Source organism: Haemaphysalis longicornis, unplaced genomic scaffold (assembly GCF_048455015.1).
Source record: "Haemaphysalis longicornis isolate Haplotype H1 unplaced genomic scaffold, Haemaphysalis longicornis Haplotype H1 scaffold_5, whole genome shotgun sequence".
In the NCBI taxonomy this organism is placed as follows: Eukaryota; Metazoa; Arthropoda; class Arachnida; order Ixodida; family Ixodidae; genus Haemaphysalis; species Haemaphysalis longicornis.
The window spans coordinates 60,858,810-60,930,898 of NW_027526385.1; the positions used below are offsets into that span (position 1 = coordinate 60,858,810).

General features: G+C 46.5%; 1 protein-coding gene, 1 long non-coding RNA gene and 1 other non-coding gene across 3 annotated transcripts; 1 reads left to right on the top strand and 2 right to left on the bottom strand.

Moving 5' to 3' along the window:
- Positions 1-22,307: 22,307 nt before the first annotated feature.
- On the bottom strand, positions 22,308-36,130 carry LOC144139701 (uncharacterized). The gene is made up of 4 exons (XM_077671987.1): positions 35,895-36,130; positions 26,876-27,029; positions 23,972-24,078; positions 22,308-22,464 (listed from the first exon to the last, which is right to left on the bottom strand). The coding sequence occupies exons 1-4, from the start codon at positions 36,128-36,130 to the stop codon at positions 22,308-22,310; spliced, it is 654 nt and encodes a 217-aa protein (XP_077528113.1).
- Positions 34,021-34,094, top strand: Trnas-gga (transfer RNA serine (anticodon GGA)). The gene has a single exon. It is a non-coding gene; the product is annotated as a tRNA-Ser (tRNA).
- Positions 36,131-40,009: 3,879 nt separating the features above from the next.
- LOC144139256 (uncharacterized) lies at positions 40,010-51,098 on the bottom strand. The gene is made up of 4 exons (XR_013316118.1): positions 50,996-51,098; positions 40,423-40,584; positions 40,224-40,343; positions 40,010-40,144 (listed from the first exon to the last, which is right to left on the bottom strand). It is a non-coding gene; the product is annotated as an uncharacterized LOC144139256 (long non-coding RNA).
- Between the last annotated feature and the right edge of the window lie 20,991 nt (positions 51,099-72,089).

Here is a 72,089-nt window from a genome sequence, read left to right on the forward strand (position 1 = left end):
CACGCTGCCGGAGCCCAGGGTGCATTGTCCCAGGTGCTGTCGGAACTTGACTCGGGTGCGCACCCCGAGCGTTCACGCCAGGCAGCCCCGCTGGTTCTCGTTTCCGAAGCCGCCAAGGGTGCGCTGTCGCGCTCAGAATCGTTGAATGGAGCGGCGATCTGAAGGCAGGCTGGGCGTCTTTCCAGGGTCGGCAGTGCCTAGAGCTTCCGCGCAGGCGTCTCCATCACTTGCTCTCCCCGTCCCACCCCCTGCCTCTTCTGCCACTTCTTCCCGAACCCTCCTTCGGGGGGTTGCCCATGACATTCCCCGTGTCTCCCTTTTCTTTCTCTTCTTCTAGTCGCCTTCTTCTTCGGGAAGTTGCTCTCTTCGGGGGGGCGGGGGGGAAGGAGAGGATGGTTCCTCATGACGTTATTACCTCCCCCTTTTAAGCATTTTTTCTAAACAACGGCTCGTTCACTGAATTGGAAATGTAGACTCAAGTGGTCCCGAAAAAGCACAGTCTCTTCTCAGCACCGGGGCGGGGGAAGGGGGGGATGGAGCACTGTCTACTCTCCCAAATGCTGTCTTGTAGCCCCACAAAGTCCGAGTACACCCTAATCTAACATGCACAGTTCACCAACGCAGTTCACCACACCATTCAGGTGCTGTATTCGGGAGGTCGTTTTAGAGCGCTCTGTAGCACTGCGGAAAGTGAATCCGTGTTGGGGTTGTCGCAATCGAGCGCTCAACGTATGTTCGATTGGTCGTCTAGGAGCGTCGTCCTCTCTGAGGCCCTCCGAAGTGCGAGCGTCGCCGACATCTAGAGGCATGTCTGGAGGCGATCGGGTCACCTGACCCCGGCCGCCGCAGCTCGTTCCGCTCTCCCATACTCGCCTGCCTAGTCGGTGGCATTCGCTGATGCCTAGCAGGTGGTTTGTTCTGGGAGTATTTCGACGTTTTTGCTTCTCGTGCTATTACTGAACGGAGACGCCTATTCAGTCTAGGGGAACCGTCTCCACTGCTTCTGCAGCTCGAACTCGACGCCGAGAGCGCTCAGACGACGATGACTCGCAAGTTTACGCGACAAAGTTCGCCGAACTGTTCACGGCACGCTTCCTGTGTTCAAAGTGCAGAAATACGTTCGCAACTTTGGCTTGAGCTAACGAGTTCGATCTGGAGACCGCCGTTTATCGAAACACCTTGGCCGGCTTGGCTGTTTGAAATGGCCGTGTTGGCCGTGCCGTAGCGCCACGATCATGTGCTGCTCCGAAATCGGGTACACGTTCGGTTGGGGAGCGGTGACTCTTGCTCGGATTGGGGGAAGCGACGCATGGGCGTACTCCGAGTCGGAGTATCAGAGTGACCACCCCAATACAGAAAAAGTTTGCATTGAGTTGCGGCTTCTTGTCTGGCTTGGCTTTCCTTTCACTCAAATTTACCAAACCCCCTTCCAAATGCAGGCAGGTTCGCCAAAATTGTCACGCCAATTCACCAAGTGAACCGGATAGACAGAGAAAATGTTTAATTGACGAAGACAATATTTCGGAGCACCCGACAAGTACGTAAAACATCAAAGAAATGTTCTCTCGGTTCGAGTTCACCTAAAATTAGCGGAGGATGGTGTCGCCGCCTCACGTGACAGCTGATGTCTTCTTGTTTGGGGTTAGAAACCACGGAAACTAGTGTCTCGTAGATGCTTGCACGAAGTGGCCGCAGCCGTCGCCTCCAAAAGCCAAGGGAGCGTAGCCCTAGATGGTGCGTCGGTGCGTAGCTCTAGCGTGTCAGCCTGGCCATCCTGCTGGTTCTCGTTTCTGGCGTTGCCGACGGTGCGTTGCCGTGGGGCCTCCTTCCAGGACCACCGCCTGGGAGATGTGTTGGTTGGCCTGAGGCGTCGTCAGGCCCCAATGGCGCCGGGGTCAGTTCCAGAAGCGTAGCATGGTGGTTGCGGTGGTGGTGTTCCTTAAACTTATTGGCGCATTTCCAATCAGGTGATCGGCCAAACATCAGTCGTGAAACCGAATGAGATAACTGCCTAGGTTTATGATTAGGAGAAAATTCGAAAAATTTGGAAGCTTTTATCCTATTGTGTTTTGAGGAATCAAGTTCGGAAATTCGTCAATATTAAAATCAATAAACAAGAGGACAAAATAAATAAATAAAGAAAGAAGAAGAAGAAGAAGAAGAAGATAGAAGAATTTTAGAAAAATATTAAGAAATTAATGCTTTTGGGGGGCTGTGGTGAGGTGCCAGAATAAGATTCGAATTAGGCTGCGACTCTTTTGGAATTTTCTATGAAGTGCACAAGAGCAGCACAGCCTCCCTCGTCTTCCTCATTCTGGAACGCTTGCCTCCTTCCCATTCCTCTTGTCTTATCTCCCTGTACATTTTACTGTTGGCACCTGCTTGTTTCGAGCTAGTGATGAAATTCGGGTCACTGTTCTCAGGACAAAGCAGTGAACGCATAAAGAAAATTGTATTTGCTCTTCACGTTCTCTCTGCCATCATTGTGCCATCCATAATTGTGCCTGTACCATCACTGACGGGGGAGAATCGTCAGCGCGTTGGAGTTCCCCAGTCCTTCCCGAATCAAGCTCTCGTAACTCCGACTATACTACAGCGCGTAATCCGGTTGCTATAGTGATCCGTTCCCAGCGTTCTCGTACAGAACGCTAAAACTCCATTGGACGCTGCAAATGAAAACGTCAAGCTTTTTAGTACGTACCGAAAACCGACAAGCATTCATTTTGCTGATAGTTTCCCACGTAGTAGTACTGACTGGCTTCCCAGATCTTCGAAAATAGTTCCACTCGATGGAATGGTATTGCATCTGTCAGGTTAAACGCCGGACAACTAAAAACATCATTGCCGTATTGCAAGTCGTACACGGCTATTGTAAATGGAAGGCCCATGTGCTCTGCCGCGGCACAAATCTAAGAGAGAGGGAAAAAACAAAGACAAAAGGTAAGGCTCTTCTAACAGCAAGAATATACATGAAAAATCACAGAAATAACACTCGTGGATTCTTGATGAAGATGTTATATGGCAATATAGACATGCGGGTGAATTACTAAAGGGGTCAGGGTCATAACGTGCAGAAAGCACGACACGCAAGCAAGCAAGCTTTCTTTGTCTAGGACTTCCGTAGCCCATTTTCATTTTTCTGCCTTTGCACAAAAATTCATAATTCACCAAGGTAAACCAGTTTGTCTGCATAATTGTGTAAATAGAAACAGCAAGTTGGTTTGTGTTTAACGTACAAGCGATACAAACAATAGAGAATAACCAATTACCAGATAAAACTATAAAATCAAAAATATACATCAGATATACAACAAAGCAAGAAAGAAATATAAAACCGCCGAAAGGTGCGATGAAGATCGGGAAAATCTAGGAGCAATTTAGCACCCTGCATTTCCTCAAAGTGCATAATCGGCGCAAGGCACACATTTTGCCTTTATCGAAGGTAAATAAAAATAATCAAAAAATAATAATGCTGACCTACAAGAACAAGAAAAAGAACTAAAAAAGACAAAAATAATAATGAAATAACGAAACTTATTATTGTGAAGTTTAACGTGCTGATGGTACACCAGGGCTATAATGCGCGCCGTAGTGCACGTGTCTAGATCGATTTCGACCGCCTGACGATAATAACACCCTCTTGAATCTCGACATATGCCGTTTCCCACTTCCACACCCATCAGAAAAAGCGGCAACCACCACCGGAATCGGCCCTGTGTCCTTCGGAGCTCAGCACCACAGTGCCTTAGCCCGTGAGCCACCACTGTGGGCGATCTGACGAAACTTTATATGTGCATCGTCTACATCCTTCCCACAAAAAGAAGACAGAAACGATCCAAAACCAAGGGTAAAACAGCAGAAACAATTGCAAAAACAGACCAAGCTATGCACACTCTTCATTACCGAGAGAAACGCATACTTGGCAGCGTTAATATAATTACAGTCAAAACCGATTATAACCAACCGGGATAGAGCGAATTATGCTATGTATCGAACAAAGAAAGTTCAGTTACGAAAATACACGCGAAACACATTACTTATAACGAAGTTCACATCTTGTATATTGAACTCGGCGCGCCTAGAATTGCGGCCAAAATGCATGGTCTAGGAGCGGCGATGGAGATGTTGAGCCTGCCATGGAGCGACGTAACTCCCGGAACTTTCCGGAACTGTTTCCGACGCACCTGACTCACCATCAAATCCTCCCAGTCAGCGAGTCCGGACCAAGATGGAAGCATCGATGAATCGTGCGAAGAGCTCGCCAACGTTCCCTATGTTCTGCTGAAAGGAGTGCCCTTCAAGGATTGCGTAAGTGTCGACGACAACGTTGCCTTCACTGCGAGCCCCTCGGACGCCGACGACGTCACCGATGTCATTGCTGCTGGCGCTGCATGCTGGAGGCACCAAAGAGGCGGAGGATGTCGCGAGTGAAAGCCGTCCGATTTTTAATGAAGCGCTTTCGGCAGTCAGAGTGCTCCACCAATGTTGCTTTAATAGTGAAGGACACGGACTGCAAACTCATGGAAATGTAGTTGCATGCAGGGAATGCGGGGCTAGTTGACGCCTCCAAAACGAAAGTGAAAACAAGAATCACCGCTTTTTGGGAAAGTAGCTATAGTTACAGTGTAAATTAGCTTTATTGCTTGCAATAAATATCGAGACGAAGCCAAAGACGACGCAGTTATCTTCAAGGAACAGAAGTTTATTGGAGCGAACTTGTGCTCCCCTAACAAATCAAAGAATACACAGGCGGCGAAGTAGCAGTCAACTAAGTGACCTGGGAAAGCGAGTGTCGTCGATTCGAATGCCGCGGCATCTGCTCTGCGGGAATTTATCACTCGGCGCGAGGGTTTCTCGAATAGTGGAATTGTCTCCGGAACACTAGGCCAAAGAAGATTATTCTAGGCTGTTCACGTTAGTTCGGGACGCTGTGCGTATCAGAAGAAATATGCGGCACAGACAGAACGGAACACGCGCTTCCCTTGGCACACAAACAACACCGATAACACAGACCGGCGCCGCCGGGCGGCAAAAGCAAAACACAAATAAACAAACCCAATGCAGGGTTCGCGGCATTACCACCCTCTAAGAGTGCATCGACGCGATGTTAACTTAACAACAGTCCGAACAAAAGAAAATAAAAGTCCGTCATCGTGCGCAGAAAGGCTTTAAGCCGACCAAGTGGACGACTTCGGGTCGCGTGCGTCGTCGTGATGTTCCTGAATCATCATCTAGAATAACCTAATATGGTAAGGTGGCCAACACGTTGTAGAATTCGGTAGGGTCCGAAATACCGTAGTAAAAGCTTCTCACTCAGTCCGCGTCGTCGGATGGGAGTCCAAACCCACAAACGATCCCCAGGATGGTACTCGGCGTCTAGGCGTCGGAGATTGTAGCGTCCGGCATCCACCAGCTGTTGGTCCGTAATACGAACTCCAGCGAGCTGGCGGGCCTCCTCCTCACGTTCAAGGTATCCTTGGACGTCGGAGTTGAGGTCGTCGTCCGCTACATGTTGAAGCATGGCGTCGAGCATCGTAGTCGGCCATCTTCCGTAGACAAGCTCGAACGGTGTCATCTGTGGAGTATCCTGGATTGCTGAGTGTTACGCAAACGTGACATACGGGAGGACTTCGTCCCAAGTCTTATGTTCAACATCGACTTACATGGACAGCATATCCGCAATCGTCTTGTTCAAACGTGTCGTGAGTCCGTTCATTTGGGGGTGATACGCCGTCATTCTTCGGTGATCCGTGTTGCTGTAGCGTAATATTCCTTGCATAAGCTCCGCGGTGAAGGCCGTTCCCCGGTCCGTGATTAGGACTTCAGGGGCTCGCTGTCGCAGCACAACTTGGCTAATAAAGAACTTCGCGACTTCTTGTGCAGCCCCCCTCGGAAGATTGGCCGTCTCTGCGTAGCGGGGCATGTAGCCTGTCGCTGACAATCCCCTTGTTCTCGGATGGTGACATAGGGAACGGGCCCAGAATGTCCATTCCAATCTGTTGGAAGGGCCTGGATAGGACTGCGATAGGCTGCAGTAGTCCTGCGGGTCTTATTGGCGGCGTTTTTCGGTGGTGGCTGTCACGGCAGCTCTGCTCGTTGTGGGTGACGTCGGAGGTAAGGCGGTGCCAGTAGTGCCTCGCCCTAATTTTTCCAATAGTTCCAGCCGTCCCAAGATGTCCGGAAGACGGGTCGTTGTGGCACGCCTCCAAAATTTCGTCATGAAGGTCCGCCGGGATGACAAGAACGTAATTCATTCTTGTTCCGGGGCTGAAATTCTTCTTTACCAGGACAGAGTTTCTCAGGCTGAATGCTGGTAACTTGTGTTTGAAGGTTCTAGGAATGGCGGCGTTGCATCCCTCGAGGTTGTCGATTATGACCCGTAAGTCGGGGTCGGCACGCTTCTGGGCGGCTAGGTCGCTCTCCGTCATGACTCCGAAGAACGCGCTGTCTTCATTAAAGTTTTGTGGTGGTGGGTCGACAGGGGCGCGGAATAGGCAGTCGGCGTCGGAGTGTTTCCTGCCGGATTTATCGACGACTGTAACGTCGACCTCCTGCAGGCGCAAACTCCACCGCCAAAGACTGCCGGAGGGGTCCTTCAAATTGGCGAGCCAACCCAGCGCATGGTGGTCTGTCACAGCCTTGAATGGTCTACCACACACGTATGGGCGAAATTTTGAAATCCCCATATAATAGCCAGGCACTCTTTCTCAGAGGCAGAGTAGTTTTTCTCCTCCTTCGACATACCACGGCTGGCATAGGCGATAACGTTTTCGCAACCGCTTTGCTTTTGGACGAGGATGGCACCCAAGCCTATGTCACTGGCGTCCGTGTGCATTTCCATTTCAGCGTTTTCGTCGAAATGAGCGAGCACGGGCGGGCTTTGCAGGCGTCTTTGCAGCTCGCAGAATGCTTTTTCTTGGTCGTTTACCCAGCTGAAAGAAGTGCTATCTTTCATCCAGCGCGTGAGTGGCTTTGCAACGCGTGCGAAGTTTGCGACGAAGCGCCGGTAGTATGCGCACAGTCCGAGAAATCTTCGCACGCCGTTTTTATCTTTCGGCCTTGGAAAGATCGCAATGGCTGAAGTTTTTGCCGGGTCAGGTAGGACTCCCGCGGCGTTGACGACGTGGCCTAAAAACTCGATTTCCTCGTACGCGAAACGGCACATTTCAGGCTTTAGCGTTAACCCCGACGTACGAATGGCCTCGAGCACAGACTCCAACCTTGCGAGGTGTTCCTCAAATGTCCGGGAGAATACCAAAACGTTGTCGACCTATACGAGGCAAGTGTGCCACTTCAGACGAGTTCGAACACTGTCCATGACTCTTTGAAACGATGCTGGCGCCATGCACAGCCCAAACGGCATCACCTTGAACTCGTATAGTCCATCCAGGGTTATAAATGCAGTCTTCTCTCGGTCTCTCTCGTCCACTTAAATTTGCCAGTAGCCGGTCTTCAGATCCATCGATGATAAGTACTCCGCATGGCAGAGGTGGTCCAGGGCGCCGTAGATTCGTCCTAGGGGGTAAACGTCCTCTTTGGTTATTTTGTTCAGTCGCCAGTAGTGAACGTAGAACTTTAATGTGCCGTATTTTTTCTTCACGAGTACGACCGGAGCAGCCCAAAGGCTTTCGATGGCTGCATAATGTCGTCGCTGAGCATGTCGTCGACTTGAGTACGGATGGCTTCGCGTTCGTGTGAAGAGGCGCGGTACGGTGACTGTCAGATAGGTCGGGCTACATCTTCGGTTAAAATTTGATGCTTTGCTTGGGGTGTCTGACGTAATTTTGAGTTTGACGAAAAACACTCGCTGTAGCGACGAAGCAAATTCAGTAATATGTCTCGATTTTGAGGCGGCAGCGCCGAGTTCACGTCGAAATTATGTGTCAGCTGGGAAGCATCTGCGCGTGCGCGTTCAACGTTGGCGACCGCGATCACTTCACTTGCTTCATGCGTTTCTTCGACGAACGGAATTGCAGCGCCCTTGTTTAGATGCTGGTAATCGTCGGTGAAAGTGGTGACCAAAACTTAGGATTTGCATTGCTTAAAGCGCGCAATCCCTCTTGCAGCGGTGACACCGCGGTTGAGAAGCAACCTTTGGTCACTCTCTACGATAGCATCGATGTCAGGAGCAGCATCATCACTGTAGACTGCGATCATCAAGCTTGCGCTGGGTGGCAGGGTGACGTGATCCTGGGCTATCCTTACAGCAGCATGGTAATCTGCTTTCGTTGGCGGTGTTGTGGAGTGATTAGACTAAAACGTTATCTCACTGGGCTGCAAATCAAATATTGCGCCGTTATCCGTCAAAAAGTCCATTCCGAGAATTACGTCGCGGGAGCAGTTAGGTAAAATAACGAACACAGCAGGGTACGTGGTGGCGTCTATGTCCACGCGTGATGTGCACGTTCCACTTGGCGTTATAAGATGGCCTCCTGCCGGGCGTATATGCGGACCCTCCCATCTTGTCGTAACTTTCGTCAGCTTAGACGCGAATGACCCGCTCATTACCTAATACCGAGTAGTCGGCTCCCATGTCGATTATGGCGACTACGTCAAAGCCGTCGATGGACACCTGGACGTCGGGCGCTGCCTTCTTCGAGTTGCGGGTGCGTCGGGCTTGTGCGAGTTGGCGGTCGGGCCCACTGCATCGTCGTTGTCGTCGTCTTCTCAGCGGCAGTCTCAGTTATGTTGGGTGCGCGTCGCGCTGTGTAGTTGTCGTCGTGTTCGGGAGTCTCGTTAGGGTTCGGTCGTGTCGCCGGGATGAGGACATGGGCCCTATTCTCGACTGCACAAATTGCCGGCATTTCGTCCATGTTTTTTTGCGTAAGCACGACGTAAGCAATCAGTGACGTGCTGTACCTATAGCTATAACGACATGCAGTGTAATTTGACGAGTCACTCATAAAGACCGCTACCAAGGTATCAAATATTGTGCAAGAAAGATATAAAAACACTTGGCATGTACTATAAAAATTAAGACGGTAGCTGAGGCTGACAAGAAAAACATTTCTGGAGGCCAAATTTGGCGCCAACGCCACAAGGCGATCGAGTAACGCTGATCCAAAAGCGAGCGAAAGGCGGATGTCGAGCTAAAAAACATCACACAATTTTTTTACCGTATCTATTTATTTCTTTCAATCGCTTTTATTAACATAGCTCGGCTCTCTGCTCCAATGCAAGCTTTGTTGCGTTATCACCTTCCCTGCCGCCACTGCCGCCACGCCATCGTCTGCTGCTATGTTACAAGTTTATGGCGTGACCACAGAAAAAGACGGCCGCGACCATGGCTTCTATGACACATAAGAGCAGCGAAGCGCCTATAACTGCGGAGCGCACCGATGTCGCCGATTCACTCATTCGTCAAGCTCGACTGGAATCAGCACTGTAATGAACTAAATAGTCACTTTTCATTGTTATTTTTCTCTTGAGTTCGATCATGTGACCCAACAGCTTACTAGGACAAGTATGGACAAATGCCATGCATTGGGTTCTCTGTCATGGAGAGGCTTGTACTGCCCTCTAATTTTTATTTCATTGCCAAGCATAAAAGCAAAATACTGCATGTTATTTGTATGCTCCATGATCGCTGACTTGGAAGCAGTTGAAACTATAATTTGTTTCGGTAGGAAACATGCTTTAAACAGCGCGCATGCAAAACTGCGCCTGCTGCAAATTGCCGCACATTTCGCGGCGCCATAAGCCGGGGCAATATTGTGCCCTGTTTTGCTTGTATTTTGCGACAAAAACAGCCGCCATTTTCAAGCTGTTACGTAGCATTACGTCACTTTTACGCAGGCTGAAGTTGCCAATGCATGGCGTAATCGTTCCCGCCAACTGTTTAAATTACGTCACGTCGTCTCAGCCAATCACAGAGGGGTGTGTATTACAACCAGTTTTGTTGTTGAATAGCGAAGACAGGCTTACGTTGTCATGTCCGCTGCATTTAGTCTGGTTTTTCATTGCCGGCAAAGAATTATGCGCCTTTAGTAACGAGAAATAAGGCAAACTTTAGAACTGGTGTCCGTAGAAGACATGAAACGTCAAAATGACGACAGCATACACAACCGCTTTGTCAACCGGAAGCACGTGACCAAAATTGAAAGCCAATCAGAAATGACTTCCGGAAAATTGCCTGAATTGCCGGCAAGTTGTGTGTCGAGAATAGGGCCCCATATCTTGAATCACGGTCTTCGGCTCGCACATGCGTCGTTGGAGGGTTGTTATTTTTTCGCCGTTGCCCAACTTCACCTCCAGAAGTTGGTGCATGTAGTTTCCCCTGCGTGGGCTGGGGGACCTTCCACGAGCGAAATCAGCATTGCTATGACGATTCGGCGAGTCGTATGGGAAGGTCCAAGGTGAACGGTTGAAACGAGCTGGGCCACCGCTGGTTTGCGATAGATACTCGTCGATCTGACGTGGTCGTTGGCCAGGGAGAGAGCGAGGTGCGTCGACAGAGAATCCTCGCAGTCCAAGTCTCTTGTATGCGCAGCGATGGTAGATGTGGTCGGCCTCTCCACAGTGGCAGCAAAGAGGACGATTATCGGGAGTTCGGCATACGTCCGGGTTCCTCGGTGTCTGGTTTCGGACTACAGGTGGTCGGGCGGGCGGCAGTGGGCGGCGGTACGGCGGGGCCCCTTGACGACGTGTTGGAGAAGGGCGGGGTCGACTTACAACCACGGAGTACGTCATAGCTTGTAGCTCACGGGGTACTTCGGATGGCGTAGAAGTTCCCAACGCTTGTTGCACTTGTTCCCTAATCACTTCGGTAAGGGAAGCGACGTGGGGCTGCGGTGGCGAGGGGAGAAGTTTCCGCAGCTCCTCCTTCACTACTGCGCGGATGGTCTCACGTAGGCTATCAGCCCGAATCTGCATGTTGTCGACGTAGTTCGCATTGGCCGCGCCAATGAAATTGCGGTCATACTGCTTAGCACGCATTTCGAGGGCCTTCTCAATTGTGGTGTCTTCGGTCACGAATTCAGCGACGGTTTTGAAAGGCTTGCGGACAAGTCCAGCAAACAGTTTGTCATTCCCACCGCGCATTAAGAAGCGTAGCTTCTTCCGCTATTTCGGGGTCCGCGCCGCGAAATAGTTGCTTCATCTCCTCAACGAAGATCAGGACCCCTTCGTTGAGGTGTTGCTTGCGTGTTTCCAACAGAAGTGCGGCTCGTCCTTTCCCCACGACGGTGGCGAATGTTTTGAGGAACTCGTTCTTAAGAGAGTCAAGTCAGTTAGGGAGCTTTCATGGTTTTCAAACCACGTTCGGGCCGTATCTTCTAAATAGAAGAAAACATGGCGGAAAGTTTCTTCATCATTTCACGGGTTAAAGATGCTGACCCGCTCCACTTTCTTCAACCAGTACTCCGGGTCTTCTCCGGCGGATCTGCGGAACGATGGTGGTTACCGGGGCTGTTGCAGGACGAGGGCAGGATTGGAAGCGCTGGTCATGGTGCCTGCGTTGATCGTAGTGGTTTTCACGTGTTCTTTCTTCACGGTACCCGGAAGTGGTCCAAACTCTGGCTGAAGACCTTGCTGTCGGCGACTGACACAGGCTTAGGGGGCATGTACTCCGCACCTCACCAGATGTCACGAAACCAAAGACGACACAGTGGTCTCCAAGGAAAACAAGTTTATGGTTTCTCGAATAGTCGAATTGTTTCCAGAACACTGTAGGTGAAGGAAGATTATTTCAGGCTGTTCACGTTAGTTCGGTATGCTGTCCCCATCAGAACAGATAACACATGCGGCACAGAAAGAACGCAACACGCGCCTCCCTTGGCACACTGGCAACACCGATAACACAGGCCGGCGCCACCGGGCGGCAAAAGCAAAACACAAATAAATAAACGAAATGCATGGTTCGCGGCAGTATATAGTTTTTTGTGTGGTAATGGCACAGGTTATTGCATTAGGTTCTGCAGAGGAAGGGGTGAGGGGGTGCCGCGTATTAAGAACTCGTAAAAAAAACTCGTGATGGGCGGGTTTGGCTACTTCGAACTATTGGATATATCGAACCAATCCTGGCGCATATTGCAGTTCGCTAAAACCGGGTGTCACTGAATTCCTTTCAATAACGGAAATGGAGATAAATATCCAAACAGCTTGACAAAGAACTATAAAAGAATTAACAGAAAGTAAAAATAATGACAAAAACGAAACAATGGATTCTGGCATATGCATCTCATACATCTTCTCAAGGAAGGAAGAGAAACAAAACTCTGCAGAAATTCTGAGAATCGTGTACTGATACATAGCATTCTAGGCCCCTTTTCTACAGTGTGAGTTCTTTGCAGCCAAATATGGCTATAAGGGGCGTGGAGACGTTGAATTATTTTACTGTTTTTAAGGTTCGCTTGTTTTTGTTGGCTACTGAAGTATATCCACAGCATTGCAGCGATTACGTTTCATTGCTTCGCGACTAATGTCTATTTCCGAAGACGCAAGGCGTTGTTCAAAAGTTGTTCCGTTTACGCTATTTGATTATTTGTATTTCCAACGTTCTTTTTAAGATTTTTAACAGCGAGGCTGTTTAGAAAACTGTTATTCTTCCTGTCTGCAGTTAAAAATAGCAAGAAAAAGGCGAGTGCACGTGAGCGGGTGCCTCGCGGCGACCACCCGTCAGTTCAGTTAAAAAACCAAGAAAATGCCGAGCGCTGCTGTCCGCGTGCCTCACCACGAACCCCAGCGTCCCCAGTGCATGTTTGTCAAGGCAAGCGTAGCCACTTAAAGAGCTTCGCCAAGATTGGACTAAAGATACCCTACAGCTTTGCCACAATCGTAGCAACACTTTCGCGATCACAATTGCACTCTTCATGTCACTATCGAGTTATTGCTCTCCCCACAAAATAGGGCTGTGCGTTCGTCATTCGAAGCGCTAGGACGTAGTATATTATTCCGTCTTAGACGTCCGCCGGGTACTTCGCAGAGATGGGTCACCCCCAAGTCGTCCACAACCCCGACGAGAAGGTCGCTCGCCTCGAGAGAGAAAATAAAGTTCGTTATTACAAAACAAAAAAAGCAGCAATTGTGTCTCGTCGCGCAAAGGATAGAGAACGGACACAAGTAGAGAGAGACAACACGGAACACGTGGCCACAGAGGATGCTGCGAAGTTGTATTATTGGGCACAAGACAATGAATCACTTCAATGCAAAGGGGCCAAAGTGCGTGATCGCTACTGGCCGATCGCATGCCCAATGAATATAACATGAACGTTAGTGTGAGCTTCCCTATAGCAACAAATAAGAAGTTAAGGTCGCTGCGGCAGCGTAGAAGAAGCAAATCGGCTGCAATCGCGGACTTGAAACGTAGTGATAATAATGTTAATCTTTGTTTTCTGAAGGCACTGGATACGTGTCGTGAAGAATGCGCACCGCTTCACTACCTTTAAATTTCGCGCGTTAGGTTGAGCTACCGTGCAGTTTTTTGTTTACTCTTTGGTGGTTATGGGGCCATGAATAGGAATCATGTTTTCGAAACTCTTTAAAAAAAAATCTAGTTTTCTTTTTTATTTTTGGTTTTTAAAAATTTTGGAGAACAAATGTCTAATTACGCTATTGTAACGTACGAAAGTGCTACTTCACCCAAAACCTGCTTTTCACTGGAAATGCAGGGCATTACACGGCCGTGGCTGTGGTGGTACTTGGCAAGAAAATGTTACACATTAATAGAAAAGAGCCGAGTAGAACGAAGAAAGCACAAATTGTAAATCGTCTAAACGAAAACATCCGCAAGGCCATCGTACGCACAAAATGCATAATTCGCGGAGCTAGCATTACTTCAGCTTACAGCGCCTTCATGAAACATGTGTTTAGGCGAAATCTGTCCCCATATATTTTTACAATCATGGTTTAAAAAGGTACCCCGAATATGTGCTAAGTTCAACTTTGACATGGCGTCACAAGCTGCCTTCGGCGAAAAATGCCCGCACATAAGAGAGAATACCTTTCGCATGAGGACAAAGCCAGTTTCGAAGGTAATGATTGTTCCAGAACGGGTGTTCCAGGTGAACGCAGCTTCTACCCCGGGCAGGTACGTCACATTCAGCGAAGAATTCGAGCAGAACTGCGGAAAAAACAAGTGTTGGAATGTTAGTAATCAAGAACTTCAGGATATGCCACATTTATAGCTCTGTAATGAACAGAAGCGCTCGAACAGCATGACAGCCGCTCTAGTTTGCCTGTATAAAAACCGAGCGCCAAAGCGGCACTATGAAAGCACACAACAACATTCAAAAGCACTGCTTTGCCACTTGAAGGAAAGTGCCGGTGTCGGCGTTGTCTAATGTCCACTGCGGTTCCTCAATCCCCATTGGCTTCGACAGGCTCCATAACGAGTGCGTGGGAAAAGGAAAGGCATAAAAGGAGCGCTGAGAAAGCTTGTATGCCCCGGCCTGCTGTTAATCATATTTCGGTGCTATTAGATACAAATACTAAACGGGTACCCGCTGCTTGACCTACAAGTACTTTGACACTTCCAGCACTTCGTTAGTCTTAAAGGGACGCTGAAAAGTTTTTTTTAACTTCTTTTAAATACTAAATGCTTTCAGAACGTATTAAATGTAGCCGACACATGCAGTACATAGAATAGCAGGTCACAAAGTATCTCAGCCGAAAATTACTGCTCTGCGCCCTTCAGAGAACTCAGAAGCTTCCACAAGAAAACTATGCATTTTTATAGTCTTGCCGTTCTTTGTGCGCGCGAATTACGTCATTACAGTGGTGTAGCGGCTACTGGCCGGCTTTCGTTCAGTTGCAGCAATAAACGTATTCGCTAGGCACTTAAAAAATCCAAAAAGGCGAAGCGGAAACGGAAGGCGGAAATGTTGCGACGAGCAAATTAAGCCGTTTCACTCCCGGCTGGCGATTACTACAGCTTTTCCTATGCTTAGAGAAGCGAAGCAAAGAGTGAAAGCATTTATGGCTAAAGGCCAACTGCACTCAAATTTCAACTCGGACAGATTTATTTTTAATGCGTAATAAGTACCCCCCAAATCTGCTGGAAAACAAGTGGTATCTACATGAAGCGGCTCGTTAATCAGTAAGAAGCGCTTAAAAAAGCTCCGCCGCCGACCACGCTGCACCTGCCGGGGGATCGCGTAAACAGTCATGACGCGCCTGTGACGTTCCAGTCGACGGAAGCTTCCGCCTCTGACCAGCCACGCAGATGGAGAACCGGTCGAACTCTGCTGCGCACGCTTCACCCATCGGCTGCCCCGTGCGCGCGTAGACCTTGCGCGCAGACTTTCTCCCGAGCTGGTGACCGTCCGGCCGCTCGCTGGAAAGCTGCTACGTCAGTGCAATGGACGCGCTTGCCTCGGTTTCGGTTTTGAAATCACCGATTTTTGCTGGCCGCCTGCTGGCGTCCACGCGCGTATTTAAGCTCTTGTATTTTGCATGTTGCTTTCTTTTTAAGCAGACTATACGAAAATGGGGTTTTCGAAAGGTCGAAATTTTGAGTGCAGCTGGCCTTTAATGTTGCAGAGCCCTTTACAATGTAGGCACACAGGGTCGTGCGACAGTATTTGGAACACTTTGAAAAATTTACTTAAGTGAACCACCGCTCTGTTCGCACTCAACCTTCACGCGACGGTCGCATATTGTGGTTTATTTTGTTTGACACCTGGAACAACGACGGTGCTTGAAAAAATAAATAAAAACGATTTTCGCCTATGGGAAAATGGTGGCTGATTTGGACGTGCGAGAAACTAGAAGTTTATCTTGGAGCGGCGGTGCCTTCTGGGTTAAGCAGAGCAAACGCACGTTTGAGATTTCCGTTAGGAGGGCGCCAAGCGGTGCAGCAGACGATCAGAAGATGTATCTAGGAAGGAGGAAGAAACAGACGACCAGAAAACGCGCTTTCACATTTTCTGATCGTCTGCTACACCATTTGGCTCCTTCCTACCGTGAATCTCAAACGTGCGTTTCCCCCTGAATACCCCAGGTGGCGCCATTGTTCTAACATCAACTTGCGCTGGCTTCCACGTCTAAATCAGCCGCCATTCTCCCAAGTCGAAAATCTTTTTTATTTATTTTCATAATAACCAGGTAAGTACCGTCGTCGCTCCTGTTGTCAAACAAAATGGACCACACAATGCGACCTTCGTGTCAAGTCTGAGCGCGAACAGAGCGGTGGTTCGTACCGGAAAAAAAATTAAAGTGTTCCAATTATCGTCGCACCACCCTGTACAAAGGCAGCTGTAAATACAGGACTGACAAGGGCTACAGGCCAAGGCACTTAGTCATAGCAACGGACAGGAGGACACTGCGCGAAGGAGAAAGGTTGGGGGTGAAGGCGACAACAATAACGAATTTGATGGTAATAATAAGGCGCGTGGTTTTAGCAAGCTGCCGGCGACGCTTCCCACCATTCCCGCTGCCTTATCCGCAGGCCCAGCAATCATCAGCGAAGCTGCGACCTCCGCACGGGGGATGGCTGCGCCTATAATACTGGCACGTCCGTTCAGCAATAGGGCATTAATAAATGCTATAGTCTTTCTTGGGTCACTTAAACCCGGAAATTCTGTCCTGTCCGCCTTAGATCTGCATATAAGTATGTAGGTCTGTCGGTCTGTTCCTCAATACATCTGCCATGCCAAAAGGCAAGAGAATTCTTCAAAGATAAGTTTATGTAGGCAAAACCTCTCAAGTGACTAAATCTCGTACCATAGTTCATGCTTGTCATCATTCTTGAGCAAAACGAAAACGTTAAGCGTGTTTGTTGCAAACATGAATACCTGACTGGTACTCGTAGTGTTTTTTTATCAACCCAAATTCTGGGTTGATTTTTCTGTTAAAAGGACGTTGAAAACAATGTTTTCCCGAAAAATACGAAGAGCGTTATTGCTTAAAGGAGCCATGAAGAGAAAACACAAGCTTGGTTCATTCGAAAGATTGCCTTGTTAGAATCACACCGACACCACGTTTAACGTAAACTGCGCTCAAATAAGCTACATAATTATAAAAAAACCGAATGGCCGTGCAACCCACTAGCTCGCTTTCCGCAGCAGAACCTGTGATGTCATACCAGCCAGCTCTGCGAATGGCCGATGCGGCAAAAGCAAACGAAAATTATGCAGAGATTATAAGCTTGCCGAACGAGCTACTTGTGCCTAAATGTAGAGCACAGTATTTTAAAGCTCTAAGAATGGTGGGACAAACAGCGGAAGTTACGAAAGCAGCCATAAACGTAAAAGTATCGATGCGTACTGCTGTTGGTACTGCGCGCCCTATGCTTGGTTAAGCTGCACAGGAGTGCTGAGCATTGGGTTTGCCTCCGACGACACTGGCCGATTAACGCAAACAACGATGTCTTACGTGACCATATTTGTGGAGGTTTGTCGAAACGAATATTTCCTCCCTGAAGAAACACAAGCCATGTTTAAACATGGTAAAAAAAACCCGTAAGGCAGAAAACGGCTTGACACGGTATGCTGGCGCCATCTACCGTCACTAGCGGTAAACAGGACTTCTCAATCACGCTGGATTGCGCGCCCGCTGCTCAGTGTTGTACGGAACGGCGTTACAAGGAACGGCTTTCCTGGAACTAGTTCGTTTTTGGAGGAACGGAGGAACGCCACGGTTCCATTAAGGGTCAGTGGAACTGTAACGGTAACTCGTTACGTTTTTGAAGGAACGGCAGGAACGGCGTTCCTGCCGTTACATCGCTAGGATTTGGCTGTTTTTGATGTCAAGACTCGAGTTCAAAAATCCATAAAGCGCTACTGCGTTTCTCTTCCTATACGATGGTCAGTTTGCCCGCCCTTCAGCCGTACGTGCTTCCTCGATGGTCAAGACAGAAGAATAACCACGCAGCAGGCCGCAGCTTGTGCTTGCTTTCATGCTGGTTGCTTCCGCAGCGTTCAACGGGTGAATAGCGTAGCCGCGAGAATGCTTTTCACCCTTCATCGTTTGTCTGGGGAGGCCACAATGCGCGTCTGGCCGATAGAATTGTTCCCTGGCGGGCAAAGAATAGAGAGTTTTAGCAGTCCGTCCGTTCTGTCGTATGCGTTGTTACTGGGTTGACGGGGACCCGGCTGGGCACTTGGGCATTCGTCGCGGTAAGGGGATTAGTTCCGCGGGCCTGCCTTCGCCATGTCCGTGCTTCCGCACCCTTCCTACCCGCCCTTCCGCGCGCTCAGGAACAGACCGGTCCCGGCAACCCGGTAACCACTTAGCCAACGAAACGGACTGACTGCTAAACGGGATCCGGACATTTCGGTGTCGGACATTTCGGTCCAGGACGTTTCGGTGTGGACATTTCTGTGCACGGACATTTTGGTGCACGACGTCTTGGCCCAGCCATTTTGAGTGAGGGGATGTTCCAGGCATTCTTTGAACATTTTAGCTTTAATATTGTAATTTCGTGACTTGATATGATTTTACGGTCGAGACTTGTGCTTGCTCCGCAGTTCGTGGAAACGAACGCTAAACCCTGGCGGAGCATCGCGTGCGTGAAACCCAATTTCTGTAGTAGATGGTAAAAATTGACGTTGTTAGTTTGGATCCGTTCAACCATTTTTTGTTCTTTTAACATTCATGTGAACAACCCTAATACTTTAAGTGTTGCCAAAGCGCTTTCCTTTCACTTCACCCAACGGCGCAAGAGGCTGCTGCTTTTAGTCTATTTCTCTCGCCCCCCCCCCCCCCCCCCCAGCAGAACTTCCGCAAAAAACAACAAAAAAACGAGGTCGATTAGCGCGTGTGCATTACGTTTTAATTATTCTCTCAATCAATCTCACCTTCGTTGCATTCGGTGTCACTTCTACTTAAAACTAACAAACCAACGATCGCACTTACGGTGGCGTTACTTAGGGGAGGGGAAAGCTGAGCCCCGCCGACAATCATCCCCCTAAGTAGAGAGACAGGGGTGTCACTTGTCTCCACCATTGCGGCTACTGGACTTCGAAAACTATAAGACGACTGTTGCCGCCCTCGTCACACTAGCCTATTCATTTTTTTTGCTGCTTATTATGGGAGGCAGCGATATATACCTGGGGTGTCCATGATATGCGCGACTTGATGAGTTAATTCCCAAGGGTGCGACTGGAGGCGCAGAAAGAGCGATTCCTGGAGTGGGAGCGCCGTCGATATGACCGCGACGAGCGGAAGGGCGTAGCCAGCAAACGATAGTGACCATTGTGTTCTCAGCGGCTTTTTGGGTGGCTTTTTGTGTCACATTATAGAGGTTGCGTGCGCCAATGGAGAATGTAAAGCTTTTTCTCTGTTTTACCTCGAGCCAATAGTGCACCTCTGCTTTCCAGATATTCAAGGGCACTGAGAACCCAATGGTGTGGCTTGCATGTATACTGCAGTTGAAAACCGCACAGCAGTGTCTAATGACGCCTCGGCGAAGCTTCTGGCGATCAACCACATAAAGAGTACCGGCAGGTGAACTTCGTCGTAGCGAACAGAAATGCTCACCCAGTGCTTAGCGAGTGCGCTTTGGGCGCCGAACGTTTTATCTGAATCATTCAATGCGTATCGAAGGGCAATGGTTTTATACTTACGAGCAATGGCGAATCATCGGGCCATTGATATTTCGTTATGGTGTGGTTCTCGCACGGATGGAAAAACTGATCGTCGGAAGTTTTATCTTCTGGCTTGAAGCTTCGAGCTCTCATTGTGAATGATATGGCCATATTCACGTCGGTGCTGTTGCGAAGAAATTGCACGATCCTGGCAACTTCGTCCTGGGCAGGAGAAAGGGGAAAAACATCGCCGTGTGTCACGTGCGCAAGTGGAATAGTCAGCGTGTTTCGCTTAGAATGGGTGAGGGAGTTACGTTTAGCTATTGCGCAATTGCTTCCGATTAGGTAACATTCTGCAAACCAGTATGTGTGGTCTTTCCCACGTGCATGACTTGCAACTTCTCAAGACGGCGTGCTGATAAGGATGCTGATTTTGTTTAGTGGCTTCTCCTTTGTAACCGGGTGGAGATGCACAGCTACCTTATTCGTATCGCCGATGTACAATCAGATCGCCTTCAAAAAACGTTGCTCTCGAGGAACTTTAGTGTTATTCTCAGCTTGTTCGAATGCTTTCGTCTATTGTTTGCTGTGCAAACTCGGTAAAAAGTCGGCGATCTGGCTCGCCACCTAGTGCGCATTACGAAGTTACTCTCGCTGGCAGCCTACACTGCTCGTCGGCAGCTGGCGACTTCATCTCCTGCCCGCTTCAGTTTACTCGGTGACGTGTGTTCGCATTCTATGTTAAGCAGTTAGTGAAGGTCATCTACGAGGGGAGTAATATTGCGGCCCCACTTCACACCATCTCCACCACTGCCGCCTCTTTTCACCTGGGTCTAGTAGACTGCTTCCCACAAGCGGCGTATCTCTACCTCTGCCGTTGCGCAGTCCCGTGTGTTCCTTGGTGGCCACCAACACACCGGGCACTAAAGTGCTCCGCACTTAATAAAACATCGCTGCCAATATAAAACAACAGTGCGCCTTGTTAGTCTGTTGCGTAGAGGTTGTGGCACTGTCCTTATAACGCAACGTAGCAAATAGCCATTTTTGCTAAACCCCTACACAGTAGATCCAACCAGACCATCAGCTCCACTGTAGTTCCGTCTTCACGGAGTGCAAGGGCTCGAGTTGTTTTTCAAGTGTAGCGTGCATTGACTGTCTCGTGTCACCGTCTATGTAGCTGTTGGGATTAAGAGGCGAAACTTCCTCCTTAAACCCTTGCCCTTCCTCCTTACGAGCAATTGGCGGCCGGAAATTTCCTCTCACCCGCAGCTGGTGGCCCCAAAACTCCCATCTCCCACAAGTGGCGTGCCCGCTAAAATACAGTCACCAATCACAGAAGTTGCCTCTCTCTAGATAAGGGAAAGGCAAGTTAACTTGGCGCGCGCCTCGATTCTCCCCAGTTCACGCGCACTGCGCCATGGGTAGTCCGCTTTTAGTCCGCTCCGTCGAAGAGCACGCAGCGCTGAACGACAACGGGAGCGTGCTAGTTTACGTGTGCGTGTTCGGGGAGCGACTCCTGAGTGTCAGGAATTCGAATACCATGGGGGCCGCTTAAGTGTTCCGCAAGGAAGAACTTGGAATTTGGTTTATAGGAATTTCGCAAGAGGCTGGTGTACGCTTTCACGGGGTTGGCCAAGATTCGCGTTCGTGCTGGTAACCGCCATCGGAAGGGTTCAGAATTTTTTTACTCCGGAATTGTAAACACGCAAATAATTTACGATACCAGATTGTTCAACTGACGCGTGACTCTATATAAATAAAATTTGATTGAAGTAACCTCTAAAGGTTCCTCATCACTGCAAACGCAAGTGGCGAACGATGAGTAGGTGCTGGTAATAACTCAGACTGGACTGCTTTTTCTCTTTCCATTTATTTGACGCTAACATTTTTGCGATATATCTGTTACATACAGTCTGCATTTGATTGAAACGCGCTTCTTGCCAGTGCTTGCTTCACCCGAGTATGAAGGCGAACGCCTCACATATCAATGTTTTGAGGAACATGGAACGCCATGTGAGGTATAGAAAATCGTGAGGTACAGTAAACATGAAGCCAATCCTTGGAGCACGCGCGGAGAAACGTGACACGCCAACACCAGGGGAGGGTCGGAGAGGGTTTCGAGAAAGGGTGACCGAGCGTGCGCCGGGAAAGGGAAACCAGCGTCGGAGAAGGGAAGGATACCGCCCCAAATGCAATACGCGCAATACGCAAAAAGGAGTTTTGGAGGGTGCTCTGTAGGGGCCTGGTCAAGTGAGGATGGGCCCTGCCACAAAGATGTTCAGAAAGTCAGATCAGGTCAACAAGCTTGCTCCTTTAGATTCCTACGAAGTTCTAGCCCTCTTTGGTTTTTTTTCGTGTGCTCCTTTGTGGTGTAGTCTTTTGGTGCAAAATATTTGAGTTTATGCGTATTTCTCCTCCATTTGGACGTTACGGAAGAATATCAGTATTTACACTGAACAAAAACCACCCACTGTTACAGATGTTTTCCAAGCGTGTTCCTTACAACGTCCTATTCTAGCGGCTCGAAATACGCCTATCCCTCAAGGCAGAGGGATGAGGTAACCACCCATCAGGCATCTGGACCGGCATAGATACTAGACATTTTTGAAAACTTTGTTGTCCGCTGCTGTAGCGGGCGCGAAACTCGCGCCACGTGGTGCCACACGGGTGGGTAAAATTATGGCGCGACGCCGCAAATAGGGGAACAATCCCTCATATACAACGAATTTTCTGCGCAACCAAGCGAGTCAGCGGTTGTGGTCTACCACCATGCGATGTCAGTAAGGGTTATTGTGCATTCTACCTGATATGGTGCGCGTTTCGGAGCGACTATGAAAACAGAAATTATCTTACAATTGACATTCCGTATTTGAAGTCGTCGCGAGAAGTGTTGTCGGGAAAGTTGAGCATCGACGCTGGTAAGATCCGGCAGTCCGGTCGGGTGTACTCCGGAAAGGAGACGTGCGTCAGGAAGATCAACAGGGACAGGTTGAAGCGATCCCTGCAGTACAGAAAGCACGACGTGCAAACGTCATTGTAGGTAGCTGTGCGGTGCCGTTTTGAGATGTGCCCTGCTTTTCTTTCGCTTTCCCGCAGTACACAGGCGTTTTCGTATGGCGCTGTACGCCCGCCGTACCAGACGTCACCCTTTTTACGCTTCGTAGGCTCAAGCTGAAAGCCATGCAGCGCTACTAGCAACTAGCAAACACTGTCGCCCCCCTTACCCTCAGAACCACGAAGAACCTCCTCTAAGGTAACCTTTCTTTACGCCAACTTTTCGCTCTCAACGCAAATCCCCTGATAACCGGATTTACCGTCTTGTCTCACACTTTAAATCCCACTCGCCAACACTTACACATGCAAGCTGAATTACAATGTCAACACTAGTGCTGAAAATTTCTTTATTAAACTGCCAAAAGACGGAACACTTCGGGCGACCCTCCAGAGAACGTTCTAGTTGCTTTATTATGGTGGATTCGATCACCGGGAACACGAATATACCGTCCCTACGACCTTACGCGTCGCTTTTCTAACATAGGGTAGAAAATATCGACAACGTGAAGACAGGTGTCGCCGCCTTCTTGGAATACCGCGCGACCTTAAGCGCAAAGTGGTAAAAGTGATTACAGTTTCCACAGCGAACTGGTTAAACTTTTCAGAGAATTATTTTGCAATATGCATTCGGAAGTTTATAAAAACTTAGCGGAAAATTTTTGCATTGTCACGTTAGAAAATAGAAGAACAAATGAAGGTAGAAGCAATGTGAAGGGAGCCCAGTTGATAAACCATGCGGAGATTCCGAACTCCAACAAGCTCCTTGTGCTTCCGGTACAATACCCCGCTCAACGCTCAACTAGATAATTCTCTGACCTCTATACAGTACTGTGCGCATAGCCAGCTTCATTATGGCCGCCTGCGTGCATTCGCTGCGTTATGGAAACACAGGAACGCTTATTTTGGCTAAAGTCAGTGGTAACAAGTGTACGAAAATCTCGCGTAGGAGCGTCTTCTCAGGCTGCCGCCGGATGGCGGTACTCGTCTACGCTGGCGGCTGTGCTGCAATGCGAGGGGTAGTGCGGCAGCCGCGCACGGGTGGTTCGTTCAGCGCCACCATTGAGGTGGCGCAAAAACGGAAATATGCTGTTCTTCAACAGAGCGTCAATAATAATCTCGGGTCCTATGAAGAAACCTTTTGCACAGTGTTCCGGAACAGCATAGGACATGAGTGTTCGAAGAAGCACAGAGACCTTAATACACGTGCTGGCGTTGTATTCGGTTGCTTCTATATAACTGTACATTACCGCTGCCTCGCTTGTTTTGTGCTTCATCGTGGCGGAAAAATGTGATGCTTTAGCATGTGTTGGCGTCATAAAATCCTTGCGATGGGAATGAGGACGGAAGGTGCTTTGTTTGATTAGGAATTTCTTGCTCAATTGTTTCAGACGCAAATGTGTGCCAGACTGTACTCACGTAAAAATATCCAATTCTCCGAAAACATATATACTTACAGAGCAAGCGTGATGGCGCTTAAATTGTAGTTGTAGTGTATGGCCAAGCCGACGACGGTTTTAACGTGCCTGTCGTAGAAGTAGTTCGAAGTGGCAAGGTAGGCAGCCTGAAACGAATAACCAACATTGCCAGCGTGAACCTTTACGGCGGCGAAATCCATTACATGAATCCGTGGGCATGTCACTCTAAGATTTACATGTATGTTCTGCGTCACTATAAAATGAAGGCGAGAAGGAAATGGTATCACGCGGGAGGCAATTTCTGCATGCGCTCTCCGCGGAATATGTGGGTGCTGCTTTCGGTGGGCATTGGTAAAAAGGTCTCACATAGTGCCGGTGAAGCCATGTCACGTTCCCATGCCTGCGCAGCATGGCGAGAATGGTGACGGTGTCAGAAAGCTGGGCTTCGGAAACACTCGCTGAATGCGGCCCTTTTTTGAAAGACATTCGCAGAGCGAAGTTATAACGATTGGAAAAACTTTGCTTAATAAAAAGTTAGTGCTCTTTCACTCTATAAAGGAAGATTACCTGCGAATCTGCCGTATGTAATGCCAGAGCCGTCTAAGCGGCAAATTCCCAGACAGTTTTTTTCCGGATATCTCCGCCAAAACAACAGTTACAGCCGTTTTCTGTAACGAAACTCCATCAGAAGATAACCATATATTAACTGCAGCAGTAATTCTGTAAATTGTACCGTTTCACTGTGAACTAAGCATTAATGACATGTTAATGAAACTGAGCGTAACTGTATTGTCGCCTTAGCGGCTAATTGCCATGTAGTTTATTTTGTGATGCTTTTTATAACAGAAGAGTTACAGGCGTTTTCTTTAACCATACTCCCTCATTAAGCAGCCAGGCTTCAATTTGCAGCTCCATGTGGAAAAGCCAGGTTAAACAAACCAAGCTTACATCGATAATTTGAATTCGGCGTCACCTCTATATACAATAGTGTTCCGCGGAAGCCATTGTTTCACGGGCTACATAAGCCGTGTTTGACCAAAATATGATGGCATTAGGACTTGTTTTAGAGAGTTCCTCCTAACCGCCCGCTTTTGTGGTTTTGGGTTGCCGTCTGCTTCTTTATAACCGAACGAACAAAGAGGACACCAAAAATACGAGCGAGAGAAAGCACGAAGGCGGGTGACAACAGCACGAGGAAAGTGTGAAGGGAAGGGATGCAAGCCTAGGCCACGCGAGACATGCTCGGCGAAGGCGCCGCGCTGCGAAATAACGCCAAATATAGCCCACTGTGGTGAGCTCACTGATGATGCTCTGACTTCGTGCAGTCTCCCAGAAGACTCCAGGTAGCGGTGCGCTAGAATTTCACATTGCGCATTACTTTGTTAACAATTTTTTAAACACGAGAGTGTTTCATTCCGGGCTACACAAATATTTTCATGACATCATAACCGTCATGGGAGTTACGCCAGTAATACGAATGAAGCGGCCCGTAAAAGTCTCCCTCTTGCGGGGAAGAAACCGTTAGCACTAAAGTGCACATTATAATTAGGGTTCTTCGCTTTCGGGTTTTATATTTTAACACAAAAGGGTTTTTTGCCAGGATACACCAAGATATCACTGACGTCATATCTGTCATGGAGATGATACCAGCACACCTTTGCCGAAGCGACCCGCCAGCAGCACGTCGCTCGCCAAGCACACCCACAAGACAGCCGCCTACCCAAAAATCATGTTAAGCTGCAGATTTTGCTGTACATTTCCATTCGAGTTTAAACGATTCCTATGACAGAGGAATCAGTCACAGTTTTTTTCTCTACTGGGAACCGGTAGTTCCGCGACAAGAAATCTGTTCAGAGAAAGCGCGACAGGATACCAGCCGAGACTGTCGTCACGGACCGCGGGAGAACAGCTACACCGTTAATAGGCCAGTCTTTCTCAATGGAGAGGCGAAGGCTGCTAGAGAGTGGAACAGAATTAATGAAAATATGTTTGCGGCATCGCAGCTGGTTTATAAGAATAGCTGACAGCTGCACCGAGTGATGCGGAGCCCAATCACCTTAAGCCTCTATGTTTATTTATGGTGACAAGGTGACTAGCCACCGCTTTGAATTATGATACAAATTGAACGGTGGCATAGATTGCGACAGAGACGCGAATTTCGAACACATTATTCCTGTATCGTGGACCGAGAGGAGGTTCACGTGCGTTCCCGAAAGCAAAAAGGAAAAAAATTCACGCATCTCCACGAAGTGAATCTTGACGAGTGGGCAAAGCACTGGGGATCGTTTTTACCGCAAATTACCCGTAGCATTGCCCACTAACGCATGTAAATGAGTGACAACGCGCTTGTACAGTATATGCAATTGCTGTGCAGTCTAATCCGTTAAAATTCACTTTATTCCTATCCGTTTTAATCCAATCGAATCCATTTCAATCCATTCCAATTCAATCCATTCCAATCCACTCCAATTCAGTCTAATCTATTCCAATTCAATCCAATCCAATCCACTCCAATTCAATGCAATAAAATTCATTTCAATCCAATCCAATGCTGCTCCCTCATGTGCAACAATGTACACAGACACCAAGCCGCGTACAGAGCGAGGTCCTAAACTGGTTCGCTCCTAAAAGGTGGAAGTCGGGACTGCTTGCTGCACTCGAGCTAGCGAAGCACCAGTCTTACGGAAAATAAAGGTGTGTCTGTCTTTCTTAAAGCAGTGACCGCTTTTAACGCTCCAAAGAAACAAAATATTCGTATACCTTCCCTCAAACATTTGTCACCTACATGTAGTTTGTAAAAAGCTTACTGGCTCTCTATGGTAAGAGAGTGGAATTATTCTCCACTTTATAAAACTCAGTTTTGTTTTGCACAGCACAGCAACCCAAACAGCGTACGTGCCTACGCTCTTGAGGCTGTGACTAGAGAGGGGGTGGTGCGCATACCTCTAGAACTTCCACGACTTCAATCAAACGGTTCTCATCGGCGCGTGGTCCATGAACGTTGAGCATGCCAATGTTCTGCACGTTTTTCTCCCATAAGAACCCGAGGCCCCAGAAGAAGTGGTCCGAGTTGTAATCCTCGAACAGGGAGTCGTCGCTGTAATAAAAGATATCCAAATCATACGGGTTATTTGGCGCAAGTGAGCAGACAGGGGCTTAATTAGGCAGCCTCCAGGGTGGTTGTAGGCAGATTTACAGAGTGTATTCTCGCGTCACTCGCTTTATAATAGCGAATACACTGTTTCTTGAGAATGATAATCCCCTCAGCCACCATGCGCCTTTTCTACATAACTTGTACGCAGAAGGGAACAGGCTGATGGGACTGTATACATACTAATGTTTTGCCTCGACCCCTTGCAGTGACTCTCACTTATGGTGTCCGTTTGTAAGGCTAAGAACACCCTTAAAGATCTGACAGATTCTAAAACTATTTTGCAAGCTCTTCTCTTATGATATCTCACTGAATTGAAGGAGATCTACAGTTTTTCCGCGAACTTCCGCATCTTTCACTATGCATTTCCTTTAGCCCTGTTTTAAGTTGTCTCTAATATTGTTGAGGCCTCGGGGACCAAAACACTCATCTTAGCATTGTTCCTCGCAAGAATTTTAATAGCGTTGAACTCCACGCGGGCCATTTCTTAGAGCGCATTTTCCCACAGAGTATCCAAAGAATGGATTCCCCATGGAAAAATAGGGCATTAAAGAGTACTGTTCAAGCGAAACTCTCTGCGTTCAGTAGGTCATGCACGTTGGGCGTTGTAATTTTTTTCTTGCTGCACTGAAGCTATTCGCTATGGTTATAGCAAGCTTCTTTTATTTGTCTGTAACCTGTCTCTATTGTTATCATTTTTTCGTGTCCTCACTAATTGAAGTTACAAATGTCACTAAACCTAGTTTTGTTAAATGAATTTTGTAGCTCCGAAACTTCGAGTTCGCTCTACCTTCGTGACAGTATCAATATCCTACGTTTCAAAATAGCGCGGCTCCTCTCCCGCGACTACTTGCCGTCATTTGGTTTTCATTCAGTATGTCAACAGTATGCCTTTACTCTCCCCCGTTAAGAGCGGTAAATTTTCTGATGCGTCATTTCGAACTTTGTTTGCCTTGAGTCTCAGAGACTAGACGTTGAGTTGCTTCCGTTTTTTGGTAGTACTTTTACTTTTAGCATCTAGCTTTTTCTGCCTTAGCATACATTGATAACTTGCGTCCTTGCCTGGCTCCCAACATACCGCACAACCACTGAATTGGCAGAAAGAAGGAATTTGTTTATTTTAAATGGTTGGCGCAAAACTTTGTGGAGCATTTCCTATTCCTTCGTTTATGGATGAATACATCTCACTACAGAATAGGGGAGCGACCACTCTTTTTTGTTAGAAAATTATAATGCTAAATGAATAGTGAAGAAAAAAGTCGCGATGCCTCGCTGTGATCGCAACTGGCTACGCTCAAATTACGCGCTCTGCATTTCATTATTATCGCTACCTTGACTGCTGCTTTTCTTTTATTTTCTTGGCCATGTGTGTTTCTTGCAGACAAACGTTCGCTTGAAAGACGTTCGAATTAAAGTGAGACGCGAAACGTAATGGCTTCGTCACAGAAAAACCCCTATCTAAGAATGTTGCTGTTTCTAATGTGTGCAAGTGCTGTAGTTATGCTCTTTTTCAAGTTAATTTTCGACGGCGTGTAGGCACCTCGCGATAAGAACTTCCCGTACAAGCAAGTTTACTTTTGACTTTCCTAAATCTCTGGCTCGTGGTCACATGGCGGGACAATACCACCCCCACTCCCCACTTCTCCCCATAAATTTCGAGGAAAGTGTCCCAAACCTGGATTCGCGCATCCTAGCTGTAGCTCCTCAAAAATATACACTCTGATTTTCCTTTCTTAACCAACTTCGCTATCACATTCTGCTGGTTTCTCGCCAACCTGTTCACTCTCACTCCATTTCCTTCCATTGGATACCTACCCCTTCACAAGGCGTGCCAGGGAAGCGTGTGCTGGCAACGCAATCAGGCAGCTCAAAATTTTCTTCTCTTGCGCTTCCCCCCATTTTCAAAGGTCACTACCCTCTCTCTCTCTCTCTCTCTCTCTCTCTCTTTCTCTCTCTTTCGATATATATATATATATATATATATATATATATATATATATATATATATATATATATATATATATATATATATATATAGAATAAGTAATGATTCGAATACACAGCAAGAAGAATAACATAGAAGGTTTACTTACGTAGCGGCAACGTGTCTTGCATTCATCAAAGTACAGTTACATGATTTTGCTGTAAAAATCAGTACAGCAAAATCATGTAACTGTACTCTGATGAAGGCAAGTGAGTGTTATCTTTTATCTTGTGAGTGAGTTTGATCTGATTTGAGTTTTATCTTTCTGTAGATATATATATATACATATATATATATATATATATATATATATATATATATATATATATATATATATATATATATATATATATATATATATATATATATATATATATATACTTGAGAAAATGGTAGACGCACGATTAAAAACAAAAACAGTGATTTACTGACGTTTCGACTGCGGGACCAGTCTTCATCTTACTGCGGGACCAGTCTTCATCTTGAGTACTCATCTTGGGTTACTCAAGATGAAGACTGGTCCCGCAGTCGAAACGTCAGTAAATCACTGTTTTTGTTTTTAATCGTGCGTCTACCATTTTCTCAAGTATTTTTTCTGGCTCCTCGAGAAGTTTTCTTTTACTGCTTATATATATATATATATATATATATATATATATATATATATATATATATATATATATATATATATATATATGTTTATATATTTTGTGAGCATAGGGACGTTAATGCCGGAACATTGTGCCCTGGCGCAACATGAACATCATCGCTCGCACTGTGGACACCAAGGGGTGTGTTTCCCTGTTAGTCATATCCGTGCAACCATCGCCATTACCATCTGTAAATGATCATCATCATCCCCTCGCTTCGACGGTGGACGAAGGTCTGGGCTCGGCGACTTAATAAAGGCCTTCTTACGAAACACCGTCTCTCAATATATACAAAGTAAAAGTACACTCTTCGGAGCCTATTTCAAAGTTTCTACCTCAAACAGGCCTTATTCAGGAATGAAAGACTGAAGAAGAATTTTCATTCCTGAAGAAGACCTGTCTCCGGTCGAAAGGTTGAAATAAAGTCTCCGAAGACCGTACCTTTACTTTGTGCGTATTCCTGCAGCAACTAAAGAAGTGCGCCATTGACTGACTCGCTAACTTTCTAATCAAGGCCCAGTCAAAACTGCTAGACCAATTGTTTTGAAATTTCGGGAGCCCATTGGTGTCATGGAGTAGGGGCTCACTAAGGCGGAATGTTTAAAAATTCCGCTCCTAGCCGAGGGAAAAGTGCCAAATTCTGTTTTTGTGAATTCGCGATTAACCTGCTCACCCTTCCACATCGAAGCGCTTCTTACTGATATATGTGTCCCGTAAAATGGAGTACTTAAACGAAGTTCCAAAGCTCAGATAACCATGTAAAAAGCTTCCTTTGTGTATGAAGATATCCCCTCAAAAGTGTAAACTGTAACCGTTAAATAAAACAAATTGCCGCGACTTTGTTCATGCGGGCAAAATCCCTTACCGGCTAAAGGGGCTGTTTCTTCTTATGGATATGTTCTCACTGGTGAACCGAGGAGAAAGATGTAGTCGAAGCTTGCTTGTCCTAGGTGTGGTTTTGCGAGTGTTTGCCGGCACAAGTTCGCCCTCTTAATAAACGTTTTTTTTTTTCGCTCCTTGCTTAAGTCCATCGCTACAATATTTTAAATCAATTTTAATCCTTGGGCGGACAAGAAAGCTCATCCGCGGATTCGAACAAGCTCATGACGTTCTCCACGCTCCGACATAAACGGCCGACGCAGGGCTCCGGTGACTTATCGAAACGGCCGGCGTTGCTGTTGGCGCGCGCTTTCTATCTTGTTTGACACGTCACAGTTTTTGTAACAGTCGTGAAGTGCTACTACGGCCGGTAGAGCTTTTGTACGACTACGGCTTTTCTACAGCTGTTCTGCCACTGTAAAATCGAGCTTTTCCGGCGCGCGCGCGTTCCAGAAAAGTCTGATTGGCGTGAGAAAAAAATGATGCGAATAAACGGAGTTGTAAGTATTTATTTATCCTGCGTTCGAGAACCTAATGTGCCATTCTATAATTACATCGCTTGTAGGCACCCATAGCCGCGAAAAAAACGTAACAAAGAATAACTAACAAGTAGTTTTAGGGTTTTGCTGTAACCAACACTACATGGGCGATTCTGCATTTAGGAGCAAAATGAGTGTTTTCTAAACATCCTCCAGTAAATGTTTCACCGATTCATGTATCAAGTTGGTTTTTCCTTAGCAATGTTACCCATACAAATGACATACCAATTTTAAGAAGTTCGTCTGGTGACGGCGTGAGATGGCGAAAATGTTCGTTTGAAATCACGCGCCTGACGAGCTGATAAGATCTAACAGCTGATGTCAACGCCTATATGATCCGCTTGCTTAAACAGCTCCAAATTCATCAGCACTCTGTGATTATGGTGTAGGAGTTCAATATTGCTGAATTTTTTAAAAATTACTCCACGAAGAGAGTGAAAAGGGGGCAAAAAATGTATCCGATATTGTTTTTATCACAGGCCATTTTAAATTTTGAGCTGCCCTTGCCTATATCGGTAAATTACCAAGGTATGTAAATACTATTCCACATATTTTCCATAATAGCCACCCAATATGGGCATGGTTTTGCAGATTCCTCAATAATTATAGCGCCCGTTGGTATATTGTTTTTGCTTGGAAATTCTGCCCATAAAGTGTTCGAAAAATCTATTTCAGGATTTCAAGTATAAAGAGGCCAGCGGAATTTTTATAGTAACACCCTTTTGGACGTGTAAGTAAGTTCAATTTTCCCACGTTCGTATAGCGCTCGCAGTCTGTCGGGACATTCTGCAACCCCACGCACCCCGTACAAGCCGCTGTTATCAGAAAACTATGCGGGAAGAGCACCCTTCATACACATTGAGATAAACCTGCCCTTACCTTCGTAGAACGTTGCGACCACCATCTTGGTACAATTTGTTTTGGGCGGTTTGCAATCAAACACAAGTTCCTGGCGTTGCCAATTACCATACGGCTCCTGTAGGTGCCCATGTAATAACACCCAGCGGGACTTTTTAATTGTGTACAACTTCACGGGCAACCATCAAATCATGAAAGTAAAGAATAACTGAACATGTGTCACACGTATTAGTGTCATTAGGTTATATATATATATATATATATATATATATATATATATATATATATATATATATATATATATATATATATATGCGTGTGTTTGTGTGTGTGTCTGTGTGTGTGTGCGTCCAGCAATGAAACGAAACTTCTAAGATGGTGTGATACAAGAAAAGAGAGAGCGAAGGCTCTTTAGGGGAAGATAAAGCAAGATGTTTCCTGGAATTTCTACACCAACATTCTGCCCGGAAGGAGGGCGAAAGAAAAGGCCCCATACATTAAAGGGCACGAGAAAGAGAGACAAAGAGAAGAAATAAAAGAAAACAAAAAATAAATAACAAACATTGACGCTCGGTGTGTTTGTAGTGGGATTGAAAAGTCTGTCTTCAAACCTCTAAATCACTGCAATGACGCCAATCTCGTCCAGACAGTCGAACAACGCCTCCAGTACTTTGCGCTGGGCTGGTGAATATGACCATCGACAAGAAAAGAATACTTGGAACATGGTAGCGCCTACGATTGTAAACAAACTGAAGCGTGATTTATTGAACCACTAGCGAGTAGCTAAAGCGGCGGAGAAGCAAGAGGTTTGACGTGCCAAGCTAGCTCTGTGCAGCGCAGCGCTCGATTGACTCGCGCGCCAAGCGCTGCTTCTGCCTTGTCGTCGGCGGGCGTGTACCATGCCCAACATCCCCAACGCGGAGTTGTCCTTACATAAACGACTTGCCAATTGTTCCAATCGCGTCCATAATCAACGGTACAACACACACACACACACACACATATAAATCTATATATATATATATAGAAATAAGGGTTGGCAGATAAGAAAACCTCGGAAAGCTAAGGGGAAGATGTGGTAGGTCATTGAAACAGACAGAGAATTTGGAAAGAAAGAAAGTGGAGAAAAAATGCCTGCCAGGTGGGATCCGAACCCACCACCTCTAGAATACCGCTATGGTGCGATAACCACTACGCTATCGGAGGGGCGATTTTCCCCTCCACTTTCTGGGGTGGAGGGGAAAAAATGACATTGAAAAAAAATTACATTGACATAAATACCCCAGAAAGTGGAGAGGAAAATCGCCCCGCCGGTAGCGTAGCGCTTATCGCACCAGACCGGAATTCTGGAAGTCGTGGATTCGGATCCCACCTGGCGAGCATTTTTTCTCCCCTTTCTTTCCAAAGTCTTTGTCTGTTTCAATGAGCTACCACATCCTCCCCTTTGCTTTCCGAGGTTTTCTTGACTGCCAAACTGCCAACCCTTATTTCTGTCTTATTACAACTAGCCCGTAATTTCCTATACTGATTCGCTATATATATATATATATATATATATATATATATATATATATATATATATATATATATATATATATATACGGTTATTCTGGAGGTTGTGGGTTCGGATCCCACCCGGCGGGCATTTTTTCACCACTTTCTCTCTGACGCAAACAATTCATCTGTTCCTATGACCTACCGCATTCCCCCCTTGGGTTTCCGAGGTTTTCTTGACTGCCAATCCTTATTGTGTCTTAGTTCACCAAGCCCCTCATTTCCCATTCTGATTCGCTAAATGCATAGCGATGGCCTCGGTTCTGGCAGTTTTGGTGCCATAGGAAGCTTAAGAGTGTTCAACGCTGGTCGACCACTCTTGACATGGCGTAGACACTCGATTCACGGCCCGGGGGTTAAAAAGAAGGTCCCCTTCACCCCGAGTAGTCCGAGTGGTACTGGCTACCACCCCCAAACACAGGAAACAAAAATACCTTAACATGAATTCCCCAGAAAGTGGAGGGGAAAATCGCCCCGCCGGTAGCGTAGTGGTTAACGCACCAGACCGGAATTCTGGAGGTCGTGGGTGCGGATCCCACCTGGGGGGCATTTTTTCTCCACTTTCTTTCTTTCCAAATTCTTTATCCGTCTCAATGACCTACCACATCCTCCCCTGTGCTTTCCGAGGTTTTCTGGACTGCAAACTCTTATTCTGTTATTTCTGTGTTATATATTTATATATATATATATATATATATATATATATATATATATATATATATATATATATATATATGTGTGTGTGTGTGTGTGTGTGTATATGCACACACACTTGCGGTCGTTCCCGGCGATGCGAGGGCGTTCTGCTGTACTAATTACTCCTATGGGTATAACAATTGCTCAGGTACCTCTTACGTGTCAATATTAGCTAGTCCACGGTGCAGTTGTGCACGATTTGGAACTCCCGAATATTGTGAGAACATGGGCTCGTGCCTTAGGTGTGTGGTAATGAAAAACTGCTGGAACTCGTGTTTTATTGCAACTCTCAGACTTTGTACAAAGAATGTGCGCTGAAACGAATACCTAACCACGGGAAGTGTTACCAAAGTAGGTATGAAAGATACTCATCAGTTGCAGTTTTTTGATAAATAACCACGTACCTCCTAGGGAAGGCACGTGGTTGCAGAAGCTCAAACATATTCCTTGCTCAGGGATTCAGGGATGTGTGAGTTTAAAAATTACCTCTGAGCTCTTTATACGCCTGTTAGGGCAATATCCTGAACTTGGTCTTTCGATAACTGTATTTAAACACCAATTCGATATATGAACTGACTGTACAGGTAATGATGAAAGCGTAAAAGAAAAGCACTTTTCGTGAAACCCGGGTGGTCCCTACGAGGTTGGTGTTTTCAAAAAATCTTGTACAAGAATGTTCGGATACCTGCCAAAGTTCCCTATATCAACGAAAAGCAGTTGAGTATCTCCACTGGCCTGCGATACACCCATACATAAATGAAAAATGACTTAACCACTGTCACTCTCTGCATGGTGTTTTTTTTTAATTTCCACAATTTTCAGCTCCCACACCATAATGACAATGTGTTCACGAATTTGAAACCGCTTGAACCAGCAGTCTGGCAAGGCAATGACATCGCGTGTTAGCCATCTCGGCACGTCCCGTGTGTAATTTAACAAAAATTCTTTCTCCTTCTTTTACTGGCATCGCAGGGCAAAATCTTAAAAATTGGTTGTGTGCATTCGTGAGCAAAATGTATTGGTAGAAATCAATTGGATGAATCAATCAAAATTGTATTCATTGGAGACTTTCCGAAATCTCATTTTGTCGCGAAATGCAGAATCGGCCCAATAGTGTTGGTTAGGGGAAAAGCGTAAATCTACTCTTTAGATATTTATAAGGGCTACACATATCACCAAAATACTTGAATATGAGAACAGGCAAGCGAGGCAATGACGAAGTTAGGAAAACGCAATCTCCCCCTTTCTCTCGTTTAGGAGTGCAATCGCGGAATATCGCCCCTTTGTGAACCCCTACGTAATGACACGGATGTATTCGCGAAGTTTCAAGTGTCTGGGTGTAACAGCTCGGGTTTGACGTCCATGATTCCGTGAGTCAGTCAGTAAGACGGGCGCTCCTTTTAATAGGCAGATATAATGTTACCCTCAATCTGACATCCTCTACCAATCAGCATTTCTTTTTTTGGCAACCTCACATGGGCACAGCATGGCTTAAGACCACGAAAAACGACAAGTTCTTGATAGGTGGCCAGAAACTGCTGCCCACCCAGTAATGCAAAGAGGTTTGGCAATGATGCAAAAGGGCGAGATCTCGGTCTCCTTCTGGACGGGCAGTAAGCATACCGAGCCGTACGGTGGAAAATAAACTTACTATATAGAAAACGAAACTCCTGCCTCGGTGTAGTTTAACGTCTTGGTTATGTTGGTGTACGCCTCGAGACTCCTGTCCAATCCGAAAGACAAGCCGCTTCTCTGTTTTCCGGACATAGAGTCGTAAAATAGGTAGTCGCACAGGCCATCCTCGGGGTACGCACTTTCCCCCTTGACAGTGCTGCTCACCGCACACACCAAGTGGTAGTTCTCGATGGTCGGTTCCTCTGCGGACATTACGGGTTTTGAAAGAAACGCTGTAAGAGAGCGGAATCTATAGGCAGAAAAGATAATTATCACTTCCAGCAGTATGGCACAGTTCAGACGTAAAGACCCCTACCAGATACTTACCACCATCTTCACTCCGTGTCACGAAAAAAATAAACTGTGCCAAAACCACCCCCGCAATGCATGACGCCTGTTCAAATACTGCTGAAATCACAATACCACTCATTACAAAATCATTTCCCGGAAATAGGAGCATGGCTGGTTGCGACGTGGCATTTGTGGGGGAATTTATTTCGACTGTCCCTGCGTTACTAAAAAGATGCATTTATTCACAGACACCTATTTGTGTTGTCGTTGTACTTGACTGCTAGAGCGGATCTCAGCTTTGAAATTTCGTGTCAGTACTCCTTTAAGCGGGTGCATTAGCCCTTCTCACGCCCGATTCTTGGCCAATCCCCCACGTGGGTATGTGCCATGTCAGCGGCCAGGCAGCGCGCGCCCATCTCCCCCCGTTGCCAAGGAAGACGAGGAGATTCCTGGCCAATCCCCCACGTGGGTGTGTGCCATGTCAGCGGCCAGGCAGCGCGCGCCCATCTCCCCCGTTGCCAAGGAAGACGAGGAGCGCGCGCACCCGCAGCTGTTGCTATGCGGACGGCGGCGGACGCTTCAGGCTCGCTTAAGAAGTGCATTCGCACTTAAAAGTAGGCAACTCTTAGCTTTATTCAGTTCATTCGGGGAGCACAGCCGGCCCCTCTCGGAGTGTCACCAACGGCAATTGCGCCGTTAAGTCCTGCACTGAGAACGCAGTTCACGCATGGTGTGTGGTACTTAGTACTCTGAGAGGCATCCTGAAGGAATACCGCAACCGAAGGTAATTGGCTTCGAAAGGGGTTCTCTCTTCTTGCTTCATTAGACAAATTTGCTAAAATTTTTGCGCCAAGCTATTGCACTGTCCTTTTTCTGCACGATGGGCACGTCAGGCGCCGAGCAGACAGAAAAAAGCATGGACCTAGCTTCAACTCAAGTTTCCCGTCAGTCGCATTGTAGACAGCTAGTGGACATAGAAGTATTGAGCGTTAGAGACGAAGTTTTGTAAGATGATAGCCTTTCTTAGGCTACCTTGTTTTGGTAGCCTAAAGGCTAAACGTGTTTTGCCTTGTCTGTGACTTCATCAGCTTTCAAGTAAAACATTGACAGACAGACAGACGGACAGACAGACAGACAGACAGACAGACAGACAGACAGACAGACAGACAGACAGACAGACAGACAGACAGACAGACAGAAAGACAGACAGACAGACGGTGTTCGTGTTTGAATAGCCCAAGGAAGACAACCGTATTGAAAAGAAGATGAAGCCGACCGCGGTGGAACTTGGAAAAAAATTTACAAAGGGTGAAGGAGAGGTTCTTGTGATTTCCATGGCGGTCATTTGCTTTTTGTAAATCCGAGTTCCAAATACACCACCGCCTTCGCATTCTCTTCACCAGTATTATATTGAGTAATTTGTTTATTTATTATATGCCAGTGTTTTACGGTATTAAATAGCAACCCGACTGGAATGAGCAAGTCCAATTATGGCTCTTTGCATTTGTGGCAGCGTTGGACATTTTAAAATGCTGGAACAATATTGAAACTTCGCGTAGGGATCTAATAAAATAATATTGTGGCCTAACTCCAACGTTTCTTTTTAGGTAGCGCAATCAAATAATGCTTCTTGAAGTCCACACTAAGACACGCAACGTCTGCATAGTACTTTATATGCTTTCTTTACCCGTTTATTAAAAGTTTGGTGCAGGGGAGCGGAGAGCCCGGGTAACCTAAATACGCTAGGGTAGGGGGACACTATTTCAGTTGGGAAGGGGATCAAGGTGGCTACGAAGTTAAGTATTATCACCTATTGATTATCGATGATAACATTTCTGTCCCAACATACACACCAACTGTTACCTCAGAGGGCATAGCCACCGTCAAGCCGCATGTAACTGTCTTATCGGTGCTCCCGGCCTTTGTACCTATAAATATGAAATAGCGCTCGTTTGATTGATTGATTGATCGATTTATTAATTGATTGATTGATCGAACGATTGATTGATTGATTGATTGATTGATTGATTGATTGATTGATTGATTGATTGATTGATTGATTGATTCATTCATTCATTCATTCATTGAGTGATTGAATATTTGATTGATTGATTGAGCGATCGACCCATTCATCGATAGACTTCTCATGGCTTCTTTTCCTGCTCTCCCAACGACAATCAACCACGTCGCCATGCTCCTCTAGAATGGGTAACAAGTGTATTTATGCCAAAGAGGGAGACGGCAAAGTTAAAAGAGTGTTTTATTGCGGTGCAGGCTTCCTCTACCCTCTCGTCCCAGTCCAAGACCGTGTCCTTAAAGGGACCCGGAAAAGCTTTGTGAAGCTGGCAATCAAAGGCATTCATATGGTAGAACACATACCAGGGGATTTTTGAGCCAAGTGTGAGCCCCATACGTTGTACGGATAATTTGTAAACAATTTTTGAAGATCGCCTTTCTCAGCCGATGAGCGCGAAGCCGCAGCGAGCCGACGGCGGCTGACGCAACGGCGATCGCGGCTGACGCAACGGCGAAGGCGCCCCCTGATTCTCTTGGAGGAAGAGCAGCCCCCCGGCTGCTCTTCCTCCTTCCTGCGCGATCCCGAGGCAAAGGCGGCAAAGGCGGGTCCGCAGCGACTGACGCGAGCCTAGGCACAGGAATGTAGCTAGCGCAGAACGGAAGTCGAGCGTCGCCATGTCACATGGCTGTTCCCAGTGTTTCCAGCTGCTTTGAAGGAAGCAGAGAGGGAGGAGGAGCCGATCGGCAGGTGGGGAGAGGTGCATTTAATTGCTTCTGCCGCAGCTAATACTGAATGTAGATCAAAAAATTCCCACGGCATTGCATCGCTATATTGGTGCTACGCGACAATACAGACCTTTTGTAACTTTTACAGAAGGCTTTTCTGGGTCCCTTTAAGGTCAAGCGCTGGGCTGCACAATGTACACTCGCCCTGCTTTTTAGAGGTAATTTTGGTGGCTTTGTAAGGGGGTGTCAAAAATAGCCAGATGATAATGTTGAAATAATGGAAACAATCTGAACACCGCAATGAGCACACCGAAAATTTATCTCATTTTTACAGGGGCTATATAGACAAAATACAACTTCGTTTCTCACGTTCGTTCCAGCCATTAAAATCGTTTTTTCAACGGAGGAAACGCAACCAGAAGTGAAAACCTACAAAATTCGTGCTAGGGTGGCTCACTTTGGGCATGTGTGACCTGATATGGGCAAGTTCTAAGGCATACTTATTATTGTGTTTACTGCACATTTGCGCTCAAGTTCTTCGATCAAACGGAACTGGGGGCGTCATTACAATCACCCAGTGATATTTCTTGGTTATTGCTTTATCTGCCACCGCCAATGGCACAAACAAAATGCGGTAACGATACAGGAAAATCCCACAAAAACTGGCTTGTAGTAGCCACTGCCTGATATATTTTCTTGATTATCTTTAATAAAGTTTGCATTGAAATTGGGGTTCTTGTAACCCGGTCAAGCTGACTTTTTGAGCCAAACTTCATGGGCCTTTCACGACTGTAGGGACATGTTGTTTCGGCTTTTGTTTTTTCTTTCTTGTTTTACTTTTGGTCTCTTTTTAGTTCTCTGTCTTTCATCTTCCCTGTTTCAGCCCTCTCCCCAAAGTCAATCCTGCATACACCAGTTGCTTGCGCCCATGGGCCCATAGAATTACATGACACAAGTTAACGTGTTCACCGAAATACGGTCATGAAGGAGACATTTTACCTTCGGAAAGCCCCCACTTATTATAAAATTTGTATCGGCCATGACGCTCACCGTGAGAGGGAGAGTTTCTGCCGCTGTATGGCTCATATGTAGGGGTGGTGGTTTTCGTGGTAGTAGTCGTAGTTGTCGTTGTAGTAGTCACCGTAGTTGTCGTCATCGTGGTGGTCGTCGTAGATGCCGTGGTGGTGGTCGTCGCTGCCAAACACAGAGGCAGTAAAAATAAATACCCTTTCACGAGAGACGCCGACAACTGACATTGCAAAGTAAATCTTACTGGTTGTTGTCGCGGTCGAAGATGCCATCGACGGGCTGGTCGTCGTAGTTGTCGTTGTAGTAGTCACCGTAGTTGTCGTCATCGTGGTGGTCGTCGTAGTTGCCGTGGTGGTGGTCGTCGCTTCCAAACACAGAGGCAGTAAAAATAAATACCATTCCACGAGAGATGCCGACAAATGACATTGGAAAGTTAATCTTACTGGGTGTCGTCGCGGTCGAAGATACCATCGATGGGCCCACGATCGCCGGTGAGGCTGAAGTGCCTGCGCTAGGGAACGACGGGCCGGGGGTCACCGTCGGAAGCCTTTCTGTCGTGGACACATCCTTCCCGCCGGAGAACGTCGTCAAACCTTGGTCATCGCCTGGTAAGCATGGACGTCCAAATTTCAGGACATTCAAGTTTGTTTTGCACTCTCTGTCTGAAGCACGTTTTCGTATTCAGTAGCGATAAGGCCCCATTCGGTAGCAAAGACGTCTAGACTTGTTCAACGGAGGCCCTTCTTCATGCGCGAAGACAAAAAAAAATCATGTTTAACTTAACACGGCAAAAACCCCCATATTTCTGACAGACAAGTTTCGTTCTCCAAGGCATATTTGTGCAAGTGAGACCTCCGCTCGAGATATTCGACGTTGACGATAGTAAAAAAGCGTTGGATATCTAGATTTTGAGCAAGGCGTGTTATAATTAAATGCGCTTTTGAGAAGAAATTGGTTGTAGACAAATTGGGAGCGCGTTCCGGGGCAATGAAACAGCACCGCCAGAGGAGTGTTCTAAAAAACGGGGTGGAGCTCGCATCAGGAAAGGCAAAGGAGAGGTACCGGAGGGGTGTTCAGAGTAAAGGAGAAATTTCGTGCAGAACGTACTGAACGGGCTTGGTAAACGCCGCCGCGAGCTTCATTCCAGGTCATTACAGGTGACAACGCACAGGGGCGAGTCGGGACCCAGAAAAAGTACGCCACGGCGGAAGAGGTTAGAGACGTTTGACATGATTATACTCGTAAGCGCCTTCAGATTGACGTGGCTGTGGACGAAGAAGCTGCGGTAGCAGCTCGTTGAGACCAATGAGAGCGGTAGCAGAAAGTTCAGCAGCATGTCAGCAGAAAGTCTGACAAGGTTTTCGCTTTCACACCCTTACGACTTCTAGCAACTTCGTTTACTTTTTACGGTCTCACTCGAACCATATGCAACCCACTGCGATGCAGCAAGAAACGCTTTTTGTAGAGCTTTGCTATTTAAAAACAGCTTAATTATCCTTATTACTGCATCTCTGAGCTGCGAACATCTGGTGATGTTTACAGCGTAGATCAGCTGTTCCTGAACGAGTAACAAATTTAACTCGGGGCAAACTGCTTGCTGTTGTATGTCGCTTCATTTAGCAGCCATGTTGGCGACACAGCAGCGTCACGTACTGTCATCTACAACTACGCTACAAGTTTCGCTGCTCCTCTTTGCGTCCTGCCGGGAACCGTCGTACCACACTACCCCGTCTAGTCGCGTTGACACCCTGTCAGCTGCGTCAACGCCCTCTATCTCTCTCTCGTCGTTTATCGTACGCATGAGATCCAATTGACCATCATGACCTCGCGTCACAGTGGCAGGAGTGTCAACAGCGCCAGCCGCGCAACATAGTGCCTACGTTGTGAATTTATTGTTATAGGATAACTCCCCACCTATTGTTTTCTTCTGTGCCGAAGGAGAGAGAAGAAAAGCCGTTCCACCTCACTTCAGCAAACCCCCTTGTTTCGGTCAGCTGTTCGTCTCCGTCACTTTATCTCGTGATATAAGAAGGTCGATATTGCCCATACAAAAACTGTCTTCCCGGCAACAAATGCAAAACATTTGTGTTTGGAACTCAAGCCGAGTAAACTTCGACTTTGAAAGCTGGCTTTTTCACAATTTCTGTAACACAGTGAAGCATACTCGTAAGGAAAAAATAAGTGAAAAGGGTGCACTCGGAAAAAACTGTGGTTGAATGCTCTGTCATCAGAATACATAATGCACAAAAGTGAAATGTGCAGCGAAGTGTGCAGCTCAGCATGATTTGCGAGTCGCGGCTGTCTTGTGGCTGTGGTTGGCGAGCGACTTCCTGCTAGTCTTCAACTGCTTGTCGCCCTTTGCGCAGCCGTACAGGGAGCGCGTTCCATCTTGCGTGTCCCGAGTTTGAGATGATGGGTTCGCCCTGTCCCTGCGATTCGGCAGGTGGGACTCCGGTGGGTAGTGCTGGGGCTTCGGGCAGCCCCCACCTCCATGATTTTGACGCCCACACCCCAACCAGCTTGGTGGACCTGGTCGTGGTCCAGCCAGCAAACGATGATGGCTCGGCCGAAGTGATTCTCAAGTCCGGTATTATCCGCACCCCGGGTGTGTGGTGGTTGGACGCCGGGCTGAGTATTCCCTGCGCTCCTGACACATTGAAACCCTTGTTTCCACCACACGGCCACTTAGGCCGGTTGCCACGCACCCCTTTAGCCGTCGGGCTGGTGAGCGCCGACATTTCCCGTGGGACACCACATGGAGGCGGGTGCGGGCAGGGGGGAGTGTACCCCAACTCCTACTAGTCCCCCCGGAGCAGATGGTCAATGCTGACTGCTCAATACTGACCGCTCTGTATAACACATTTTAAGTTCACATTATTGTTTACGTCCACGAGGAAGCTCAGAACAAAATATCCTTCAGTAATCTGCTACTGCATGACGAAATCTTCTCTCCGTGGCACCAAATTGCCGACACGAGGGCTTTAGTGGGGTGACCAACGCGTTGGCTGAGGATGGTGCGCGCTGTTCGGCCATGTGTGTAACGTCACGGTTTTAGGACTGACCTCATGCTGCCTTGCGCGTGGAGGTAGTGGAAACTAGAGCATTTTGGTACCCTGTGGTGGAAATTACAGCCGGGATGGGAGCGCTCGCCCGCGCGCGCGACCGCACCGGCAGTGGTGCGACGAGAACGGGGACGTCACGAGCGCCCTCCTGTCATGGCGGCCGCCTCGGTGTTCGTTTAGTCCAAACCAAAACTCATGCGAATAAGCGGAGCTTTCAATAAATATTTACGCTGCTATCGACAGTCAACTGTATCATTCAAGGATTACTGAGCTGGTAGGCAACGATCGCTGCGGGAAAAAAATTAACGCCAAATTTCGCGTCAGTTGTCGTAGTATGTTTGTGTTTATAGGCGAAAGTGTATCTAGGGCCAAATAGCGCCAAAACTATGTTAAGCGGCTGTTCAATAGTCAGGGTTATGTACGAAATGAGTATGACACATCCTAAAATAGTGTATATATGGGTGTTGGTGACCCTTAGAATAAAGCATGCAGGAGGAACGGAATGGCGGATGAAGGGGATGGCGGATGGAACGTCACTGTAGCTCGAGCCCAGGAGCATGCTACGTGAGCGGGCCCCTCGTGCATACAATGAAAACATCAAGGCTTTGCTCAGTGTCGTAGGCTCTGACGTCGCGCACTGTACGATATCAGCTTTAAAAACTGATGTCTGCAAGTTAACTTAAAACACATTTGTGTGTGAACATAGGTTCACCTTTTAATTGACCATATTTAGGGGAAATCTCCTAGGTGGAGTAAGTTTCTGCAAAGGAAAGTTTGACATCTACCTGAATGCGGTGGTTTCGGGTTCGAATTCTAGACCAGGACAAATTTTTCTTCAACTGCGAAGTTTCGGAGGAAGCTGTATAGCTTTCCTTTGTAGCCGTAAGACTGCATTCAGTTGAATGTCAAACTTTCCTTTGCATAGGTTCATCTCGTAAAAACAGTGACGGGTGTAGCGGAGTGTTCAAGGTATAGATTTTAGAGAAATGGCGTTTTCTTGCCTCATTGCAGGACGCGCACTCAATTAAAACATGGAGGACGGAGAGCCGGTCCCCACGCTTGTCACAAACTGGTGGGAGTATGCCATTAAAAAGATGTGCGTGTGTAGCGTAAGTGTGACCTATCCCTAGTCTGCAAATCGATACTTCAATGAAACTGTTTTGTTTTTGTGTTGTGTATCTTTCTACGTGTGGTTTTATCAAGTGGAGCTTGTTGTCTGTGTGTATGTCCCGCGTGTGCTGCCACCATTTACGGATTCTCCTTCGGATCACTGGCTTCAAATTGAGGTACGCGATCTGCGCGACGTCAACACCACTGGAGAGGGCCTCCAAAGTGGCGTTCTGGTCGGTAATGTCACCGCCCAGAACTCCACTGTGTCCAGGGATTCAGCAAACAAGCAATTATAATTTAATTTAAAAGCAGTCACAAGAGCTTTAAAAAGGTTATTGAAGACAAACTTTTTTGTAGGTTTAAATGATTCTTGTGCTGTAACGACACTTAGGGAAATTGTGCAGATTATTGATTCTCGTATTTTGTCCTGTTAATGTGTTACACTGTGAATAAAATACCATAAGCTTCCGATGTGAAGATACTGCTATTTTCGTTCAATGTCCTTGTGCTGGCGAAATCCGGGCAATGTGAAGCACACGCGACCGCGCAAGCAGACGTTGAGGCATCCGTGTAAAATGAGATGTATGGATATGTGTGTTGTATACTTAAAAAAATCCTTCAAGATATATTCACGAGGTGAACGGCGCTTATCCCTAAGTTTAAAGGATGTGTCGCAACGAATCGTTGACATTTCCAAAGGCGGGACTACATCGGCGATGGAGGTCTTCATGCCCTCATAAAAAGATACCCCTATTTCCTCTGCAATGCCTTTGACACGTAAGAATAAAGGGGTAGGATCGAAGGGCATGCTAAATAAAAACGGGCATACGAGACGTCATTTAGAATAGATCGGCACGGGGGACTCTTCGCAGACATTGTCCTAATAGCATTGAGCAGTGCTGTATAAGCATGCTGGTGGTCTAGGCACCAGTGGTCACATTCTTCATAGAGACTTTCAATAAGACTTGTCCTGAAGGCTCCCGAGGCAAGGCGAAGGCCTAAATGCAGCACTGGGTCCAACATTTTTATGGCAATTTTATACACAGAACCGTACGTTACGCTTCCGTTGTCTATACGGGACCTAACTAAACCGACAAACAGGTGTAGAAGGCAGTCTTCATCAGCACCGACAACACTTTTAAAATGTTCATGGTGTTTAAGCATTTTTTTTATAGTGTCTTTATGTTCCGTATGAATGTTAGCTTTTTGTCAAGTATAATACCTAAAAACCTATGTTCTTGCTTGGCGGGAATCCGTTCTCCGTTCAGCGTGATGTCAGCTTCTAGATGAATTCCACGCTTTATTGTGACTGAAGCACGTATGTTTGTAGGATTCAGTGTAAAAACATTTCTTTCTGTACATTTGACAAGCCGGTATAAACCTATCTGTATTTGCCTTCCACATATGAACAGGTTGGAACACCTAAATCTAATATGAACATCGTCTACATACATTGAGGAGGAGAGATTGTGGGTCGCAGCGATTTTCCAACGAATTCATTTTTAACCAAAAATAGAGTACAGCCTAATACTCCGCCTTCAGGAACACCCTTTTTTTGTATGTACGTTCTGGATAGCACTGTCCCTACTCTTACCCAAATTTTCGCTGTGCCAAATAACTTTTAATAGTGTTTAACATGTGCCCATACATACCGAAAGCCTTAAGATCAAGCAGTGCGCCGTGGCGCCAAGTGGTGTCATATGCTTTTTCTAATTCAAAGAAAACAGAAAGACAGTGCGGTTTGTGGATGAAAGAATCCTTGACATACTACTAAAAGGCTACTAGCTGCTCAGTTGACAACTGCCCGGCTGACAACTGCCCAGGAAGCCGTTATACTAAATAAAATACATTAGCCCTTATTTGCCATTTTTTCGAAAAGCTTTCACAGGCAACTTGTGAGAGCTGTTGGTAAGTAAATGGCCGGTAGTGAGGCATCTTTACCCTCTTTTAACATGGCAAATACAACAGCATCACTCCAAGCTCTCGGAAAGTATCCTGCTGCCCAAATTGTTTTGAATAAGTGAAAAGTGTTTGGAGAGTTTTGGTGTGCAGATGTTGTATCCTTGTATATGATATCCTATCCTCCTCTGGCGCTGAAGCCTTACATGCTCTTAGGGCAACCAAAAGATCTGTTGGAGAAAATACAGAGTTTTATGGTCCGTCCGATGTTTTGTTATCTCTAATCGGTTTTTTTCTCCATGGATCATTTGTGTCTTAAGAAAGTATTCGTGTAGTGAGAAGAACTTGAAACATATTGAAAGTGTTTTGCAAGTGCGTTTGCCTGGTCCTCTAGGGTGTCACCCGCACTGTTAACCAAGGGTAAGCTGTTTGTTTTCCATTCATTAAGCTTTTTATTTCTATTCCATTTTAGCCTGTATCTGTGTATGAAGTGATAGAAGTATCAAAAGAGCACCCGCTCTCTTTTTTTGGCTTGCTGGCGAATGCGCCTTCCTTGTGCTTTCGTACGTTTGAAGGAAATGAGGTTTTGGGGAGTGGGATACTGGCGAAGGACCCGCCCTCCCTTACTTTTGAGCCGGCCGTGCATGCCGACACTTCTCATTCCTCCACGGCCTCCTAGTGTTCGGTGTGGCACCAGATGTTTACCGAATTGAGCACTCGGTAGCATGAAGTATATGCGCCGTAATCAGTTCACAAGCTTCGTCAATGGCGAAATGGATTAAAGATGTGTATGAAAGCTGAGATATTTGTTTAAATTTTATCTAATCTGCATCGGATTCCTTAAACCTTTTATGACAGATGGAACTGTTAGGGCTTTTGTTAATGCTTTTCAGGATTAGAGGGAAGTGGTCGCTCCCATAAGGATTACAGTCCACTCCCGATTCAACAGATGGAAAGAGGACAGAAGAGCCTCTTCCCAAGTTTATGTGTGAATATGTGTTGTGTGTAGTGCTGTAGTAAGTCGGCTATTTTTTATTGAGTAGGCAAGGTCGGGAAGAGAATAAAAATTGTTCTAGTAAGCGGGCCCGGGAAACTGTCTGTTCAGACCCCCGAGTTCATTGTGAGCATTAAGGTCGCCCCCTAATAAGAAGGGTTCCGGGAGCTCATCTATCAGGGACTCGAATTCTGAGCTCGACAGACGGTAATCAGGGGAAAGAATACTGAGCAAACTGCTATTAACCTATTAAAGAGGATTGCCCGGACTGCCACAGCATCGACGGTAGTGACAACTCAAAAGGTTGGCAGGGGTCAGACTTTTGCAAGACAAGCGCTACACCACCAGTGGAGTGAGTGCAGCAGTCCCTGTCTCTCCTGAATACCGAGTATCGTTTGAGAAAGTTGGTTTGTGTAGGTTTTAAGTGTGTTTTTTGTAGGCATAGGATATTTGGATGGTACTTACGAAAGATTTCGTAGACGTCATTGAGGTTTTCTAATTAGTCCCCTACAGTTCCTTTGGAGTATGCTTTGAACTGCCATAAAAGATTACAACAAAGATGTTGAGCGTATGTTTTGTAGGATGGAGATCCCTGTGTGACTGAGCCCGAATCAGGGCCAGTTACTCGCGGAGCTTGGGACTTTTTCCACCGGCCAAGACTGCCACGCCATTTTTTAGATGATGTGATGCAGGCCGAGATGGCGTGACATGCATGTCCTCGTATGAGTTTTCGGGCGTTGACGGGATGAAGGTCTTACGGCACCAATCCCGCAACGTGTCCCGCAACCAATCCCGCAACGGCACCAATCCCGCAAGCTGTATCACCACTCGTCACTTCACGATGATTTCTTCGAGCCACCTCCAGTCATTTTCCCTCGCCGAGACCACTCCTACAAAGTTAAACGCACAAACTGCCACTCATCTGCCTTTGCCCGGTCTTTCATTCCACGTACCATAGTCGAATGGAATAATCTACCATCTCACATCGCTTCTCAAAAAGACAACACGAAATCCTAGGAACTAGTTCAACAGCTAACCTAGCACTTTCCGCTTCTTTTTGGATTTTTTTTTCCCGTCCTTGAAATTGTGTACTGAACATTTTTATTTTTGCTCTGTATTTTATTTTTGCTCTTGTTGTTCTGATAGATTGTACATCGTGTCGTGCTTGAATTTGAACCATCTGTATTATATTCCTGTCTTTTTTGTTTGCTATAATGATTTGATTACTGCGTTTTCAATTTTACAATGTATATTTATTTGCGTTTTCAGTGTGAACATTCCTGCTTCTTTTTGTTTATTTTTTCCGCTTTACTGCGCTAATATAACACGGGTGCTATGTAACCCCCCTATGTAATACCCCCTCACGGGGGCCTTTAGGGGCATTGTGAATAAATAAATAAATAAAATAAAAGATGGATGGGCAGAAGATTCAGCCTCCACCTTTTTTGATGTGCTGGACATGGCTGCACAAGAGAGGCCTCCTGTACCCCCATCCATCACCATAAGAGTTTCGGCGTCCAGAATCTGTCGAGGAGCGACAGCAACGCCACTCCCAGTGCAATTCTGCTCCGGTGCAACGCCTGCGGGCACTGCTGGCGATGCAGGAATTAATGTTAATGCGCCTGCAAAGGGCCGCACCTGGAGGGGTGGGTGCACCACCAAGTCTAACTAATGTGAGTGGCCGCAGAAAGCAGACGCCGCTCCACACCCGGCGGGCCACGCAGGCGTAGCTCCCTGAAGGAAGCTGAGCATACCGCTTACGGGATTCTGGCAATGAGAGGTTTTGCGTCACTTTAAATTAATGATTTTTTTCCTTTCTTAAACTCGTTACAAGAGCAAGAATATGCTCTGTGGTGTTCTCCACAGTTGCTGCACTTAAGTTGTGTGCTTTTGCTCTCGTCTGCAGAGTGGTCCTGCTCAGAGCACTTCGCACATGTTTCTTTCCTCTGCACGAGTTGCAGCCGTGCCCATACCTCTGACAGATGAAACAACGTCGCGGGTTCGGGATGTATGCTCTGGTCTTAGAGTGCAGAAAGCCTGCGTTTACATCCTCTGGCACAGTTAGCGATCAAAGGTCAATATTACGTGCTTCGCCTTATTTCGTTTCCGTATCGCCTCATCGTGATGCGTCGCACAGCGGTTCACCCCTCTTCGTTCGCGCAAACCTTCAAGCAGGTCATAGTCTGTTTCTTTCATCAGTTCTGATTCGGAGATGACACCTTGGCAGCTATTAAGGGTACGGTGATGAGGTACTTTAATATTAAGGTCAGCTAATTTGGTTTTGTTGAAAAGAATGTTGGACTGGTGTTTATTCTCCAATGCAATCAGGGGGTTTTTAGAGGTGAGCTTTTTCGCTTCGTAGTTCTTGCCTACCACACTTTCAATAAACTTTGCTACTAAAAACACAGAGTTGCTGGTGATGGAAGTTGGCTTCTCAGCTGACTGGATTATTAGAAAGCGTGAAAAGTTCTCGGGCTTGCTGAACACAACGTTTTGCAATCGGTTTGGAAATTGCTTCGGTGCAGCCCCTTTGCGGGGCCAAGCGTTTTTTTTTTTTGGGGGGGGGGGAGAAAGAAGCCATAGAAACACAGAAAATATTCGGCGGCAAGGCCAGTCAATCACTACCTAGCTCAACAAGGAAACGTGGCTTTGCAGCACACACTAAATCTACGTTGCCGCTATAACCCTAAGCTCGGGATCTAGGGTGATGTCTTCCCACAGGGTTAACCCTCGCCGCGTGGAGAAAACACGGAGAAATGAGGAAGAGAGAAGATTGGAGGACCAAATTAGGAAAGAACATAGGAAAGGAAACGAATGGGGAAGAGGACAGGAAAATGCGACTGGCTGATACCCCCAAGTCGGTCAGACTGGGGGCACTGTCTACGGGAAGCAGGGGCCAAAGTGGCGTGTTGCCTCTGCCAGGGCGCCATGAAGGTCCAGAACAACACTGACTTTGGATCAGCCACCAGGTAGCTATTTCCGCGGACACGGTAAAGCCACGCACAGCCTAGACCATGGGTGGGTCTAACCCACATGGGCTTGGGGTCCGCGGTGTCGGCGCTACCATCACCTTGAAGAGACAAGGTGGCCTTGCGGGGAATTTTGTGTCAGTACTCATTTAAGCTAAATTTTCATTCCTATACTGATTGATTGATTGATTGATTGATTGATTGATTGATTGATTGATTGATTGATTGATTGTGATGTTTAACACACGGACGCTATACAGGGGATTGGGCGCGCCGTTGTTTAGGGGTACGGAAGAATTTCGGCTGCTTGAGGATTTTTAACGGGCTTCGAAATCTCGAACACACTGGCGTTTCCGCTTTTCGCCTCCATCAGAAAAGCGGCCGCCGCGGCTGGGAATGGAAATAGTTCGTTCCTTGATTTGGTTGATTGAATGGTTTAACGCGCCGACGCAACGCAGGCGATGAGGCGCGCCGTAGTGGAGGGCTCAGGATTAATTTTCACCACCTGGGGATCTTTAACGTGCGCAGAAAACTCGTACACATGAGCGTTTTTGCTGTTCCCCTCCATCAAAAAAGCGTCCGCCGCGGCAGGGAATGGAACCCGTGACCTCGTGTTCAGCAGCTCAACGCTTTAGCCACTGAGCCACCGCGGCGGGTAAAGTTTTAGGTCCTTGGTGTTTCGGTTACTTTAACGTGTGATACTTTTTTTTTGTCGAATCCTTACCCACTGGACGTTTTAGTTTACGTCATAAATTTTGCGCGTCACGCAGCGAGGTAACAGAATAATAATTTCGACAATCTGTTGGACAATGTGCAATAAGGATGCCTCACGTTTCCCTGAAAATGCGGTTATCTTTTAGCAAGAAGGCAACAATTTTTCAGGAACCTTCGATCATGGTCGTTCCAAACTTCCGGTACTGCACCTTAACTCATTCAGGGCCGCATGTAACAGTAGTGCGTATTTTTAACCTTAAAATCTCACCTTTTTGGCTTACAATGGCAAAAATTGCTAGAGATACAATGAGAAGACACATGACGCAGAGGGACAGCGCCGTGCATCCGAAGAAACCTTGCTCATCCAACCTGCGAAAAGCGGGACAGTGCCATTTAGAGGGAGCCTGGAACACTCTATCAGCAGTGCAAGTAAATCGGCGCGACGATTAGCTTACAATGCCAGGAATCCCTGAGCCAAAAATTACACGTGCACGTGAAGCGGTGAGCCCGCAAATCATCGCGAAATAGGCGGAAAAACCAACCGTGCCCTCAATTCTCCTCATGTGCACCCCTGACATTGCTAAACGACGTCATTGAGGCCATGGCTGTCCACTGGCTGTCAATAGTCTACGTCGAGGCTTATTGCTCGCATTTTCCGTGACGATCCGCCGTCGTCAGCTCTGTGTACGATCCTCTTCTATGCTTGAACCGCTCCGCGAGTTTTGCCATTTATTTTGTGTTTTGAGTGCGCGCGCAGTTTGAGTAATGAGCTCAATACTCCCCTTTCAAACAGACAACATTTCAACAAACGTTTATTGCTTCAAAGACACCCTGCCAGCACGAGCGCACGCTTGCGAGCAGGCAGCGATGCCTGCTTTTTTGCGGCACCAGACCGGAAATGGACCCCTCTACGTTGCGGAGAAAAAAAGAAAATTCCCTGGCCTATGATATAGAACGCTGCGAGCCGCCCCCCTCTCCCGAAGAGAGCGCGCAGCTTTGGTGGCGTTGTCCGCGGTCGAGTAGAGAGGCAACGATTATGCGCGATTTCTAATCGCTCGTAGTTTCAGTGAGAGGGAGCGGATTTTCATAATTCTTGCGGGAGGAGATTGCTGGGACAGTAGACTTTACACCTAAATATATTCCTAGTAGTTGATGGTAAGTGTTGCAGGGCCGCTTTAAATAAACGAAAAATTGAGGAAAGGCAAGCTTAAAAATTGGCTGACGTTTACGGTATGCCCTACGCCGCAATTTGAGCGCAGCGCGAGCTGCAGCTGGCTCGGCAACGCCGCATGGCTCTTGCGTTTCAGGTAGTGATCGCGCCATCAGCGAACACACGACGTCAGGCGCTTTACTCTGGCGTTATCTCATAGCGTGTCGCCTCCGGAGAGCATTTCTCAGAAGACCTCAGCATGCCACCATAATCCTCACATCCTACTTTATCTTTAGTGTGCTCTTCATTCTCTTGGGTACAGCGAGGCCGATGGCGAGGGGCGACTGCAATTTACAGGAGCGGGAGATTAAGCGCTTCTCCTTAAAACGGCACCCAGGCACTCAGTACAGATGGTTAACCAGCGAATATTTAACGCACGGCCGGTGTTTACTCGTGAATTACTCATTATGCTTCATTAAGTTCTCTATCGTTGTATGTTCCGAGTTTGTTGTATTTTCTTTCGTTTCCGTGTCTACTGGCGGCGTCGCAGATCGTAGGCTTCATGCTCTCAGAACGAGTGACGCGTGCCCTATACCCATTTCGATGAACCTGCGGCCGGTGTTCGTGAGGCGTTCCACAGCACGCGCTTTTTAAGGGCAGATTTCTAGGGGTGTGCGAATATTCGAAAATTTCAAATATTACTCGAATATTATATGTGTTATATTCATATTCGCTTCGAAAACTATGCATTCGTAACATTTCGGATATTCGTAAGAGTTCGAATAACCGGCCCTTATCGAATATTTGGGTTGATTAGTTTAGGGCGTGGAGGAGGCGCGGCTTTCGACTTCCGAAAAATCACCAAAACATCTTATTTGTTTTGAAAGGCCACAGATTCGGCTTCCATGTTTCCTATTCTTTGCGTTTACGTAGTTTTTCTTCTGACAACCGTTACAAAGTCGCATAAAAATATAAATTTGCCACCAGCGGTGACAAAATGTCAGCGCAAAAGGGCGGAAAAACAGAAATTTGCCTAGCGCTGTATCCTCGAAACGGTGCCACGAGGCGCGGCCATTTTGGTACCATTAAATCGGCCGAGCAATCCTCTTTCCGTTCCTTGCCATGCTTGCCGTCTTTTCTGTCTTCGTTCTTTCACAAACGCACGAACGGCAGGAAAAGCAACATGCACAAACCAAGGAAGAAATGGATGCTGAAGCGCGGTTGGCCTTCCGGTCGGCGTGAGTTGATAGGGTCCCGTGACAGGCGTGATTGGCGTGGCTTCGGCAATGCAAGATGGCGGCCACCTGAACTGCGCAGTGCGCGTTTCTGAGTTAATTTGTGCTACTTCGCTTGCCCAAATTTCTGGTCAGTTTGTTTTATCTGCTATTATCTGAACACGGATATTATCGCGGAATGCCTGAAATCACAATCAAGATTAGTGAACACTGCGAGGCTCGAGAGGAGGAAGTCATCGAACGCTTCGTGGCGCGCATGTCCCAACTCCGGCTGGTGAAACGCGATGGGCGCGCTTGTGATAGCGGGTCACAAAGTGAACTTTTCGTCTGATTTGCGAAACTTGCACGCTAAGCTATTGCTAAGCTTGACATTAGGCTTTCTAGCCTTGGGAATGAAACGGCCGACACGTCAGAAGTTGCGTTAAGTGGTATGTAAACTTTTGGCAATGAACCCCTGCACATAAGATGCTGGTCCAGACAAGGTTATAAAGAATAAAAGAAGTCAGAATGAAGTTTTAAAATTGAAAGGAAGAAATTGATTGCTTGACTTGTTGCGATGGTCAGAACACTGCAGAGGAAAGTTGTCCGGTGCAGTACAAGCAACCAGCTGACCAACTTTGCATTGAAAGCCATCTCCCCCCCCCGTTTGCTCCGCAAGCAGGGCTATGTACCCTCCACAGAGGCGCTGAAAATGACGTTTTATGGAAAAAAAATGCTACAAAAGGTACTCCAATTTCAAGGCAAGGCATTCCAGAAGCCCCGTGTTCAAAAGTAGACGAAAGTCTGCACGCTTAGCGACATTAGATGAAGGAAATCTTTGTTGCAACTTCGGAAGCCGATTTCTCAAAACAGTTTTTTTTTCTTGCCACCTACGTCTCTTTTTCCAGTGATTTCTTTGTGACCGCGAGGTCTATTTTTGATTTCGTTCTTTGCGTTACATTCCTTGAACAGTTCAGGTTGTGACACTCTTGGTTTTTCATGTTAGTTTTGTGATACTTTTATTCAAATATCGTTGATATGGTTTATATGCCTGTTGTACCTTCCCCTCTAAAAATTGAAAACTAAAAAAATGTGGTTTAATAAAAAAATCTGACTGTCACGATCTCGTCCATTCAATTTGGAATGCAAAGCAGTTTGAAGAAGTTTACTAACATGTTTTAAAGTTCGCTCAAGCTCGGCACAAGGTGAACAGAAAGAAAATTTTATAAATAAGTTTTTAAATGTTACTTTGAAATTTTTATGGTGTTATGACAGAAGCATTTGCAATTGCTGGGCTAATTTTCATCAAAATCTACGAAGGAATAAAAAAGTTGATTTCGAAAGCCGCGTCTCCTCTTAATTATACGATATTTGATGCGATATTTGAAGCTAGATATTCGTATTTCATTCATATTCGAAAATTTGATATTCGCGCAACCCTACAGATCACTTTATGGGATCGTCTTGCCATCATACCTCGCTCGCTGGACCAAAGTAGAGCCACACGGCGTTCCGCCGTAGCGCCTGTCGTAGCGGCGTTAGCCCGAAGCTTCGAAAGCCAATTGGTTTATATAGTAATAAGCGTTCGAAACTCATGAAGCATGGGGGCTTGTCATACATTTCCCTGTTGTTTAGCGCAAAGAAAGCTGTCGGTACATTTGACACAAAATATCCGTAATTAACCGGTGGCATCCACGTTCGTTTAGTTAGGAATGCTCGTTTGTTGTTTTTTCTGATAGCAAGCGAAAAAGTTGCAGTGCAACGATGGCACGTGCGGGAGGAACAGAAAGCATAAAAAGGGCAGAACTCCCGCTGGCGCAGTTTCAGGCAGGGGGTGTGCGAGCAATGCGAAAGCGGAAAATTTTAATTGCAACAGATGGTAACAGTGAGTGGACAACGGCGCCACAGCCCATAATGGCGAATCACTGCTCTTCAGTGACGACAGCTTTCCCATTGAGTGGAACGGCGTTACAATTTTTACTCTACTATAGGTGTGGGCGTCAAGGAGGTTGATGGAAGAGTGAACAATGATCGCATGTCAGGCTTACGCCTGAGCAATTTTCAGTAGTCCTTAGTTTTTGACAGGCAGAATCAGTAGGTTCGACTATTTCGCTCCACACTAAAACCCTGGCTCCTTCAGACTACAGTGTACTAGGAGGTCGAGGCGTGTCCTTCGGCGGACAAATCAATGGGGAGCGTTGGTTCCTTTTACGATTAAAAAAAATATATAGGACAAAGGAGTTCCCCAACGAACTCCTGTTGCAATCAGCGCCACCTAAAGTTTTTCAATCAAACTCAACGTTTATTTGAAGGGTTTCATAAACCTTCTTGCCACAAAATGAACAAATACAGGTATTTAGAGCAATAAATAAGGATTAATTCAACATACTAAACTTCTGGAGCTAACTGGCCAGCAGCGGTTGCAACGGGCGCTGCTTACAACAGGAGTTCCTCAGCGTAAATTTTCATCGCAAAAGGAACCTCCCCAATCATCCTCCGACAACACACGTCTCTCTTCTAATACACTTTACCTAGACGTGAGCATTACTTTGATAAAACATTGGTAGAAATATGCTTTATGTGTTTTTATAAGGTCGCGTAAATATTAAGTAACTTACTGCGCAGGATTCTCAACTGTAAAGGGACGTTGGATATGGTTACTTCGGGTCAACATAAGCAAGGCAGTGAAAAAGCGCTGAGAGAGGAGTTGCGTGTAAAAATACCTGTTTGGGTTTCGTTTGAAGGTTCCAGCGTTCCTGAACAGCTTTTTGTTTTAAACGAGACCGATTAATTTAGCGGTATAACTACTCACGGACCGTAATAAATTGTCCTCGAGCAAAGCCTGAGGGTTTCCCTACTTATGTATCCAAAAACACAATTTCGCCGCCACATATCCCGCTGTGCTATACGAGTGAGCAAAAACGCTGTTATTGTATTACATTTCAGCTTATGCGATGCTGTGGATGGGCGTAAATTTTGTAGGGGGATATCTACGAAAGGGGAAAGGGGGAAGGGATATTTACGTCTCTATTTACTGGGTCCACCTACCATTGTCCCTGGAGAATAAATTCTATGACAGCTGCATCTTACCGGTACTCACTTAAAGGGTTTCACCTAAATTGAGAATGACTCAGCGCGGAATGGAACGGGATATGATAAGTGTAATATTAGGAGAGAAGAAGATAGCGGAGTGGGTAAGGGAACAAACGTGTGTTATGACATATTAATAGAAATTAAGAAGAAGAAATGAACGTGAGCAGGGCATGTAATGCGAAGGCAAGGTAACCGTGGGCCATTAAGGGAAACAAAGTAGATCCCTAGAGAAGCAAGCGTGGAAGGTTGTGGCAGGAAGTTAGATGGGTAGATGAGTGCGGGGATAAATTGGTCGTAGCTATCACAGTACCGAAATAATTGGAGATTAACGGGAGAGGCCTGTGTCCTGCAGTAGGCGTAGATTGGGTGGTGGTGGTGATGATGATGAGTTACTGTGTCAGTGGCCCAGAGGCAACACTCAAAGGGTTTAGAACAAGGCAGTTGTCTTAAGGAGCGATGTGCATTGCGCTGCATAGAACGGCTCATGCCGTGGCTACGAATTCAGGTGCGTATACCACTGTGTTTCTCAAATTTTCTGCACGAAAAGTTAGTCCCATCCAAGTTACAGCGCATTCGTTGGAACGCACGCACACAACAATATTCCGGAGAAAAGAACTCCAAAGCAGGACTTGTGGCGTATATCTGCAAGCTGCTTTCCAAATCACCGATCTCTGTAAAAGTCGCCTTCACTACTACACAGAAATTGAAAGTTGAAAAATAATGTTTGCACCGGAAATAAAATGCATCTCGTGGGAAAGTGCGAAATTCCTCGGGGCTGCTATTATATACCCCCGCCCGAATTGATGTATTCACGAAACAATTAGATTGACCCCTTGTAAGGTCATTCTCACTTCTATTGGTAGGCGAATTGCTAGAAGCGCCTATTTGTTGTGACTACAGTCATCATCATCATCAACAATAACCACAGCCTGTTAAGGCCTCCCCCCTTAATCTCCGTCCCGTCCTGTCTTGCGTTGGCCGAGTCCATTCTTTGTTTCCGACTTTTCTTATTTCTTCTCACTGTGGAGAGTATGGCCTTCCACTTCCTCAAGACCCGTCTCTCGGTATTCATGATGTTTCTTCGTTGACCTTTTGTTGTCAGTTGTCCCATTACAATGCCAGCCCAACTCTATTTCTACTTCTTAACTTCAAGAATGATAGCACATACGCTTGTATGTAAAATGAGTCAACCGCTAAGGCCTCTTAATATTAACATTCTTTTTCTGCGGGGAATGCGTGACGCATCGCGCTTTACAGCGTCCAGACGGGTTTCTTGACTGAGTCTAAAGAGAAATTCTTAAGCACGTACACTGCCACACTTTGTCCCCGCATTCAGAAGGAGTGACTTTAGCATACAAAGTTTGCAAACTGGGCAAATACTCACCTACTACATCTGTTGCAGGTTCCTTTGCAGCTAAAACAAAGAAACCCATATATCGTCATTCTCCGCAGCATTGTACAGGAACCAGTTTTCCGGAAGACATGATACACCCGATATGAGAAGGCTTTTGCAAAACATTTCTCCGCACACGGACGACCAGACATTAAAACCGCAGATAAAAGTTAAAACAGACCAAGCTAGGCTTTTTCGATCTAGGAACATACGCAAGGGACAGGAAGCACCACATGCAAAGAGTACAATCCGATGTTAGGCAATAACGTCGAAGGCTGTATCAAGTTTAGAGGGACTCAGAAACACTTTCTACAAAATCTCAACTCTTTCCTTCGCGTCTGAAAGCACTGCGAAAGTTAGTTATCGCCAACACGGAGCCGCACTGCGTCATTGGCTCGTCGCTGCAGATACGCCTTCCTTTACTTTGCTTCTTTTTGCTTTCTTTTGAAGGTGGCTATCGAATGTGTTATTACTTCAACTGAAGGAAAGCGGGCCAATAGGCGCTACAGCGCTATAATAACGTAATTCAAGTAGTGCAAGAAATACAAGATCAGGAAACTGAGAAAAATCTTTTGAGCGAGTTTCTATATTTTCTGGAGGGTTCAAAGCAGCAATTTTGGCTAAGGTACATTGAAACCCCTAATCTAGTCCTGCAAGAGGCAAACGTGGCGGGGGACAGCAGAAAGTTACACAGCCCATGAGATCAAGAAGTTTGCGGAAATAAGTTGGCCACAGTTACCGCAGGACCGGGATAATTGCAGATCTATGCGAGAGGCCTTTGCCCTGCAGTGGGCGTAGATGGGCTGCTGCTGCTGCTGATGATGATGCTGATGAGGATGAATTTAAGTGCTGCGTGTGTTGTTGAATACGTCCTGCGAGTATTTCAGACTTCAAATAAAGTGGAAAAATGTGTTCGTACGCCATTACAGTCATATATACTGCTTCGCGCAAGTATATTGTTGGAAAGGCATTTGTAGTTGTAATTCACGCAGTCTGATTTGCAAGTATGTACGCCCGCAGGCATATTATTATCTGCCTCCAAAGTATTCCTTGTACTCCTGATTAGCGCTATACACTGATACATAGTAAAGCAGGCTTCATTACCTTGTGTAAGTGCACTGCTGGACACGACTTTCCGTATATGTCTCACCTCCATCGCCCCCAGTTTTCATTACGGTGCAGCCGGTTTACTCGGCGGTGCTTCTATAACCCTCCGCGCCACCGCCGACCCCTTTTCATAACGGTTGCACCTTTCGACAGCACCGATGTCTCTTTCATAAGTTGCGCGTACGGCTGATAACGCCGGCAGTCTTATTGCCAGATGATAGTGGACAATGAAAAGAAGAACGAATTGGCGTCAAAACGATGTAGCCGCTGCCACCGAAAGTTTCACTGCCGCCGTTGCTACCTGAAATTCTACCTGGGGCAGACATTGCTAATACTGCCCGGATGTAGCGCAACTTCCCCCCTTGGAACGCCGACGTGAGCCCATAATTGCCCTTCATATTGAAAGGCTTTCTGAGAGACATTTTCACCGGTGCATTTAGCGGCTAAGCACTTAATCACCGGTTGCCGGTTTATGCATTTACGGTTTGAGGGTGGAAAGAGGGGGGCGGGTGCACACGCAGCTAGGCTCCATGCCCGTACCTTTGACACGCCCTTCGTGCTCGCGGGAAATTTAAACGTGGAAGCCCCACGGCTCAATGCGACCTATCACCTGTCCTCCGCGGTCGAGCGGTTTAGAGTTGGATCGGTGACTTTGCAGTTCAGTATGATGGCTCTGACGAGAGAAGGAACCGGATGTGTTTGACGGATAGAATAAAGCTCGAGTCCTACCAGGATTTAACTCGCTATGAGACGGACGCATGTTATTTGCTAGGAGAAAGAAGAGCTGAAATTAAAGGAGCGTTGCACCGCACGGAAGCGCGAATACCCGCGACAGCGAAAAGCCACTGCCGCCGACGTTGCCACTGAAAGATCCAGCTGGCGGAGTAGCTGCGAATTCCTACAGAGAATGAGCAGGAACTTGTCCGCGCGGGTCGGCGGCGTGAGCCAATATTTCTTGTTTAGCTTGAAGAGCTTGTACAGCGACATTTTCGCCCGAGTCTTTCAATGTAGGCATGCCCATATCACTGGTTGCCGATTGATGCATGCACTGGTGCGGAGTCAAACGAGGGGGGGGGGGGGGGGCGAGGAGGCTACACGCGCCGCTATAGGCTTTACGTCTTCATTGATGACATGACTGTTCTGCTAGAGGGAGGTTTAAAGTTGGACGTCAAACGACGCAATGCGGCCTCTCTGGCGTCCTTCTTGGTCGAGCGCGGTGGTTTTGTATGTTACAGAGACAGTAAAATGCCTACGAAGCGTCATGGAGAAAGACCTATGTTTGTGCGGTAGAGTAAAGCTGGAGTCCTTTCCAACTTTACTTCAGCTAGCTGGCTAGGAAGTATGGTCAATCGCAAATTACATCGAAACGTGCTTTTTTCGGGCAATTCGTCAACTGCGCCGAGATTCGCAGGTCTTCATTCTTCACAGAGTGGAAGAGCATTATATTATTTTTTGTGTAATATACGCGTTCGTAAGCATATAACCAGCCGAAAAGTAATTTGATCACCATTTTATTAAAAGCGGTGAACTTATGTCACGCTACGGAACTGACTGATGGACAGAGAGGTTTTCCTGTGGAGTCCACTAGGCAGTATAGTAAAGCTACGTCATACAGCCGAAATTCAGAAACAGCTATCATACCGTAACTGTTCAGCTATAAGGACAAAAAGGTACGTGGATCGTTTAGTACGCGCGTGGAAGAAGCTAGAAAAAAGGCTCAAGCGGATTCTTATTCCCCACGTTTAGCACATTAAACCAGCGTTAAAGAGCACCTGACATACGCGCTAACCGAAGCATTCAGAGACAGTTTGGCTGCAGAGAGACGAGCAGAAATTAAATGCGCTGATATATTTTAAAACGTTCTTATATGGACTTCCCCCAATGTTATGCGCAGGTGTCAGAGGGGCGCCGTAGGGACTGGATACAGACTAATCTACTGTTATACAACGTAATGCCTATTTACAGCATGTGAAAGGTTGTACGGGGACCCCTAAAGTCAGATTCACTATTAAACCTCAATACATTGCTGAGAAGCCAATCAATGGGCATTATAAGCTATCTGGTACGAAAATGTGAACGGGTTAGGGCTTTTATTTTGTAGGGCTATCAATCACCACGTATTCTCACGAAGCTCTGGGCACTAAACACCTGTAATGCCTCCCTCACTATTTGTAGGAATTCTTTGCGGGGAAAACCTTCCTGGAAGCAATATAAACTTTCGTGTATGAAAAAGGTGTATGAAAGCCCTTGACTATTAGAATTTGTCTACGCGGCAAATGTGAGACATCCGGCATTACAAACCGCAAACCGGTTCCCTCGTTGAGTTCGCATCGAACTGCTTAATTAAGAGGGCCATGAAGACCAAATAATACACTGTTAATTTTGAGAGGACAAACTTTGGTAGCTCTGTCCGATTCTTTCTTACAACAAACGACGCTTAAGCTCAAAAGACACAAGTAATAAACAACATTGAAAATTTGCGCTCCTCTTTCTTAACAGGGCCCGGAGGGACGCAGTTCGGGCCAGCCCTAAAAAAATGGCTGACGATTCAATGCTCTCCAGGGCGAAGTAATGTGCAGAGCGAAGTGCAGTATTCTGGGCGACGGTGCATACCTGCTACGCCTCACGAAGTTACGGCAGCATCAGCGTACGCATGAAGGTGCGTGATGTACTCTGACGTTGTCTCGTAACGCGCATCGCCAGCGGGGACCGTTTGTCCCGCCTTTCGCAATACTTTCCTTCTCCGCTTTCCTGCTCGCTCTATCTTCAGTGGCGTCTCTTCTCTAGGTTATCTCGTAACGCGTGGCCCCCGAAGAAATGTCTCGAGCTCTCTCGGCACACCGGTCTACCAATCACACTTTCGCCATGCATTCCTTCTACGCTTTCTGCTCGTTCTACCTCCTTTGTCTTCTGCGTCCCCTTCGACCGCTCGATTACAACTAGGGACAAGGGCGCTGTGAAACAACAAAGAAGTTGCCGCTTAAGTGCTGCGCATGAAACATATTTGTCAGTATGTTAACTACAATTAGGCATTCAAGTGATACAATTAATTGGAAAGAGAGTCCTCGCTTCAATCGCCAAGTCATATTTCTTGCTGGTGGCCTTAATTGGCAGCTTCCAAGGGCACAAACACGTTTCAATGACGTCATATAGAAATTTCCGTATAGTGACACGGGTAATAGACGCTGCTTCGCCTGTTGCGCTTGTCCTTTTCGGTTTTTATTGAAGTTAGTGATTAAATTAGTGTCTTTACTACCAGAAGAAAGGAATCTTTTTGGAAAACTAAACTTTTCATTTATCTTCACGGCCCATTTGGAGTTTTAAAACCGCGCCTGCTGGCCGGCTAGCAGAAGAGTGGTAACTGAAACAAATATTTCTCAATGAGAACAGAACATACCTGATGATCGCCGTCGTCGGGAAGGGTCAGCAACTGGGAAAAAAAAGCGATTGTTTTTCTCTGATGCTTATGCCATGAGAACAGTTTTGAGCAGGACGTTACATTTGCAGAAGGCAAATGGCGCGTCCTGCTAATATAATGTTAGTGACACACCACACACTGGAGGACTCAATCAGCCACAAAACAAATTTAAGTGGTTATCGGTCGCCGTCCCACTCCATGGTTGTGAATTTGTCAACAGCACCTGGTGCTTGGTCACTTCTTGCCCAGCAGTGGGTGCCCACAAAAGAAGACCCCCACATCACCCTCGGCAGCCCCACCCACTGGTCATGGCGACCTACGACCAACAAGTTCCAAGTGTGCCAACAGGTTGTCACTCGTGCCTTCAGTTACTTAGCCAGTGTTCTCTTCTTATACATCTAAATGAGGAGATTGCCATTTAACACAGTGTGATGGCTTACTACAAATTCACATGGAGCAAAAATGTTTTAAAAAGACTTTGTTCCGCAGTGTGAACGACACACCGTTCATATCCGCAGGTTGAGTTAAATTTTCTAACACAAGGCACCCACACTGCGCCTAAGTTATCGCGAAAAAGATGTCGAAACTTGGACGTTTCTGAACACAGAAAAAGTAAACAGAAATATATTATGGTGGATGGATGTTTTAGACCATTTACATCACAGTGCGTGTTTCTCTTACTCATTTTAGGCCATAAAAACGAAGGGGAAGTACGTTGACCAATTCGTGCAAAAGGCGAAAATGCCGCGAAAATTTATTAGTTAAACAAGCAGAAATATTGTTTGACGTGGACCCGTTCACACCGTAGTGTGTGGTACTTGGCGTACCATAAGCGAATAAGCCATCTTCGCAATATTAGTAGCATAAATGTAGCTACTCCTGCGCATCTGCTACTTGCACAATTTGCCTCCCTATATACGTTCTGTGCTCTTAGAATGCCTGTTACTTAGAATTGATAGTTCTAGACAACACTTCCAACCAGTTACGCCTTGATTAGCCAGTCTCCTCAAAATAAAAGCAGTTTATGGGTGCAATTGATTTCAACGATACAGAGCTCACGCGTATTTAAATGTTCCTAATTTAGTTCACACGTAATGCCGAATATATATACCATTATGTGCAGATTTTAAAAGTTAACGGTTGCTGCGACGAAACCATGCAATATTTTTTTCATGCTTCTGGGTGCGCCTCTGGCTATGTCGATAGGTAGGACGTCTTTCAAGTGGCTTGCCCAGTGGATGCTTACGCTCGGGTCTGTAGTCTGCAACAATGAAAAAAGGCACACTTACTAGGGTATGTATACCACGTACATGTAATTTTAAATACGGTGGGTTCGCTCGTAAGCTACATGAATATAGAATTCATGGTTCTACAACGAAGCATCCAAACAAAACGATTGACAAGTTAATATTAAAGTATATTCAGCCAAATTCATTTGTCCTGCTCTGCAAGAAAAAAACGCCATATAAATATTACCGGGCACATACAATAAAACCATCACATTCGGAGGACGACCGTGATTCCGCATAAATGGCTGCTCTCAAGCGCCAACATATTTACGAAGCGATGCGCAATTGAAAATCAGCCGTGCATTTACCACAACCATTTACCACATTACCACAGTCTTCCTCATACATCAGTATCGTGTTGGAATGGTGCCGACAAATACGGTGTTCATCAAGGATATAACAACATTGTGCGGAAAGAATACTTGTAATTAAAAAGTCGCTGACCATAATTGAATGACACCGACCACTGATGCGCATTCAATTAAGGTTTTCGTGCCTTTTACGTCATGGATTACCCCATTTCAAAGCATCGCGCCGCGTTACGCCTGCCACATTTACCCACGTCCAACGAGAACCTCAAGGAATTCGTGGGGCTACTTACCTAGGCCCCTTTCTCCCCGCTATATTTAACTACACGTTCGCGGGGTAGTATGGCAGCACTGTGTGACACAACAACCGCTGCCCGTGCGTGCAACTTAGGTCCGCAACCTTCTCTTGTTCATGGAATGGCATTTTCGGAACTCTTTATAGTTTCGGCAAGTGGCAAAGTCGGCTGCGCAAAACAATGAGGCAGTGCGCCAGAATTGGCTCGCCGCGACCATGTGACTATCCGGACACACGGAAAACAAGCGCTAAACAAAAACACGGGACGAGGAGTAGACGGGACAAGCGCTGACTTTCAACAAAATGTTTATTGCCGCTCCAGCGCTTATAAACAAGTCTGGGAGCACGAAGAGGGGGGAAAAGGAAAGGGAAACATCAAAAACGGAGGCAAAAAAAAAAGAAGAACAGGGACGTGCCGCCTACGATGAGAAATCCAATTCATGTTTCGATAAAGCCGGACAGCTTTTTTGGGAAGAGCGCTGCGCAGTCGGCAGCGGAAGTTTTGTGCTGCCCTATCACATTTTTTTATGTTGCTCACTAAAATCATCACCACATGCACTTCCAAAGTGCGTTGTAGCATTATGTGTATATTTTTCTGGCATACCATAGATCCCACAGCAGGCACTTCGGTCTGTGACGATATCCTGCCCGCAAATGGAATTCTGCTATCTTCAGTACCGCTGTAAAGTTTGATTGCAGGCTTATCCAAGTGTGTTTGTTTCGATCAAAATATAAGCTAAGTTATCCCAACTGAACACAAAAAAACAGGTCTAGAATGAACCATAGGACTTCGCAATGCCGCAGCAGGACCGAGCTAAAGAACTGCATTCGAAGCAAGATTCGCCTTTCCGAACAAAAAAGCATCAATAATTACGAAAAAAGGCTCAATAAACGAAGACAATAAAACATACGTAGAAGGTGGAGTAGAATCAGTTGATTGATTGATTCTGTGGTTTAACGCGCCGACGCAACGCAGGCGATGAGGCGCGCCGTAGTGGAGGGCTCCGGATTAATTTTGACCACCTGGGGATCTTTATGGTGCGCCGATATCCCGAACACACGGGCGTTTTTGCTTTTCGCCTCCATCAGAAAAGCGGCCGCCGCGGCCGGGAATCGAACCCGCGACCTCGTGCTCAGCAGCGCAACGCCTTAGCCACTGAGCCACCGCGGCGGGGGAGTAGAATCAGTCCCTTCACGATCGGTAACCAAGAACTCTGTCCCTTTGTTACATCTAAAAACTATATGCTGGGTGGCTAAATTACACCGCCCATTAGTGTAGCCTTTTCAGCCAATCAGGATACAGCGCTGAGAAATGATTCGTACAGGCTACAGTCTATAAGACCGGCTGCTAGCCAGTCAGTTTCGCTTTTTTTTTGTAGCAGTGAGGTCGATAAAATAGGCTGCACGAAATGTTGCCGGAACTGTACGGGCATTGGCTGGTCGTGACCATCTGACCATCCACCCGCCGTTTTTTTCCCGGCAGTGGGTATTTTACTATCTCCAGAGCAGTTTTTTGTTTTGCCTGTAAGCTACATTCGTATCTATTTTGAGACATCTGAACTCACCTAACCTTAACCAAACCTATCCAACGTAACGCAACCCATAACGGCATGTCTGGAATAACCAACATGCTGAGATGCCGCCGTACAACCCAGCAAGTCAGCTTTACCTTGTGCCTAATTGATGAATAAAAGAGCATGAATAAGAATAAAAAATTACAAGCAACATCGTTCATCAAAAAAAGCACATGGAACCTGCTGGGATCGAACCAGCGACTTCGCGATCAGGACTCATCACCGCAGCCACTGCGCTACGCGAACCTTTTTTATTATTTCATGCTTTGCGACAACAGTAAACGCACTGTACAGAAGGGAGATTAAAAGCTCCAGCCTCCAGTCGCTAAAGTTGTTGGTTTTCGGTGATCAAAATGCTTAAACAGCAATCCTAATACTTAAAATTCTTTAGATGCCTAAATACATAAAATGCTCAAATGCTTAAAATACTTGAGGCGATCAAAATTCTTAAAAGGGCATGAATACCAAATAAGACTTTCTACATAACAAGTCACACCTTTTGGTAGATCACTCAGATTCGTTCTAGAAACAAACAAGTCTTAACCCCAAGAAACACAAGTAATATTTAACATTGAGATTTTGCGCTACTGTTTCTTGAAACGGGCCGGGGCGACGCAGTTCATGACACCCCGAAAAAAGATGGCTGGCGATTACGATACTATCTAATGCGAAATTTACGCGCAGAGCGAACTGCAGTGTTCTCGGTGCCGGTGAATACCCGCTGCGTCTCACGAAGTGATCGCGGCATGGGCCAATGCGCGCGATATTCTATGACGTTGTCTCGTAACGCGTCGCCAGTGGGGACCATTTCTCTGGCCTTTCGCCATACTTTCATTCTCCGCTTTCCTGCTCGCGCTATCTTCGGTGGCCTTTCTTTTATCTCGCTTATCTCGTAACGCGTCGCCCCCGCAAAAACGTCTCCCGCAGTCTCGGCATACCGCCCTCCCCATCACACTTCCGCCATTATTTGCTCCTTCGCTCTCTGCCCATTCTACCTCCTTCGTTCCCTCGATTACAATGAGGGACGACGGCGCTGTGAAACTAATTTCTGCGTGTTGGATCTCAGGGCCTTCCAGCAGCGGCGTGATACTCAGAAAGCGGAGCGACACGTCTTGATGGGACGACGCTTCAATGGAATCTTAGAAAAAGTTTCGCGAGCCAATGCAGCCACATGAGCATGCGGCTGCTCGTGACGAGCGTAATGAAATGATGATTAGAGTCGTCTGCTACAAAGGATGACAAAGAAGAAGTCACAAAACTGCGCACTAAAACATTTCTTTGAGCGTTAACTACAATTTAGCGTTCAAGTGATACAATCGGAAGAACATAGTGAGCTGGCTACAATTGCCGAGCCGTGTTTCTTGTTGGTGGCCCTAATTGGCGCCTGCCAAGCACACAAACAAGATTCTGTGACGTCGTATATAAATCGCCGGATAAAGGCTGGGTGATCGACACATCTTCGCCTCTTATGCTTGTCATTTGCATAATTTCTTTGAAGTTCGTGGCCACATTAGTATCGTTAATACCAGACCAACGGCATCCTCTTGGCGAACCAAACTTGACCATTTTGTCTTCATTGCCCCTTTAAGAACTTAAAATTGCGCCCCGTGGCGGGGCTCCCAAAGGGTGGTAACTATATCAAATATTTCTCTATGAGAAAAAAAAAATACCTGATGATCGCCGCCGTTGGTACGGGTCAGCAACTGGGGAACAAATAGAGGATTATTTTTCCATGATGCTTATGCCATGAGCACACTGTTAAGGAGGACGTTACAGTACAGTTGCTGCAAGCAAATGTCAGGTCGGACTAATGTAATGTTGGCGACACACCACACACGAAAGGTCTCAATCAGCCACAAAACAAGCCCGCTCACAGGTAGTCACTCACTCAACCCCAACTGGTGCTTGGTCACTTTGTACCCACCACCACACAACACCCGCAGCATCAGTGTACCCCACCCACTAGTCATGGCGACCTACGACCCACAATTCACAAGTGTGCCCATTAATGGTCACTGGGGCGTTCAGATGCCTGGCTAGTGATCTGTTCTTATGTATCTAAAACAGGAGACTGCATTTTAACACAGTTTGATGGCACGTTATCTTCACGCGGAGCCAGGATGTTTTCAAAAGGCTTTGTTCAGCGGTCTAATCGACACAGTGCTCAATTCGGCAGGTTCAATTTACCTTCCGCAAGGCATGCGGATTGCGCGTAAAGCATTCGAAAAAAAAAACATGTCGAAATTTTGAGGTTTCTGATCAAATGACAATTAAACACCTTATATTCATGCTGGATGTATGTTTTCTACCCCTTACTTCTAAGTATGTATTTCTAATACTCATTTCAAACCGTGAGACGCGAATTGGAAGTACCTTGACCAATTCGTGGAAAAGGCGAAAATGCCACGGAAATTAACCTTTCATCGTTTATACACGCTGCAACATTGTTCAACGAGAACATTTTTACACTGGCATGTGTGATACTCGGCGTACTATAGGCGATCTTCGCGTTACTAGTAGCATAAATGTACCTACTCCTTTGCATCTGCTTTGAACACAATTTCTCTCTCTCTCTCTCTACGCGTTCTGTGCTCTTCGAATGCCTGTTACTAAGCATTGATTGTTCTGGACAGCACTCTCCACCAGTTACGCTATGGTTACAAAATCTCCTCATAATAAAAGCAGTGTGTAGTTGTCCTTGATTTCAACGATATAGGACTCACGGGTATTTAAATGTTCCAAATTTAGGGTGCACGTAACGCCGCCAATATCTACCATTATCTGCAGATTTTGCCAGTTTAGGGTTACCGCGACAAAACCCCTGGATATTTTTCCCGGCTTCTGGGTGTCTCTCGCTATGCCTGTACGCAGGGTGTCTTTCAAGTGTCGTGCCCAGTGGACGCTTACCCTCCGGTCTGTAGTCATCTGCAAAGAAAAAGGCACGCTTACTACGTAGTGTGTACCATGTACATGTAATTTTGAATAAGGTTGCTTCGCGGGTAACCTAAATGAATGTAGATTACATTGTTCTGGAACGCAGCATGATAAGAAACGGAATGATGACTTCGTATTGAAATATATTCCGTTTAATCATTTGATTTAGTCTGCAAAAAAAGACTATTGAAATGATGCCGGGTGCGTACCTTGAAAGCATGACATGGGGGGGACGGCTTCTCTCAAATGCCAACGTGATAACGAAGCCAACCTCATTGTAAAATCAACAGTGGATTAAGAAGCACATTATCATAACCTCACTACTACAGCTTTTTCGTGTTGTAATGGTAGCTATATATACGGTGTTTATCAAGGGTATACGAACCCTGCGCTGAAGGAATGCGTGTAATTACATTTTTTCGTGTTGTAATGGTAGCTATATATACGGTGTTGATCAAGGGTATTCGCCCCGAGCGCGAACACAGTCGGCCCCTGGCGGCGGCGGGACGAACCGCTCCTAGTGTGGATGGTGCTCTCACGTCGTCTGCTTTTTCACGTTGCGTGCGGCTCAAGACGCGTGCTGCACACGACAAAACAACCAATACGTGTGCTCGTTTGGCGGTAAGCAAGGACATTGTGCGCATTTCCTCTAGAAACGCAATAATCAGCGGCCGTTGCGGGTTAATGCGCTGGTTTAATTCCACGAAACATCTTCGCCGTGGTCACCGCTTGAGTGTGAAACGTGTTATAAACATTGCTTCCACACATTGCACTTTTTGTATTGTTGAGTGCAGTCGTCTGCCGTTTCGGTAACGTCGGAGGGTGTTTTTTGAAGGTGGCGTGGTGATTATTTAAAGGATAAAAGTTTAGTACGCGAAACGGGTAATAAGCGACAAGACCTGTGCATACGCATGCAAATTCCACACCCTTGTAAAATTTCGCTGTATCCTTAAAGAAAGAAGAAACAAACAAAAATATTTACACTGCACACGACCCATGCGCTATCGCCCATACATTACCGGACACGTATTTTACACCCGCAAGCGGCTGTGTGATCGTGTCCTTCCCGTACCTTTTCTAAAATAAATACCATTTTTGGACAGTCGTTGTTTATACTAAGGAGGAGGAATAAACATTTATTCAACTGTATCAAGTTGCTAATTTTACTTATTATTTAAAATACGTTTCTATGGATGCGCAAGAGTATTTAGGTTGGATTTTTCGGTAAAATTAAGCAGTTGTGAGTTTGCGTCTGTCATGTGGCATTCCGTGTGTCATTTTCATATATATCATTTTCAAATCCGACATGAATCACCTTGTCCAGAAACGTGTCTCACTCAGCATAACCAAATGCATAATATGGTCACGTCTTAACCTCTTAAGGTGGACCTAAGTTTAAAGAAAGAGGAAAAAACACGTAATATAATGCACGTTGTTGCCCGCATGTGTGAGGGGTGTGTGCCATGACTCGCTGTTTTTTTTTTTCGCACAATGCTTGCTTTCAATACAATTTTGAAAAAGGCGAGCCACATTTCCTGGACAATCTCGGACTAAAGGGGGGTTAACCAGTTTTGAAAATACGTGTTAAAGTACTGCTTTTTCACCGCTACAGAACACAACGCCTAGTGTAGTTTCGATTGTAAGTAATAGTGATAACCATAGTTTGGCTTTTCGCGTTACATGCGTTCTCTTCTCGCTGCTCTTGCAACGTTGGCAGGACTCCCCCCCCCTCCCCCTTCCCGGAAAAAAAAACGAAATGCACAGGATTTTATTTTTTAACTAATCCTCAAGAAGTAAATGCCAAGACAAAGGCGACATTCAGTTTACAAAACAAAGTAGTTACCGGGAACCCGTTGCGCGATTCGCAAAGAGAAATAGAAAGGAAATGTTTTACTACATCTGCAATAGCGAAACTTCATTTATTGCCATCTTTAGGGTTCGTAAGCGACCTTATACGCAAGAATGCAAACACATCTCGCTGTTGCAGACACCCGTTAGATTTTAAAAGGAACGCAAATGGTCAACAGAGCAGCCGCAACAGAAAATTTGTGCTCACTGTGACGTCCCAAAACCTTGGTTTGCACACTGTAAACCTGCTTGTCACTTTGCGAAAACCTAGCTAAACATGAGATGTTGATTGTACTGCGTGCTTTGACAATTCAATTCGCAAGTTCACTTGCGACGAAAGCCGTAAATATGTGATCCGAAACCGTTATTCATCAAACCTTCCTTCAGAGTCGCTAAAACTTCATTTAAAAGACCCGTTAGAGCGGTTACATTCATATTTCTGCACTGATCAAAATTCAGTCATCTTATGTTGCCTTTTGAACACACAAAAAATACCTTAACCTCTTAGAAAGAATTTCGGGGCAGTTAAGTATAGTGTTACCATTTCAGGGCATACCACAAATGCAATAATGCGTCATGCTACCAGTCAAATCGATTGAGATTGCCGTTGTAAACTGAATTTCAAAGATCGAGGCTTCCTGATTTGTTTCTATTTATGCTTTTATTGAAGGCTCAAAGCCATAGTCTGGAACGATCGAGCTTGCTACGAGCCACAGCGTACAAGTTCATTGTCACAATTACGGCCATTCTGAGATTCCCGATGAGTCGTCGCTTTTTTGGCGTAGTAATGAAAACTGACTGCCGCTTCCATGCTATACATTGAACGTTGAGGAACCGAACTACAGCATACCACTCTTGTTTGCACCTGTCGTGCGCACATACGGCGAGAAAAAGTCACGAAGCGCGCCCACAGTGTGCATTCTTACGGGCCGCTCAGCGGAGCATCCACACTAGCAGCGCGACGCTGTCGCCACCTACATGTCGAGCTCGCGGCGAATACAAACCCTGCGCTGAAGGAATGCGTGTAGTTACAAAGTCGGTGAGCATAACGGAAGGACAGCGACCGCTGATGCGCATTCAAAAAATTTTGCGGGTGTTTTACGTCACGAATTACCCCATCTCAAAGCATTGCGGCGAAGTACCGCAACCGTACTCGCCCACGTCCAACGAGAACGCCAAGAAATTCGTGGCGCTAGTTACCGAGGCAATGTGCTCCCCACAATTCTTAAACACAAGTACGCGGTGTAGTCTGGCAACGATGTGCGACACAACAACTGCTGCCAGTGCATGCAACTTAGCGGCGCCTATTCCCTTGTACATGGAGTTGCATTTTCGGAACTATTTATAGTTTCGGCAGCCGGCAAAGTAGGCTACGCGAAACGATTCCGGCAGTTCGCCACAATTGGCTGGCTCGCCGCGACCATGTGACCATTCGGACAGCATTTTTGAGAGGAGGACTGTGAGGCCGACAGCGGCAGTTTTGTGCTGCCCAATCACGTGGTTCTAAGGTACTTACTAATATCATCGCCATACGTACTTCCAAAGTGGATTGTATAATTGTGTGGATATTTTACCGGAATACCAGATGTCCCGCAGCAGGCACTTCCCTCAGTAACAATATCTGGCCGGCAGCCACAAGTCTACTACCTTCAGCACTGCTCTAATGTTTTATTGCAGTCTTCATCGAAATCTGTGTGTAGGTTAAGATATAAACTAACTAATCTAGGCCAACCGAAGAC

Bases quoted from the DNA above. Each gene is read 5' to 3' on its own strand.
- LOC144139701 (XM_077671987.1), bottom strand. From the start codon at position 36,130: ATGTCCGCAGAGGAACCGACCATCGAGAACTACCACTTGGTGTGTGCG. The intron at 27,030-35,894 runs GTAAGTTTATTT...CTTTTATTACAG, and splicing joins GGAGTTTCGTTTTCTATATA to CGACGACTCCCTGTTCGAGG. The intron at 22,465-23,971 runs GTAAGTATATAT...TCTGTACTGCAG, and splicing joins AGCGCCATCACGCTTGCTCT to GGATCGCTTCAACCTGTCCC.